The sequence below is a fragment of the Peromyscus leucopus genome, chromosome 2, assembly GCF_004664715.2.
Source record: "Peromyscus leucopus breed LL Stock chromosome 2, UCI_PerLeu_2.1, whole genome shotgun sequence".
Classification (NCBI taxonomy): Eukaryota; Metazoa; Chordata; class Mammalia; order Rodentia; family Cricetidae; genus Peromyscus; species Peromyscus leucopus.
Window position 1 is genome coordinate 134,366,907 of NC_051064.1, and position 69,855 is coordinate 134,436,761.

General features: G+C 50.8%; 2 protein-coding genes, 1 long non-coding RNA gene, 1 other non-coding gene and 1 pseudogene across 4 annotated transcripts; 1 reads left to right on the forward strand and 4 right to left on the reverse strand.

Moving 5' to 3' along the window:
* Window positions 1-4,520: 4,520 nt before the first annotated feature.
* LOC119087367 lies at window positions 4,521-6,150 on the reverse strand. The gene is made up of 3 exons (XR_005090778.1): window positions 5,309-6,150; window positions 5,089-5,160; window positions 4,521-4,805 (listed from the first exon to the last, which is right to left on the reverse strand). It is a non-coding gene; the product is annotated as an uncharacterized LOC119087367 (long non-coding RNA).
* Window positions 6,151-11,458: 5,308 nt separating this feature from the next.
* Sfn (stratifin) lies at window positions 11,459-12,769 on the reverse strand. Its single transcript, XM_028888215.2, has one exon. It carries the CDS (start codon window positions 12,668-12,670, stop codon window positions 11,924-11,926), a length of 747 nt encoding a protein of 248 aa, XP_028744048.1. The 5' UTR covers window positions 12,671-12,769; the 3' UTR covers window positions 11,459-11,923.
* Window positions 12,770-18,623: 5,854 nt separating this feature from the next.
* Zdhhc18 (zinc finger DHHC-type palmitoyltransferase 18) lies at window positions 18,624-49,198 on the reverse strand. Its single transcript, XM_028888178.2, has 8 exons — window positions 48,837-49,198; window positions 42,322-42,482; window positions 26,836-26,985; window positions 25,419-25,556; window positions 25,263-25,311; window positions 24,326-24,428; window positions 22,383-22,495; window positions 18,624-20,515 (listed from the first exon to the last, which is right to left on the reverse strand). Exons 1-8 carry the CDS (start codon window positions 49,151-49,153, stop codon window positions 20,398-20,400), a joined length of 1,149 nt encoding a protein of 382 aa, XP_028744011.1. The 5' UTR covers window positions 49,154-49,198; the 3' UTR covers window positions 18,624-20,397.
* On the forward strand, window positions 36,222-36,335 carry LOC114706025 (annotated as a pseudogene).
* A 16,421-nt stretch (window positions 49,199-65,619) lies between the features above and the next one.
* Window positions 65,620-65,750, reverse strand: LOC114706015. Its single transcript, XR_003736462.1, has one exon. It is a non-coding gene; the product is annotated as a U8 small nucleolar RNA (small nucleolar RNA).
* Window positions 65,751-69,855: the final 4,105 nt, after the last annotated feature.

Genomic DNA, 69,855 nt, shown 5'->3' on the forward strand with positions numbered 1-69,855 from the left:
AAAAAAACCAAAAAAGGGAAAAGAAAAGATGAATGTAAGGTGGGATGGAGGCCGGCTCCATAGTAGCTAGCATGCATAAGGCACCAGGGTCAATCCCCAGCTCTGCCAACAGAGAAAGAAAAGATTACTTAAAACCAAAGTTGATTTCTGTGGTGGTACACGCCTCTAATCCCAACACTTGAGATGTGGAGGCAGCAGAGTCAGGAGTTGAGGGCCAGCATTGGCTACATAGTGAGTTTCAGGCAAGCCTGGGCTATATGAAGCCCTGTGTCTAAAGAAGGAGATTTGTGCCAAGTGAGCTGTTTAAAGAAAATATTTAGGCCGGGCGTGGTGGCGCACGCCTTTAATCCCAGCACTCGGGAGGCAGAGCCAGGCGGATCTCTGTGAGTTCGAGGCCAGCCTGGGCTACCAAGTGAGCTCCAGGAAAGACACAAAGCTACACAGAGAAACCCTGTCTCGAAAAAACCAAAAAAAAAAAAAAAAAATTTAGGACAGTTGTCTGGAGACCCCTGTGCAGCTGGGGGCTGCAGTTTGCGTCTTCAGCCAGTAGGTGGCACAGTAGACTTAGTTTTGCCCTTCCTATCAGGAAGAACCTGATGGCCAAGGGACGCTTGTGTCAGGTTTTATCTGTAGACCATGCAGCCCCATGTATTGAGGCTTGGCGTTTCACAAAGAGCTTACACACATACACAGAGGGTCCTCACGTATCTCTTAGAGCAACCCAGAGAGAGAGAGAAGACAGAAATGTCGAAAGCTTACTCTGCTCACTCTGGAGTGCCCTCTGGTACGTGTACAGATGAAAAATTACAGCCATCATCCCATGGGATCTGTAATCGGGCATGAGGGAAGGGTGAGACGTCTGTACATGGTTTATGAGTCCCGACTGGATGGACGGTGGGTCTCGGCCCGGGCAGGTGGGAGGGTGCAGGTTAGCAGAGTGAAGAAAGTGGTAGGGACACAGGTGGCTCTGCTGCCCGTGTGGGCAGCCCCAGCCGACAGCAGAAGAGGGGCGGCGGGCCTCGGCTCCCACGCCGGGCCGCGGAGGGCTAATAACCGGGTGCTGTCTCCCCAGCCTCTTTCATCTGAGGAGTTCAAAGCGCCTCACCCTATTAATACCCGCGCGGTAGGTGGGCAGTACCAACAGAGCAATTCAGGGAAACTGAGACCAGGAGGCACAGCCTGGGGTTTCCTGTGAGTCATCCATGGGGCCTGGAGCCCAGGAATCCTGACGCCCAGGCTGCTGGGCAAATGCCTTGTCTGGGTGGCAGGGTGGGTTCTGTCTTTGAATAGCAGCAGTAGCCGTGGTCATGGGTTTTGATGCTCGGCCATCACAGGCCCTAACTCACCAGAGAAACCACATGCAGGGGCTGAAGGCCTCGTTTCCAGTTTTACAGCTCACCTGTGCACCTCAGCTCGCATTCACTGCGCTTCTAGAGTGGAGGTGCGTAGCAAGCTCCAGCTTAGAGACTTCGGTGTGTCAGCAAGCATGTTTTTTTCTTCTTCAACAAATTGAAGTAGTTCTCATCCAGGCTCCATGGTGCACATCTGTAGTCCCAGCAGCTGGAAGTGGGAGGATTAGATGAAGGCCAGCTCTTGCTACTTTGAAAGTTTAAGGTTAGCCTGGGCTACATGAGATCTATCTTAAATAAACATATAAACTAATAAATGGAGTATCTGTTTTTTCAGGACAGGGTTTCTCTGTATAACCCTAGCTGTCTGAATCTCTCTCTGTAGACCAGGCTGGTTTCACAGAGATCTGCCTGCACTGGGATTAAAAGTGTGCACCAGCACTGCCTGGCTACAAATGGAGTTTCTGGTCCGTGTACTTAGATTAAGGGGTAAGACAGACATTAAAAACAGAAAGGGAGAGATGGTGCTTGTGCCCATAACCCCAGCAGGGTCTAGTGGATCTGGGTTCCAAGCCAGCCAGGTGTTGTGAGACACAGTAAGATGTCTCACGACAAACAAAAAACTACACAGGGGGACATGACTAGGTGTCTGTCTGGCTCATTTGGCGTGAAATGTGTCGATAAGGGAATGCCCACCTTCCAGTATGTATGCCATATAGATAGCCAACCTTCAAATTATGTTTTACTTTCCTATGAAAATTAGGGCTGGGTATAGTACCAGCACTCGGGAGGCAGAGGCAGGTGGATCTCATGAGTTTGAGGCCAGCCTGGGCTACATAGTTCCAGGACAGCCAGAACTACACAGTGAGACAATGTCTCAAAAAAAAAAAAAAAAAAAAAAAAAAGCTGGGCAGTGGTGGCGTACCAGCAGCACTCAGGAGGCAGAGGCAGGTGCCAACCTGGTCTACAAAGTGAGTTCTAGGGCAACCAGAGCTCTTACACACAGAAACCCTGTCTCAAAAAAACAAAACAAAACAAACAAACAAACCACAAACTCAAAAAGATTGAGGGGTTGGTAGGCCTCAGCTCCACTCAAGTTCAAGGCCAGCCTGGACTAGGAGTCGGTGCCTCAAGATAATTGAGGGCTGTAGAGACGGCACCGCAGTTACGAGCACATGCTGGGGGCTGGACAAACGGCTCAGTTAAGAGCAGTGGCTGCTCTTCCAGAGGACCCAGGTTCAACTCCCAGCATCCATGTGGCAGCTCACAACTATAACTGCAGTTCAAGGGGACTGGCACCCTCACGCAGACTTACATGTAGGCAGGCGAAACAGCAATGCACATAAAAAGAAATCATTTTTTTTTTTTTTTTTTTGGTATTTCGAGACAGGGTTTCTCTGTGTAGCTTTGCGCCTTTCCTGGAACTCACTTGGTAGTCCAGGCTGGCCTCGAACTCACAGAGATCCGCCTGGCTCTGCCTCCCGAGGGCTGGGATTAAAGGCGTGCGCCACCACCGCCCGGCAAAATAAATCATTTTTAAAACTGACTCATTAGAGAATGTGGGGCTGACAGAGGTGGAAAGGATTAGTAGGGGTAAAATGCTTTTATTTGGTCTAAAGACAAGAAACTTGGATCAATCCTCCTGTCTCAGCATCCCAAGAACTGAGATTATACACATGGGCCACTGTGCAGTAGGCAAAAACACTGGATAAAAATATTGCGGGACCTGGGTTCCATTCCCAGCACCCACATGACAATTTACAGTTGTCTGTAACTCCAGTTCCAGGGGATCTGACACCCTTTTGGCCTCCATGGGTATTGCACACACATGGTGCAGACATATATACCAGCAAAATACATAAAATCAGTATTTAGCCAGGCAGTGGTGGCACGTCTCTAATCCCAGCACTCGGGAGGCAGAGGCAGGCAGATCTCTGTGAGTCGAGGTCAGCCTGGTCTACAGAGCGAGATCCAGGACAGCCAGGGCCACACAGGGAAACCCTGAAACAGCTGGAAGTGAAAACAGAAATGGAGGGGGCTCAGTAGGTAAAGGTTCCTGTTGCCAAGCCTGGGGACCTGAGTTTGATCCCCAGAACCCACAGGGTGGAAGGAGAGAATTGCTTCCTTCAAGTTGACTGATTCAGACAAGTTGTCCTCTGACCTCCACATAGTGTCCACACATATATATACACACACAAATTAATAAATAAATGTAATTTTAAAAAATTTAGGGCTGGAGAGATGGCTTAGTGGTTAAGAGCACTGACTGCTCTTCCAGAGGACCCTGGCAATTCCCATCACCCACATGGCAGCTCACAACTGTCTGTAACTCCAGTTCCTGAGACCCAATACCCATGGCAAAACACCAATGTACGTGAAATAAAAATAAATAAAAAAAAAAATTTAAAGCCAGGCGGGCCGTGGTAGAGCATGCCTTTAATCCCAGCACTCGGGAGGCAGAGCCAGGCGGATCTCTGTGAGTTCAAGGCCAGCCTGGTCTACAGAGTGAGTTCCAGGACAGGCTCCAAAACTACACAGGGAAACCCTATCTCAAAAAACAAAAAAAAAAGTTTTTTTTTTTAAATAGAAAGTAGGAAGGACATTGGTGGCGCATGCCTTTAATCCCAGTGTTTCAGAGGCAGAGGTCCTGTCTGAAGAAGGAGGAGAAGGAGATTGATTTATTATGGGTGTGTGTGTGTGTGTGTGTGTGTATGTGTGTGTGTGTGTGTGTGTGTGTGTGCATGTGTGATAAATGTACACAAGTGTATGCCGTCCCTGAAGAGGCCAGAAGAGAGTGTCAGATCCCTTGGAACTCGATTTACAGGTCATTGTGAGCCACCTTATGTGGGTGCTGGGAACTGAACCCAGGTCCTCTGCAAGAGCAGTAAGCACTCTTGTTTTTTGTTTTATTTGTTTTTGAGGCACGGTTTCTCTGTATAGTTTTGGAGCCTGTCCTGGATCTCGCTCTGTAGATCAGGCTGGCCTCGAACTCACAGAGATCCTGAGTGCTGGAATTAGAGGCGTGTACCACCACCACCCTGCAGCAGTAAGCGCTCTTAACCCGGAGCTATCTCCAGCCTTTCCAACTTCACAGACATTTTATTGTGTTTACGTGTTTATTTATGTGTGTGTGTGACTGCACAGGTCGGGGCTAGAGGACAACTTACAGAAGTCAGTTCCGGTCATCGAACTCAGGTCCTCAGGCTTGGCAGCAGGTGCCTTTACCCATTGAACCATCCTGCCGGCCCTCAAAACTGTCTTTCACTGTCCTGGAGCACGCAGATTCTGCAGACTGGCCAGCAAGTCCCGAGAACTCTTCTCTTGCCTGCAGCCCGGGATGACAGATGGGCTGCCCCAGCTCCTTATGTGGGAACCAGGATCTGAATTCAGGGCCTCTGGACGGAGCCATCTTCCCAGGCACTCTTCCAGTATTTCAGTCTCTCAGTGTCCACATTGCTTTGTGGGTCACAGAAAGAGCAGAGATTGACATGTAAGATTTCCCCCAATTTAGAGGTCACCCCAGAAGTCATCTTGTTGATCTGAAAGTCCCTATAAGTTAGATAAAGAGATTTTATCTACAGAGCAGAGATCCAGGACAGGCACCAAAACTACACAGAGAACCCTGTCTCAGAGAGAGAGAGAGAGATTTTAGGTCAGCTTCTCCCTGGGAGAGAGAGGTGGGGAGTGTGCCCCCCCTTCCTGCACCTGAGCGCTCAGCCCTAATGCCTCCCCTACTCACAGCGCTAACTCCTTGCTTCTGAGAACCCAGGGTTGGCTCTCTTATCTCCAGACAGACTTCAATTTCCCAGCCCTGTAAGGAGAAGATTGGGTGGAAGGGGAGATGAATCAGCCCCTGACACCCCCGGGGTGGCATACCTGTCTGCTGCCCCCACAGACATTCCTGGCTCCTGACTCAGGAGGTAGGCGGAGTGAGGGGGGCTCTTGGGAGGGAGACCTACCTTGCAGAAACCTGCCTTCCTCACCCCACACAGAGCAGAGGTGGGGTGGGGTGGGCCCTGAGATGCAGGTGAAGAGCAGGAGCAAGGCAGCTTAAGGAGCCCTAAACATGGCGAGCGAGCTGGCGACGGGTCCCCTCTCACAGTCCTCTTAGAAGGGCTCCTTTCCGCTGGGGCCTGGGGTGGAGGAGATGGATGGCGACCAGAAAAAGGATTTTTTTTTTTTTTTTTTTTTTTTTTTTTTTGGTTTGTAGAAAGTCCAAAGCAGGAGCAGGCTAGCACAACACAATGCACGCTTCTCGAACGTATTTTTAACTCCCGAAACCCCAACACCCAAAACAGACATATGTGTGGCTATTTTAGCTCCAGTGTGTGGAAACAGGAAACCCCAGCCACCTGGGTCCTGCCTGGAGGCAGCTTCCGAACAGCTTGAAAATAGCTGGGGTAGTTCCAAGATCATGAGCCTGAGAGTCAGATTCTGTCCCATGCCCAGCACAAGCAGTGGTCTAACCTTGGCTATTAAGTGAAACAGTGAGCCCTGGTTGCCTCATGGGTAAAACAGATATGATTCCATGAGGATAAAGACATGAGCATGCCTGCTGGCACAGGTTGATCAGTACAACAGTGGCTATTTCTGCATCCTGCTCCCTAGGAAGGATCCGGATGCGGGGAGGGGGTCGGTAGATGGGGTAGCGGGTGTTGATCAGAGAGCCATCTTGATGTGAGCATTTGAAATTCAGATTTCCTGGAAAGGCTTGGGATGTTTTGATGTTAAACACTCTGTGTGTGTGTGTGTGTGTTGGTGCATGTGAGGGAGTGGGTGCATGTACACATGCATATGTGGATATGTCTGTGAGTGTATGTATATGTGTGAGCGTTATGTATATGTGTATATGTATGTGTGTATGTATGTGTATATATGTGTATGTATGTGTATGTTTGTGCATATGTGTGTGAGTATATGTGTACTGTGTAATGCATGTATGTGTGTTTGAGTGTGTGTTTAATGTGTATATGTATGTGTGTATGAGTGTGTGTGTGTGTGTGTGTGTGTGTATTCCTGGGGAAGAGCACTTTGCTTTCCTGGAAGAACTCACAGTGGCCTAACAAGGTCTTGGCTTCCCTAAGATGCTTACTTGGTTCTGAGTTAATGTTGGTGTCTGTCGCCTGAACATTTGGGTCTACAGTTTGGTTTTCTTGCTGGTGCAGGGACATGTAAGAGCAGCTCTGGTGTGTTGGTACACACTTTTCATTCTAGTACCTGGAAGGTGGGCCAGGAGGGTAAGGAGTTCAAGGTCACCCCCAGCTGCATACCAAGTTCAAGGCAGCCTAGGCTAATGAGACCCTGTCTGGGGGAAAAAGAAAAGAAGAAAGAAACCAGGCTTTAATGGCTCACACTTCTAATCCCAGCGCTTGGGAGACTGAAGCAGGAGAATAATTATTTGGAGTCTAGCCTGAGCTACATAGTGAGTTCAGGCCAACCCAGGCTTCTGGGTGAAACCTTACCTCAAAAAAGCTGAAACAGGGCTGGAGAGATGGCTCAGAGGTAAAGAGCACTGACTGTTCTTCCAGAGGTCCTGAGTTCAATTCCCAGCAACCACATGGTGGCTCACAACCATCTATGGTGAGATCTGGTGCCCTCTTCTGACCTGCAGATATACATGTAGGCAGAACATTGTATACATAATAAATAAAGATATCTTAAAAAAAAAAATCTGAAACATAGAAAATAGTAGGTATATTTTCTAGATAATTTTATATCGCAAATTCTTCCTGTACCACTCAATTGTTGCTACTTAGATTGAATATCATGTAGCCCAGATTGGCCTCAAACTCCCACTGTAGCTGAGGACAAGTTTGAACTTTTCGATCCTCCTGCCTCCAACTCCCCAGTGCTGGTATAAAAACTGTTGTCATCATACCAAGCTGGAAAAAATGGCTGTACCCCTTGAGGGGACACTGGTCCACTGGAGCACGTGGCTCTGGCAGGCCCTACCCCTCTCCCCATTCCCCCAGCCTTGCTGAAAACTGTTAGATGACATTCCCAAAGTGAGCCACCAAGGTCTATTCCCTTATTTGGCCATTTCTTCCTCCTGAGGCTGACCACCAAAGCCCAGCAACCAGAAGCCCTTTTGGTTCATCTAATTAACATACCAAAGAAAATGAAACACCTCTTCCTACCAGGAGGTTCCCCCTTCACCTTCATAACCCGCCATTTGCCTATGTGCCACCTGTCTCCTCTCTGTCCAGGGGCAGTCCTTTGTCCCCTCGGGACAAATACCCCTGCCCCTTTCCCTTGTCCCCTTCCCCTTCTCCCTCGTCCCCTATCTCCTTTATCACCACATTCTAGCAGGTTCTAACACAGACCTCCCCTTTCTCTCTTCTTAAGATGACACCTGCGCCAAGCGGTGGTGGCACATGCCTTTAATCCCAGAATTTGGGAGGTGGAGGCAGGTGGAGCTCCTTGAGTTCGAGGCCAGCCTGGTCTACAGAGTGAGTTCCAGGACAGACTCCAAAGCTACAGAGAAGCCCTGTCTTGAAAAACAACAAAACAAAACAAAAGACACAACAACAAAACTACCTTTTCAGGTCATTTGCTGCTGTTTTTCTGCCAGAGTCAGAAAGCAGCCACTTTAACTTTTCTTCCCCACTTAATAAAGGCTCTCCCTGCGAAAACAGGTGTTTGGGTGTGGTTTATGCCTAATCTGGGGTCTGGAAGGGAGCCCCCACTGTGCGGGAATCTCCTTCACTCCTAATTCTCAGTCCTTTCACAGAAATGTTGCTGAAGTCAACGTAGGAAATGAGAACACACAAGACAAAGCCTGAGTGTTAGGAAACTAACTCTGAGAGGAATCTGATCTGAGCATGGCTTTGTAATTTCCTGAAAGTTAAAAGAACATGATCCACATGAAAGAGAGGAATGGCCACCTCCAACTTCCTGTGGGTTGTCTGGGGCACTCTTTTGCTGTCCTTGGTATTAGGGTTTGATCACACAGGGCTCTATACCTCATCTGCCTCCTGAGTGCTGGGATTAAAGGTGTGGGCCACCACGCCCAGTACGACTGAAACTTTTTAAATATCAAATCTAGACTAGGAAAAGACAGCAAATTTTTTTTTTTAACTTTTTAAAACTTTATGTGGGTTGGGGATTTAGCTCAGTGGCAGAGTGCTTACCTAGCAAGTGCAAGGCACTGGGTTCGATCCTCAGCTCAAAAAAAAAAAAAAAAAAACAAAAAAAAAAACAAAAAACAAAACTGTTTCTTTGTATGGGCGTTTTATCTGCACATGTGCCCGTGTGTACCACATCTGTGCCCGTATCCATGGAGGTCAAAAAAGTGAGGGCATCAGATCTACTGGGACTGGAGTTGCAGACAGTTGTGAACCTCACTGTGAATGCTGGGAACCAAACTCAGCTAGTACTCTTTTTTTTTTTTTTTTTCAAGACAGGGTTTCTCTGTGTAGTGCCTTTCCTGGAACTCACTTTATAGACCAGACTGGCCTCGAACTCACAGAGATCCGCCTGCCTCTGCCTCCAGAGTGCTGGGATTAAAGGCGTGCGCCACCACTGCCCGGCTCTTTTTTTTTTCTAAAAGATGTCATAGACAGAAAGTTCTGAGACCACCTTGATGAGAGGTTACAGCCTTCAACAGCTATGGTCTGGTGCTAATCAACAGCGGGCCTCACGGTCTTCAGTTCAGGCATCTCTTGTTGGACCTCCTTGACCAGCACACTACCTTAGGGCAGCCCTGCGTAGTCTGGAGCCGACACACACACACACACACACACACACACACACACACACACACACACACACGGAAGGCAGAGGCTGAGAGACAGGAGTCCCTTTCCCAGGACCTATCCCATTAAGAGAAAGTCACCAGACCTGTCTGGTGGAAAGAAACCAGGTCACCTCCAGAGCTGAAGGGAGCTGCCTGCCCTAGCCCAGAGTCTCTGTGGCTTGGGAACCCTGAAACCCCATACGTCACCAGGAAATGAGAAAAGAGAGGACCAGGAAAGCCCAAAGAGGTCCTGCAGCTTCCCTGAAGAGTTAGGAGCTGTAACAAGAGCCGGGTACCATAGGTGTGGCCAAACTTGGACTCTGGAGAACCCAGTGAGTCTGGACTAAGCTCGCTGAACTTTCCCAGAAAGAGTCCTCTTGCTCCCAAGCCAGCTTTCTTCTTTTCTTTCTAATTTTATGTTTTGCCATGGGAAGTTTCAGGTCCCCTGAAACTGGAGTTACAGTTATGAGCTGCTATGTGGGTGCTGGGAGTTGAACCTGGGTCCTCTGGAAGAGCAGTCAGTGCTCTTAACCACTGAGCCATCTCTCCAGCCCCAAGCCAGCTTTCTTAGGTGGCCCAAAGAGCACCCAGGTCACCTTTGACAGTGACTGGGCCTGATGCTTATTCTGCTTTGGGGTGAAATACTGGATAAATCCCAGATGAATTGATACTGGCTGGAACACTCAATCACTAACATTTCTAAGGTCCCCCCCCCCTTTTTTTTTCTTGGTTTCCTTCAGCTGGGGACTGAGCCAGATCCTTGGACGTTTGATAAGCTGAGCCAAACACCAGCTCCTGGAAGGATTAATGTTTATTGAGCATGTACCATCCACTACTCTAGTGCATATCTTTTTTATTTTGAGACAGGGTTTCACTATATAGCCCTGCTGGCCTGGAACTTCCTATGTAGGCCAGGCTAGACTCTAACTCTCAGAGATCTCCCTGTTCCTGCCTCCCAAATGGGAGTAAATGCTTGAGCTACCATGCCCTGCCTAGAATCGGACTTTTTATTTTTATTTATGTAGTTTTGTTTTTTTAGATAGGTTCTCACTATGTAGCCTTGGATGGTCTGGGTCTGGAACTGGCTCTATCGACCAGGCTGACCTGGAACTCTGCCTCACAGAGCTCGGATTAAAGGCATGGCCCACCGTGCCCTACCTAGGAAGGAACTTCTTAAATTCCCACTCCTAATCGTTTTCCAAGGAGGACACAAACATTAAGAGCCTCAAGCGGGGCAGCGGAAGCCTTACACCCAAGCAGGGCCCCTGCTTTTCACTTTGCTTAACTGAAAAGCCTTCAGCGGTACAGAGAGGAAACTGAGGCGCAGAGAGGTGTCATGGTTTTTCTCGGCAGCAAAGCCAACCAGGGACATAACCTAAGCCTGCTGGTTTGCCTCTGATGCTCCGAGAGGAGCGTCTTGGCCTTTTTCCAGCCGACTCAGCCGCGGGCTCGGCCCAGACACCGCCAGGTGAGCCGATGACTCAAAGGGCGGAGACTAAATTTTACGCACGGCCTCGCCCTGTCCCGTTGCTCCCGGGGGTGGGGGACGCGCTCCGGAACCGGGCGGGTGACAACTTGTCGGAGTGAAACCGGGAAGGGGCCGCCCCGCTGCGCTCCACGGGCCGCGGGGCCGCAGCTTCGTCTTTCCGCGATGGGTAGCCGGGCCGGCGGGGCGGGAGGCGGGAATACTGGCCGTTCGCTCTCCCATTGGCCAATTGGGTTCCGGGGGCGGACCCTGTGGAGACCCCGTCCTCTGATTGGGCCGTAGACTGAAGGCGGCGGAGCGCCGCGGCGGGCTGGTGCGTGTTGCTGCCTGCTAGGTGTGCGGCCGTGGGCTGGTCCTGCCCGACTCCCCGCGGCCCTTCCCACCCTGCTCGCTCCGGCTTCTCGCCAGCGGCTTTCCTTTTGTCCCCACCCAGAATCGCCGGGCCTTGGAGAGCTTTCCCTTATTAGATCTGGGTTTTTAGTGGAGGCCCTATGCCCCTGCCTCCCTCCGATCGTGCACCCCTCGGCTCCGATCTGAGCACTTGATGTGACCGTTCCCCCGCTTTCAGATCTGAAGCGCTCAGTGCCACCCGTGAAGCGCGTCTCTAGGGCCACTGTGCTGTCTTCAGTGGCTTCGTGGCTCCCGCTACGTCTGAGCTTCACGGCTTTCCCGCCCACGGCACCTACTCACCTCTCCTCGCCTGATCTGCCTTTGTGCTCACCTGGTCCGAACCAGTGTGCTGTGGGGGCTTCCGATGGCCTCTCCCCTGAAGTCACCCGACCCAGACCCGGGGGAACTGAGGTTCTAACTCGGTGTTCTAGAGTCCGGTTCTCTAACTCCCTTCAATTCCCCTCCCAGCCCATGACCAATAACTGGAGAAGACGGGAGTGTCACGGGGCAACTTTATTGAGAGGAAACATGGTCACACCCAGCAAACATGTGTTCCTTCTCATTCTCTCTCACACACACACTCACACTCACACACACACACACACAGCCCTTGCCACAGTCCAGTTCTCAGCCACAGTGGTGGGAGCCTCCTCGATTCCTAGGCTCTAGAAGCAACAGGTACAGAAGGAGGCACAGGGCGGAGGACAGGTTCCGGAGCAGGGTAAGGAAGTTGGGGTGCGGAGGGCGGGGGTGGAGGGGTGGGCAGTGTTAGGAACACCCACCAGACAGCTGCATGAAGAGTGGGGTCTCCAGCCCGTCAGCCTGGCTGCACCCCTTCCAGGGCGCGTTTCAGGGTGTGGCAGAACGTTCAGGGTTTGGGAAGGGCCGGATCTGACTCCCTGTTAGTCCTCTCTGCAGACTGGGGACCGGGCAAGGCAGGGCGGGCGGGGAGAGCAGACGGCTTCAGCTCTGGGGCTCCTCTGGCGCTTCTCCACCCTCTTCTCCAGCACTGTCCGCTGTCCACAGCGTCAGGTTGTCTCTCAGCAGCTGCATGATGAGGGTGCTGTCCTTGTAGGAGTCCTCGTTGAGAGTGTGCAGATCGGCCATGGCCTCGTCGAAGGTGGTCTTGGCCAGTGAGATGGCCTCCTCGGGGCTGTTGGCTATCTCGTAGTGGAAGACAGAAAAGTTCAGGGCCAGGCCCAGGCGGATGGGGTTGGTGGGCGGCATCTCCTTCTTGCTGATGTCCATGGCCTCTTGGTAGGCCGACCGGGCAGAATCGATGATGCGCTTCTTGTCATCTCCGGTGGCCACCTCGGCCAGATAGCGGTAGTAGTCACCCTTCATCTTCAGGTAGAAGACGCGGCTCTCTGCCTCCCCAGCCTCCTTGATGAGGTGGGAGTCCAGCAGGCCCAGCACGGTGTTGCACACACCCTGGAGCTCCGTCTCCACCTTCTCCCGGTACTCTTTCACCTCGGGGCCTCTCTCTTCCGACCCCTCCTCGTTGCTCTTCTGTTCGATGCTCGACAGGACCCTCCAGGCCGCTCTCTGGCCGCCCACCACGTTCTTATAGGCCACGGAGAGCAGGTTTCGCTCCTCACAGGAGAGTTCCTCACCTTTTTCCACGGCCCCCTTCATGAAGGCTGCCATGTCCTCATAGCGTTCCGCCTGCTCGGCCAACTTGGCCTTCTGGATCAGACTGGCTCTCTCCATGACTCCGGGGACAGACAGGGGGTGAACTGGCTGCCTTGAGACCAATGCTGGATTCTGTGCCTCTCTTGCTCTGGGTCTGCCTTTTGGCTGGGGTGGCAGGGCCCGGAGAGGGTTTGGGAGTGGCCTGGGCGGGCCTGGGCCCTGCCTCCTCCTCTTCTCCACACCCTTTCCGGCTCTTCCTTAAAGGTAAAAGGGCTGGGATGGGATGGGGTGAGTCATCAGGACAGTCAGCAGGAGAAACCTGGCCATGGGTCCCACCTGAACAGGCATCCTTCCTGCTTCCAGACTGCCCCCTGCTGTTCAGCGCGGAGTTGCAGGAACATTCTAGATCACCAAAATCAGATTGTCTTTCAGGGGGTCCTTCCAGGCGTAAGGATGGCTTCAGCCACTGGGCTCCTTTAGCCTGGGCAGAGAGAGCCCCATGAGCTGGTACAGAGGGCTGGGATGGTTCTGGTGAGAATTCATGTGTAGGCAGAACTAGACAGTCTCCCAAACACTTCAGCAGCCCTGATCTGATAGAAGAACCCCCTTGACGGCTCTGTAGGGCTGCAGAGGTAGAAACATCAAGTCTCAAGAGGAGAAACTGCTTTTAAGGTCACCAGCTGCCAGCTCCCTGTTTCTTCTGACTTTTCTCCCATTGAGGCCTCTGGCCTGGAACCCATTATCTGGAATTGAGAGCTAGACTTCTTCCTGAGTCCGCCCAAAGACGGTTCCATCCTTGGTCCTTGTTCTCCTTCGAGGTCCCCTCTGAACACCCAGAATGCGCAGGTGGCATTTCAGGGTGCCACTTAATGGAGTGTTTAACGAGTGGCCTCTGAAGCTTCAGCCCAGCCTTGGTAATTAGTCACCCAGTCGGTGTGTTGGCCACCTTCCCCCATGACAGCACGATTTTTCCTTTCAAGTTGGTGGCCTGTTGACACTTGTCTGAGACCTTACGCTCCGGTTCCCCACGGCAGGTCACCTGTCCCTTCCGAGCTGCCTGCCGTCATGTATGAGCAGGGCTCCCAGAGGGCGGGGGCATAGCTCTCTGACTGTCCCACTCTTGCCTGACTCAGACAGCCCTGTCAGAGGCTGGGAAGCAGGCCACGGGGTGCTCAGTCCAGTTTGGTCCCCCAGGGGGGACGCTAGCAACCTGGGGAGGAAGACAGGGTTGAGAAGGAGCCAGTGATGACACACACCATTTTGTTTTATGGGGCAGCAATTCCAGCTCAGGGAGATACCCCACTTGACTCCCAGAGGTTCCAGTCCCCTCTCGTCGATCAAAGCCCCGCCTCCAACTGGAGAGAAGCCTCCTCAGAGATGGAGACCACTTTGTTCCTTGTCTGGTTGGGCCCTGTCTTCAAGCCTTATCAAGAGTATGGGTACTGAGGGGTAGGGTAGGTTCCTGCTCATCTGCCTCACCCCCCCAAGCTTAGACGGGACTCCGGGGTCCCTTCTAAGGAACCTTCTCCCTGGGACCCAGCCAATCTAAGCCTTGAGCCAGGACTGTTGCACAGCCTTGCCAGTCTTCTCCCCCACCCCGTGCCTGATCACGCTCCTTGCCTCTGGGAGGGAGGCGTAGGCCTCAGGACACGATGGCGTGTGCTTGTGTACCACAAGAGTAAAGACTCTTCAGATCCTGGCTAACTCTACGGGGTTTCCCAGGAAGCGGATGGGATTTCCCTCCTGAGATCCCCAGGGCTTTGCCTAACTGGGAGCACAGACACAGGAAGGGATGGAACGAAATTACACTAAAACGTCACATTAGGGAAGGCCATGGCAGTGCACACCTAGAATCTCAGCGCTCAGGCTGACTGACGTGGGAGACGGTCCAGTTGGTGGCCAGCTTGGCTACAAAGAGACTCGCTGCCCTGCTTCCAACCTCCAGAAAAAAAAAAAAAGGTTGGGATGTAGCTGGGTGGGTGGAGTTCCTGCCTAGATGTCTGGAGTTGGGTCCCCAGTATAGGGGATCTGCAGAGACTGTTGCACATCTGTAATTCCAACACTCACGAGGCAGAGGCAGGAGGATCTCAAGTTCGAGGCCGGTCTGGTCTACATACGGAGTGCCCCATGCTTGGTTTATGCAGTGGTGCTGGGATTGTCCCCAGGGATCCTAAGAACTCTGTCAGCTAAACTACATCCTCAGCTCCCATCCCTGTCTTTCTTTTCTAGCTGGGTTCTCTGGAATGAGGAACGATCACAAACTATCCACACCGTGTGGCTCAGCCAGGTAGAGAAGGGGTCCTGTGCCCAGACTTCCCTCTCCAGACTGACAAACGGTTAGGTGGGATGAACACTGACTCCTCCCTTTCCTTCTGGAACATTCCTTGCAGCGCTCAAAGGCTTCCCTTGGCCCTAGTCATCTAGCCTAGGCTTCCCCAAGTCCTGGGGGGCAACTTGGAGATCCCAGGGCACTAAGAGCTTGGACTTCAGGGCCGACCAAAATTGTAAGTCCAAGAAGGGAGTGTTCTCACGCCTCTTAAGCCAGGAACATGGTGGGTGTCTAGAGCCAGGTTCTAGACCCTCGGCAAGCTTCTCCCTCCTCCTCCTCCTTCTCCACTGAAGCCAGGCTGCTTGACACTCTTGCCGGCTCTGACCTGTAGATCCTGACTCAGTTCCTGTCTCAGTCACCACCCTTTGCCTCCAGGCTTCCACTTCCCAAGTCCAGGAGCCCAGGCAGGCAGGAGGCTGCAGGTCCTGGCAGAGCATGGGGCTCCAAAGCGGCTGCCTGAGTCAGCAGGATGGGAGACAAGGCTACAGTCCAGTCCAGGGGGCTCTCTGCATCCTGGTGGCCACTGGCCACCTTTCTGGAGTGACTGGCAGCAAGAGGGATTCTTACTAGTCTAGAAAGAATTTACCACAACTGGCAAAACCATTTCTTAGGTAATTTCTCGCTTTGGAATGATCAAATTCAGCAGTTGACCAGAGGTCCTCGTGGTTGGTTTTAAGAATAGTTACGGAGGACGCTTAGGTGATTCAGCTGTTTGCCTGTTTTTCTTCTCAAGTATTGCTGCTGTTCGAGGTAGCCTCCTCTGCTAAACCAGTCCAGGGTATGAGACAGTGTGGAATTCATAGAAACAGGCCCGAATGAGGTCAGCATGCAGAACTGCATTCCAGCTGGGTCATAAGAGGCCTTGGGCAGGTCCCTTCCTGCCCCTCCTGGGCTAAGGCCTCCCCCCCAGTAACAGGAGGCTGGCAGCTCTGTCCTGGGTATGGCATTCTCCAAGTTTAGGGCTTCTCCAACCACCCTCCCTCTTCCTGCTGTGGTAACGCAGCTCTGTTGGCTAGGTGACCTTCTCATTTGTAAGAAAGCTGAGATCACCTTTCTCTTTGGTTACGGGGAGAAAAACAGCCTAATACTTAGCAAGCCCTGATAAATGGTAGCAGCAATACCGTCGCCTGGGCTTTTTTTTTTTTTTTTTTTTTAAATAATTTATTGTTTGTATTTTATGTACATGGGGGTTTCGCCTGCATGTATGTCTGTGAGGGTGTCAGATCCCCTGGAACTGGAGTTACAGATGGTTGTGAGCTGCCATGTGGGTGCTGGGAATTGAACTCAGAACCTCTGGAAGAACAGCCAGTGCTCTTAACCCCTGAGCCATCCCTCCAGCCCGGCAATTTCCTTTTATGTTTACGTACTGTGTGTTTGTGTGTCCATGTGTGTCCTTGTGGAAAGCACCTGGGGAATGGGAAGCAGACTATGGACTACCTTGGGTTGGGCTCAACTGGGAAATGTGAGCTTCAGGTTGGAGTTTGGCGGCCCCCCCACCCCACCCCACCCTCGTTTTGGACTAGGCAGGGTTTTTCCAAGTTCAGAGTTCAGCTAAGCCTTGAAGGTCTCTTGGGAGGAATGAGTTCTGGAGAGAGAGCCAAGAGGTCACTTCCCCATGTCCCTCCTGGCCTCTGTCTCCAGAGCAGCACTGGCCAGCCAGAGCTGGGCTGGAAGGGAGACGAACAGTTGGTTCCCACACACCCACAGCAGGCTCCACCCACGGCCCCGAAGAAAAGTGGCAGGAGACACTCGAGACACAGGAGACACTCGAGGCTATGGCAAGAAGAGGGAGGTCTTTATTTCTGTTACAAAAGGTAGTGGACAGCAGGTGAACAGCCCCCATGCTGGGCGCAGCGAATCTCCCCAGGCCTGGCCCATTTCCCTTTGGGTCCTTGGAAGAACGTGGAGCTGTGTAGCCCTCGGTGCCCGGGGCCAAGGATACAGGCTCCCACTTCACATCCTCCTGGGGGGATGGGGGCGTGGGAACAGTGTTGAGCCCTTGTGCTCAGAACAGTCGCCAAACTTGTTCAGCAGCGTCGGGACACCCAGATAGCTCCCGAAGAAACCTGCTTGGCTTGCCTATGGCTCTGCTGACTTTGGGGGGCGGGGGGGGGGGGAAGGCTGTAAGGCAAGATTCCTGAAGAGTCTTGACACTTCACAAATCTGGGGAAGGGGCATGGCGGGAGGAGGGGAGGGCGAGGTTCAGCAGGGGTACAGTATTGAATATTGGGCTGAGGCTGCAGTATGGCTTTGTACACTCTGGCCAGCAAGGAGTCGGGGTGGGGGCCAAGAGGTCAGCACCTGCCCACTGTGGGGGGCTCCAGAGAGCTCACAAGTAGGACAGGCTGGGGGACGGACCCTGTAGGCACAGATGGTGGCAGATGGGCCACAGGTTAGGCAGGTGAAGGTACAGGGCGCCCGGCTCCCCCCAGGCCACTCCTGAAGAGGCAGAGAATGGCGGTCCTCAGGAGCTCCTTCAGCCCCCGAGCATACTGGACGATCCCGCAGGATGGCAGAGGAGGAGGAGAGAGAGGGTTAGTGGATGGACGGATGGAAAGAGGTAGCCTGCAGGGGCCCCAGTGGGGTCAGAGGCTACCACAGCAGCTGCCCCGCTCCCAGAAAAGGGCCAAAGCGCAGGCGGCAGGAGAGAAACCAGGCAGGCGAGAGAGCTTGGCAGGGACACAGAGCAGGATGCAGAGGTGTTAGTGACCTGACTGAGGACCCTGCACACCACGACAGACACTGCCAGCACAGGCCCAGGCCCTCAGAGCACGTGTGCCGCCCTCCCCAGCCTCACCCTTCCTCTTCTTAAAGGACGGACGCTCCAGTCCAAGGAGGGATGGGGCAGGACTAAGAGCTCTCTGTTTGGGGGACCCCTGGGGACCTGCCATCACCAGCACACACACCACACCACACACCAGACAGATGGATGGACTGCTCCATGGGTTGGTGAGCATGCGATGAGGATGAGATGGTGTGTGAGGGAGTGGGCAGAGCTGGCTGACAGGTGAGACATGGTCTTACCAGCTAACCCTCTGCAGAGAGGCCTGTTAGCTCCCCTCAGGCTGTGCAGGAGATGGCAAAGTCCTGACAAGTGTCCTCCTGGAGGAGATACCAGAGAGGTCGGCCTGTGTTAGCATCTGCTGTTCTGACTACCTAGGAGGTTGGGTTGGGGCAGGGACAAGAAGCTCTAACTGGCTGCCGGGCGGTGGTGGTGGCACACGCCTTTAATCCCAGCACTCGGGAGGCAGAGGCAGGTGGATCTCTGTGAGTTCGAGGCCAGCCTGGGCTACCAAGTGAGATCCAGGACAGGCGCCAAAGCTACACAGAGAAACCCTGTCTCGAAAAACCAAAGAGAGAGAGAGAGAGAGAGAGAGAGAGAGAGAGAGAGAGAGAGAGAGAGAGAGAGAGAGACTGTCTCCACATGGTTTTGGCTGAGGGATCTGGGATCAGGGTGGAAAGTCAGCAGGAAAGACTCAGCAGGTACCAATCCCTGAGGCCCAAGGAGGCAGACATGCTGAAGGCAGTCAGGGGGGTTAGCCCCAGCTCCTCGGCCTCAGAGTGCCTCCAGTCGCCTGCCTGCCTGCCTCCCATTTCCCAGGGAAGACCCAAGTGTGTCTGAAAGAACCCAGAGCTAATAAGCTGCAAGCCAGGGACTCGGCAAAACAAAAGCCAACAAAAACCAAACCAAAGAAAAGCAGCTCTTAAAAACACAAGTTTTATTACAAGCGGGAACAAAGAATACTGGCTTAAACAAAAGGCAGGTTAGGGAGCCCTCCTCCAGCCCCTCTGTCTACCTCCCAGGGCCATGCAGGATGGCCTAGGACTCTGAAGCTATCTCTCCCAGCCACCACTTCCCCCTGTGTCCGGGACCCACTGGCCTCAGGAACAAGGAATGGAAGTTAAGTGACTTCCTAAGCTATGACCCAAGGGCTTCACCCACCTGAAGGGCCAAAGCGGGGCCTAGAAGAACAAGTCTCTATTTTGATTAGGAACTACAGCTCCCAGCAGAAGGAGGATTTGCTATGAGCTCCTGGCCAACACACATGCCTCCTGGCCTATTCTATTTCTTCCTTCATTTCTAATCAGCAGAAATGCATCGTCTCCTAGATCCTCGCACTGGGGCCCATACTCAGAGCAGAACACCAAGGAGGGGGTGTGGCTTTGCAGAATGGCAGCTGTTCCCCAGACCCGTCACCCCACCCACCACACCTAGCCTCAGCCTGTTGGGGCAGAACACAGCTGGGAGCCTGACCTGGGGGCTGGGTGGCAGAGTCCCCAGCCACTGTCTGTCTGTCTGTTGGCTGGGGCAGAAGGAAAGAGGGCAGGAGCCCAGGGGTCTCTTGTGACTAATGCACATCCTCCCAGTCCCCATGCCTCAGGCTGCTTCTGAACACAGGGTAACAGGGAAAGGGAACAGCCCAGGGAATATGGAAGTCAGCTGTATTTGTACACAGGTGGACGGACACACACACACACACACACACACACACACACACACACACACACACACACACACTCAATCACCCACAGCTAGATCTGCTGTAAAAAAAAATGTATTAAACCACCTAGCCTTCTGAAAACCCTTGACTTGGCACTACACAGATAGTAACACATTAACTTCTATTTTAAAAAAGGGTATGTAAAAAAGAGGTCTATAAAATTGTGCAAAATACCCAGCATTAATAAACCCGTTTCAAGTATTGCCAGCATGATCTAACCCACCCACCTCTAACCCTGACTTGGAAGAGACTTGGGGGGCACAGGAAAGGATCCTTAGCGTCTCCGTGGGCTGGGGAAGGTAGGATCCCCATTCTACTGTGCTGCCCAGGACTCTACAGGAGCTGAACTTCTGGGGGCCTGGATGGCCGGTCTGACTGCCTCTGACACCGGCTGCCTCCCACCCTCGGCCCAGGCTCTCTCTACTGGTACCCAGCTCTATCCTATTGGCCAATTCCATACAACCCTCCCCGCAAAAAGCCCACCAAAATAACCATGATCATCACAAAGGGAACGCAGGAGCCCCGGAACAAAGCAGTTCAAGGAAGGGCGCTGGCCTGAGGCCACCTGTCCTTCAGGGCTAGTTGCTCAACCGTCCTGCTTCCAGAAGCCTCTTGACTCCCCGGGGCCTGTGCAAGCCTCCAGCTGGGAGGCCGTCCACTCAGCTCTCACCCTCACTCACACTGGGCCTCCCTGGGCACAGGCAATGACTTGGCATGGTCCCCTTGGTGACCTCTCGAGGCTGTGGCTCTCCTCTCCTGCCACTGATCAGCTCAGGAACCTAGGGTCCGAACTGTGGGAACACCTGGGTTTGGGGAGCAGAGGGCCCAGCTATGGGACAGTTCAGAGAAAGCCACGCAGGATGGGAAATAAATACGAAAAGACTGGAGTCTTTGGCAGCTCTGCTTCCCTCGGGTGGTACGGGGAGGGTCCCGGCAGGCGTGGAGGGCGGCAGGTGGCAAGCACTGAGTCACATTCAGGGGTGGCCTCCTACCATGCTGGCGTCTGGCTTGGCCCCACAGGGTGGCTCGTCACTTCTGATGGGCGAGGGCAACACAGCGTCAGACTGCACGAATCCCCGCCGGTCAATCAGGCTTCCAAAACACAAGGACAGGACATGAATTCCCGATACGGCTCCAGGCCAAAGGCCAGGTGGTGTCACAACACAGACAATGTCTTCCAGGAAAGATCCAGCCCTAGGAAAGCTGGGCAAATGGAAGCTGCTTCCCATTCAGGAGTTCAAGACCCTCCCTCTGGGACTGGTGAGATAATTCAATGGGTGAAGGTGTTTGCCACCAAACCTGATGACTTGAGTTCAACCCCAAGGACTCATGACCTCCATATGCGCACCATTGTATGTGTGTACACACACATGTAAATACATGTAAAATAAGACCTTCTGAACACTTAGCTTTTTCCATATAATTCATTCACTAGTTTGGTTTTGTTGTTTTTTTATAATTATTACTATTTTTAGACAAGATCTCATTATGTAGCTCTGCAGATTGTAGACTGTCCTGGAACTCATGATGTAGACCAGGCTGGCCTTGAACTCACAAAAATCGACCTGCCTCTGCCTCCCGAGTGCTGGAACTAAAGGCGTGAACTACTATGCACAGCTTATTATTTTTTGAGACAGTGATTCACTCTGCAGCCCTGGCTGGCTTAGAACTCACTATATAGACCAAACTGGTCTTGAACTCACAAAGATCTGCCTGTTTCTGTTCACATTAAAAAGGCAGGTGCCCCTGGGTGGAGATGGCGCATGCCTAATAACCCCAGCACTGGGGAGGCCGAGACAGGTGGATCTCTGTGAGTTCGAAGCCAGCCTGGTCTATAGAGCGAGTTTCAGGACTACACAGAGAAACCCTGTCTCAAAAGAAAAAAAAAAAAAAAAAAAAAAGGAGGTGGGTACATGCAGTAGTGCCATCATGTCAGAATGTTTTTAGGACCCCCAAATGGCCTTGCTCCTTGAGGATGTAGCTGAGCATGACCTTGAACTTCTGACAGGCCTGCCTCTACCTCCCAAGTTTATTCATTGTTAATTCAAACTGACTCAGCTGTCTGGGTGCCAAGAAGCCAGGCTGCAGGTGAGAGAAAAGAAAGAAGGAACAGCTATTCGGAGGCAGTGGGAGACCTACTTCTGTCTCCCTAGTTGGGGCACATCTGAAGGAAGGTCCTGTCCCCTCCGTCCCCATGGCCATTTAACGCCTGTTCTGGAGCTCTGGTGCCCTCTGCTGTCAGCACCGACATGGAGCCTCCTGGCAGGGCTGAGCCACTAAGGTTCCGGGAGAGGGTGGTGACCTCACCACGTGCAGGAAGAGCATGTCACCCAGTGTGGTCACGACAGTCACTGTGGTATCTCTGAGAAGTAGGGTTACACAGACTACCCTATGATCTTTACTATGTTGTACTTTTTTTCCCATTTGAAACAGTTTCACTGTGTCTCCTAGGCTGGCCTTGAACACGAAGCAATCCTCCTGCCTCAGCTTTCAAGTGCGAGGATTACAGGCACGTACAACTATGCCTGGTTGTACTTATTCTTATTCTGCAAATGAGTACATGTGATTAAAACTAACAGCTAACAGCCTTCCTCAGGATTTCTGGGTCATCCAGGAGAGCAGAGGACAGCAAACAAGGAATCCATGTACGTGCAGGGAGAAGGCCTGCTAAGGTCCAGACTCAAGGCCACCTCCCCGAACCCTCTCTCTCTCTCTCTCTCTCTCTCTTTTTTTTTAAGATTTATTTATTATGTATACAGTGTTCTGCCTGCAGGCCAGAAGAGGGCGCCAGATCTCATTACAGATGGTTGGGAGCCACCATGTGGTTGCTGGGAATTGAACTCAGGACCTCTGGAAGAACAGCCAGTGCTCTTAACCGCTGAGCCACCTCTTCAGCTCACCCCACCCCCCCCCACCCCCCCACCCCCCACCCCCCACCCCCCCGCCAACCCTCTCTTACCTGGGAGGTAGAGGGCCACAGAGCACAGCACAGCAGTTGGTGACAATACTTTTATGGCTGTAGGGGTTGACAGACGCCTCACCTCCCCTCTTGCTGGACCAAGACCCTTTGATCTAGAAAGAGGAAGAAGCCTGGGTAAGCTCCCTTCTTCCAGCCTCCCTCCCTGGAGAAGAGTTGGAGACTCCCGTGGAACCTACTCCCATCACACCTGCCTCCTTTCTCTTCACCATCTAGAAAAGGGACCCAGAGGCCGGGGAGTCCACAGAAACCAGTTCTGGTTGGACTACTGGAGGGAACAAGTCTTCAGAGGAGGCCTCCAATGAAGATGGGGGACTTCCGGGTGTAGGGAGCTCTCTAGTAGAGACTAGAAGGCTCCAGCTAGCACAGAAGACAGAACCAAAAGGAAGTCTCTAGAGGAGGATGCTTGGGTAGACTGCCTCTCCCCTGGCTGCCCATCTGTGCCGATAGGTTTACATACTGGACACAAGCTAGCATCATCTGAAAGGAGGGACCCTCAATTAAAAAAATGTCCATAAGATCCGGGTATAGGCAAACCTGTAGGGCCATTTTCTTCATTAGTGATTGATGGGGGAGGGCCCAGCCCATTGTGGGTGGGGCCACCCCGAGCTGGTGGTCCTGGGTTCTATAAAAAAGGCTGAGCAAGCATGAGGGAGCCAGCCAGTAAGCAGCACTCCTCCATGACCCCTGCATCAGCTCCAGTCTCCAGATTCTTGCCCTGTGTGAGTTCCTGTCCTGACTTCCTTTAATGAACAATGCTGTGGAAGTGTAAGCCAAATGAACCCTTTCCTCAACTTGCTTTTGGTCGTGGTGATTCGTCACAGCAATAGTAACCCTGACTCGGACACCAACTGAGAGGGGGCAGGATGGGGGGCACGAAGCCGCTGAACCACTGTGACCCCACCACTCCACTCCCCGACCTCGGACAGTCTGCCTCTGGGAAGCCCTCTGTGGAAGGCATGGAGGGGCTCAGCAGGAAGTTGCCCACTTGCTGGGCCAAGCAGCCCTTTCTGCTCAGGCTGCCATAACACCTGCAGAACTAGTCCTGAGGACACCCAGTGGGGGTGGGGGCCGGGCTGGGGCGGATGTCATTTCCGCCCTTATCAATGTGCTCAGTTTTGTTTTCCCAAATGAGAGTGTGAGAGGTCATGGGATTTTTTTGGGGGGAGGAGTTGATTTTTTGAGACAGGGTTTCTCTGTGTAGCTTTGCGCCTTTCCTGGAACTCGCTCTGTAGCACAGGCTGGCCTCGAACTCACAGAAATCCGCCTGGCTCTGCCTCCCGAGTGCTGGGATTAAAGGCGTGCGCCAGTGCGCCACCACCGCCCGGCTCCCATTTTACTTTTTGAGACAGACTGTCCATTCTAACCTTGAATTTGCAGTTCCTGTCCCAGCCTCTAGAGCAGCCGGGATTACAGGCCTGAGCCACCAGACTAACCAAGCTCCTGTTCTTTCTCTTCCCAACCCCCCTTTTACTTCTCCCCAAGTCAGTATCTCCCCACATAGCCCAGTCTAGCCTCAAACCAAGGATCGCCTTGCCTCGGTCTCCTAAGTGTCGGGATTACAGGGATGTACCACCATACCCAGTCTGCAATGGATCCATTTCTCTTGGATGGTGGGTCTCTAGAGGATCCATGTTATGTGGCAACCCTGGGAACACACGCTGCTGTTTTCTCTTTGTGGGTTGAAGGACAGCGAGGGGAGGGCATGTCTGGACTGGGGACAGTGGGCGCTCAGACAATGCTGGCTGGTGAGGGCTTACAGGGGAGTAGGTAGGAGGGAGCCACGCTGCTCTGTGCTGACTCTCAAAGCACAGGACCTGCCGCGTGTGGGAACGCGGGCTCTGACATTAGGCTCTCTCTGGGCTCCCCCAGCAGGGCTGCCCTGGACCACCCCAGGCTCCCCAGCCCTGCCCAGCTCTACTCACGTCTTCGTTCGTCGTCAGGTTGGAGGCGACGAGGTAAGTGTGGAACCCTGAGAGGCCCAGGATGGACCAGATCGAGAAGAAGCAGATGACCAACTCCAGCACAGTGGGACCATCAAGGACACATGTGTGGGGGAGGGTGGAGACCCTGGGACCTGTGCTCACCCTTCCCCACTCACCCCTCCCTGGAGCCATACCCCTGAAAAGCACAGGTGTTCTAACCTTTCTGTGATCCAGTCATCATTTCTCAGCGGATCACCTCTGCACCCCCAAAACAGGATGGGAGTCCTGAGGAGCAAGTCAAGATCTGGCTAGGGATGGCCCGGGGAATTCTAACCACAGGCTCTTGGCCACGACATGGTCTAGGGAGCTTGGCACCCCAAGGAACATGCAGGCTGGTGACGTGACTCAGGGGGTAGAGGCGTTTGTCTCCAAGCCTGCTGGCCAGAGTTGGAACTTCGAGTTCCTCTAACCTCATTTGTGTGCTGTGGCACACACGTGTTCTCTACTGCCCCATGCAAGTCACAATAAACAAAGATTTAATTAAGAAACACACTTGGGGCTGGAGAGATGCCTCAGCAGTTTAGGGCACGGACTGCTTTTCCAGAGGACCCCTGTTCAATTCCCAGTACCCACATGGCAGCTCACAACTGTCTGTAACTCCTGACACCCTCACACAGACATACATACAGGCAAAAACAATGTGTGTGTTATATATATATATATAAATAAATAAATGCACTCTTTGCCGGGCCTTTATAGACAGGGACAGTTTCCTGAGGTTGCTTGCTCAGCCCCCCCCCCATGACAATCCATTCAGGATCAGCTCTAGGCCGGGTGTTGACACAGTAGAGTGGATTCTAGGGAACATGGCCCTACCATCCTCCCACCCATGAAGAGGCCTCAACTCCCACCCAGGGCGACAACTGGAAAAAGATATCTTGCTGGTGTCTCTTTCAGAGTGGACAGGAAGTTGCTTTCTCGAGAACCTAGGAAGGAAGGACAGAGACCCAGCTCAGGGTGGTGACCACTGCCCCTTGCTAGGGCCAAGCTCACCGGTCAGGCCTCCTCCGCCCCTGTTGTCCCCCCCACTCACGCAGAGTCAGGTGGGTGACCACGCAGGCGAAGATGAAGGCCGTCAGGAAGGAGAGGGAGAGGATAAACGCATAAAAGAAGCGGTAGTTCCGTCTCCCGACACAGTTGCCCACCCAGGGGCAGTGATGGTCAAACCGTTCTAGAAAGGGAAGGAGTCAGAGTGGGTCTCAGTCAGCACTGGTGGCTAGTCCCCCCCCCAGGCTGACACTGTCCCATCCTCTCCCCCAACAGCAGCTGACTCCTGTCCCTCCCTTGGACACACCCTACTTGCAGTCCTTGATCATCAGATCCCACCCACTGCCTGACACATTCCCTCTATTCTTTTAGCTCCATAGTAACTCCTTCAGATGTAACTACAAAGCCACTCCCTTAAAACGTCTCCTGTGGCCTCAAACTAGGTAGGGGTCCTCTGTCACCCGCTCTGTTACTCTCTTTTACATAGCTTTGCCCTTGAGTGTTGACATTCACGCAAGACATGGTTGGCCTCAGACCCCTGAAATCTCCAGGATCCAAGAGAGTATCTGGTTCACAGATTCACAGACCATGGCCTATTACCAGCTCCATACCCACAACTCTGGGCCTAAGGCCCAGAGAGGGCTGGGCCGCTAGGTAACTCACGGAGAGCTGGCACCAGAGGCCAGGGCAAGGGACTGAGCTCATACCAGCGCTAAGTCCCTGGGGGTGGGAGTCACACCCAACTGATGAGGAAAGTCCTTGTGGGAATCTGGGTCATAAGCCCGTTTTGGGCCTTATGCCAAGGCTGGTGCCCTCTAAGGAGGTGGGTGGGGCAGACTGGTAGGGATGAATAACACCCACTGAGTCACCCACTTCTCTGCTGCTGCCCCAGCTCTCCTCTTGAGGGAGTGCTGAGCTGGCAAGATGAAGTCACTGCCCTGGGAACTGCGCACTGTCACCATGGCTCAGCTCACTTGGGTGTCATATAGATTCTCCCTTATGACACCCTCCCAAGGGACCATTCTGGGTCCTCGTCAAGCTGTAGAGCCTCCGAGGAGCAGGGTGAGGGGACAGACCTAGCAGAGGAGGGTGGTCAAGAGGCACCTGCCCGTTCTGGCCCAGGCTCTCCACCTCACCCTCCAGATTCTCACCCTCCCCGCCCTCTTTCTCAGTTCCATCATCCTCTCTGTCTTCCATGTTACTGCTCCAGGCCTCAGGGATCATGGACCTACTGAGGAATGGACTGAAGCCTCCAGACAAGTTCAAGGCCTCTGTCTGCTGAAATACTTGGGGACTGGGGGACAGGATATACCAACCCTGGGCCAAGAGGTGTCCCTGCCAATCCGGGAGAGCCAGCCTTCCGGCTCAGCCCTAAGTATTTCAGATGTTGCCCGTCTTGCCCTACATGTGACTTCCTGCATCCAAGACTCAATCTCTCAGGGGTCCCAAGGCCTCCCACTCACCCACACAGTTGTCGCAGACACTACAGTGTGAGGTCCTGGGCGGCCGAAACATCTTACAGGTGAAGCAGTACTTCAGTTTCACCATCTGCCCGTTGATCATCACCTCCCGGGTCCGAGGGGGCGGTCGGTATGTGGAGCTGCCTGTGTTGTCTGGGGGTGGGAAGAGAGAAAGAGGATGCCCAGATGGGAGTGGGGGACGACACACTAATGCAGGGTCAAACGTTATGAACTGCTTACAGGCCCAGCACTCCATTCAGGCCTGGGACTGTGCTCATATCTCACACATCTGCTCACATACCCGCGGGCCGGCCTTCACCCCGAGAAAGGCCATCAGGGACAGAGCTCCTAGAAAGGTTTAGGGAGGTCATGTGCCTCTAATCCATGAGAACTTCCCAGTTAAAGGAACAAGATGAGCACCCCAGGGAAGTAACTGGGTCTAGAACTTGGACATCTACAACCCACTGGTCTGACCGCTCACCAAAGCCAATGATACTTATAGAGAAGAGCTGGACAGAAGGTGGCTCAGTGTTAGTGAAGGATGCTTCCTGCCCTCCCAGAGGACCGGATTCTGTCCCCAGCACCCATGTCAGGCGGCTCAGCTCTTCTGGCAGTCACATGCACACCTCCCTCGCCTCACACATAATTAAAAACAAAATCTTAACAAACAACAAAACAACATCAACAGAATGTCAGAGCTAGGATGGTAGCTCGTGCTTGTAATCCCAGACACTGTGAAACTGGAAAACTGTGAGTTCAAGGCTAGCCTAGACTACAATGTGTCTCTCCCTCCTCCTCCTCTTTCTTTTTTTAGAAAAAAGATGTTTATTGACCCCACTGTAAGACAGAAGTAGGTAGCAGAAGAACCACCTGTTTGTTTTCTTGTTTTTTAATGGAAGGAATAACAAGTTTTCCCAAAGTCTACAAATTCCACATGTTCTGTAGGATGAGTGTCTCCAAACTGAATTCACGTGATCTGAGTTCAGATCAAAAGAGTGTGTAACCAGCCAGGCATCCAGCACTTGGGAAGCAGAGGCAGGCAGATCTGTGAGTTCAAGGCCGACCTGGTCTACAGAAAAAGTTATAGGTCAGCCAAGGCTACACAGAGAAACACTGTCTCAAAGAACAACAACAACAACAACAAAAAAAAAAAACAACACAAAATAGGGTCTCACCATGTATCCCTAGCTCCTGGAATTCACTATGTAGGCCAGGTTGCCCTTGAACTCACAGAGATCCTCCTGCATTCACCTGCCAGGTGCTGGAACCACCAGCCCAGTCACTTATTGTGTTGATATGGGTGCTGAGCTTGGGGACATTCATCAACCGGGCTCCTAAACACCAGTCTACTGCAGTCTCCAGTTTGCCTGCTCACCTCCAGTGAGTAGTGTCTGAGTGCTCACCTCCAGTGAGCAGTGTCTGAGGGCTCACCTCCAGTGAGCAGTGTCTGAGGGCTCACCTCCAGTGAGCAGTGTCTGAGTGCTCACCTCCAGTGAGCAGTGTCTGAGTGCTCACCTCCAGTGAGTAGTGTCTGAGTGCTCACCTCCAGTGAGTAGTGTCTGAGTGTTCACCTCTAGTGAGTAGTATCTGAGGGCACTAGTCCAGGTACCCAGCATGCACTGGTGAGGCACATGCATTCTGATCTAAGTTCCAACCACCAAAGAGACTCTTATCATAACCTTGACCACACATGTTTAAAATGCAGTTAAGCACCTAAAGATTTCCTCTTTAGAAGAGGAAGTACGAAAAGGCAGGGGTTGGGGCCCAGGAGACTGAGTCAAGTGAACTCTGGGTCTTAGTTTTCTAATTTGTAAAACAGGATTCACCGGTAGAATGGTGAATACATTTTGGTCCTTTGTGAGACAGGATCTCATGTAGCCCAGGCTGGCTTAAACTCACTATGTAGCTGAGGATGACTCTGATCCTTTCACCTCTCACATGTTGGAATTACAGACATATAACTACCACATCTGGCTCTATGTGGTGCTGGGAACTGAGGCTGGGCACACATTCTACCAACTGAGTCACACACCTTGTCCTGTTTGGTTTCTGCGACAGGGTATTACTTCAGAGTAATCTGGTCTTGAACTCAGGCAGACACATTTACTTTATCCCAACACATGCTTTAAAGGTAAGATCATTTTCAGCATCCCTACCTTACAGCTAAGACTTGCTCAACACATTAAGTGACTTGCCCTAGGCCACACAGTACACAGCAAAACCAGGATTTGAACCTAGGTCTCAAAGTTCAGGTTTGAGGTCTTTTCACACAATTTGTAGCACCCTGGTAGGGTTGCAGCTCAAAAAAGCACTTTGACCAGCATACCAGATCCTCAGGTTTAATCCCCAGTACCATCCCCAAATAAATAAATAATAGAAATTATCCAGATTCCTGCTGGGCATGTTGCAAGCCTAGTGCTTGGGAGGTAGAGGCAGGAGAATCACGAGTTTGAGGCTACCCTCAGCTACATGGCAAATTTGAGGCCAACATGGACTACATAAAACTTTGTCTTAATAAAGTGGGAGGGGGGGAGCAGTGGTGGCGCATGCCTTTAATCCCAGCACTCGGGAGGCAGAGCCAGGCAGATCTCTGCGTTTGAGGCCAGCCTGGGCTACAGAGTGAGTTCCAGGATAGCCAGAGCTATAACACAGAGAAATCCTGTCTTGAAAAGAAAAGACAAATAAACAAAAGAATCAATTCATTTCATCTTATGTGTGGGGGTGTTTTGCCTGCATGTGTGCCTGTACACCACATGTGTGCCTGGTGTACATGGGGACCAGAGGAAGGGATCAGATTCCCTGAGACAGGAGTTACAGACAGTTCTGAGCTCCCATGTGGGTGCTGGGAATTGAACCCGGGTCCACTGGAAAAGCAGCCAGTGCTCTTAACCGCTGAGCCATCTCTCCAGTTAAATTGCTCCTCCCCTAAGTTACTTTTCTTAGGCATTTGTGGAGCAACAAGTAACTACTAGGGCCTTTGTGCAGACAGCTTCTTTGCAACTCATCCTTGCCTGGCCAGTCAACAGTCTGCGTGTCCTCCCCAGCCCTCTGCCCCCTCCCCGCATCGCCCTGATGCAGGCCAGGCCCGTATCACAAAGAGCTGCTCCAGAAGACTTCCTCTCCCACCCCTCTACACAGCCACATCCTTCCTAATGCCCCTTCCAAGTTACTTCCTAGCTCCAAACACTTTCCCCGAGTCCTTTTAAGACAAGACGGAGGGCTAGAGAGATGCTCAGTAGTTAAGAGCCTTAAATTCAGTTCCCAGCACCCACACTGAATAGCTCACAATGACCTGCATCGGACATCCTTCTGGCCTCCTCAGACACCTGAAGACATATGGTGCACACAGACTCAAACAGGCAAACAGACATACACAGAAATCAAATAAATAAATCTTAAAAAAACAAGAAACACAAGACTGGCCAGGCAGCATTTTGCAATCCCAGAATTTAGCAGGTAGACATAAGAGGCTCAGGAATTCAAGCTCAGCCTTGGCTACCTAGCAAGACTGAAGGAAGCTGGGACTGCATGAGACCATGTCTCAACATCTTCAACCATTAAAAAAACAAACCTAGCCGGGCGATGGTGGCGCACGCCTTTAATCCAGCACTGGGAGGCAGAGCCAGGCGGATCTCTGTGAGTTCGAGGCCAGCCTGGACTACAGGATAGGCTCCAAAACTACACAGAGAAACTCTGTCTCGAAAAAACAAAAACAACAACATAAATAAATAAATAAACCTAGGGGCTGAAGGGCTGTCTTAGTGGTTAAGAGCATGTGCTGCTCTTGGAGAGGACCTGGGTTTGGTTCCCAGTACCCACATGGTGGCTATCAACCACCTGTAAGTCCAGTTCTAAAGAATCTAATGCTCTTACCAGATGGTGGTGGCGCACACCTTTAATCTCAGCACTCAGGAGGCAAAGGCAGGTGGATCTCTGTAAGTTTGAGGCTAGCCTGGTCTACAAATTGAGTTCCAAGACAGCCAGAGCTGTCTTGAAAAACCACCACCAAAAAAAAAAGAAAAAAAAAAATTGAATGCCCTCTTCTGGAATCCATGGGCACTGCATGCATGTGGTACACAGACATACATGTATGTGAAGCACCCATACACATAAAATAAAAATAAATCTTAAAACAACAATAAACAGCCTAGCTTGGTGGCACTCATCTTTAAACCAGCACTCGGGAGGCAGAGGCAGGTGGATCTCTGTGACTTTGAGGCCAGCCTGGTCTACAAAGTGAGTTCAAGGACAGCCAAGGCTACACAGATCCGCCTACCTCCGCCTCCAGAGTGCTGGGATTAAAGGCATGTGCCACCACCACCCAGAAACAAGCTTTATTCTTTTGACAGGGTCTCATTGTAGCCCAGGCTGGCCTCAAGCTTGCTGTGTATCAGGATGGCTTCGAACCTCTGACCTGCCGGCCTCTACCTCCTGAGCGCTAAATTTTTGTGGTGCTGGGATTAAAACCAGAGCCTATGAGCTAGACAAGCACTCTACCCACTGAGCCGCCCCCAGCCCATCCTCCCGCCTCTCTTTAAGATTTAAGTATTTGTTATGTAGACAGTGTTCCTCCTGCATGTACACCTGCACGCTATAAATCTCAGTATTGACGGTTGTGAGCCACCATGTGGCTGCTGGGAGTTGAACTCAGGACCTCTGGAAGAGCAGCCAGGGCTTTTAACCTCTGAGCCATCTCTCCAGCCCCTTTCTTTTCTTTTCTTTCATTTCCCTCTCTCTCTCTCTCCCTCCCTCCCTTCTTCCCTCCTTCCTAACTGGCCTGGAACTCAGAGATCTGCCTACCTCTGCTTTCCAAGTGTTGGGATTAAAAGTGTGTGTGGACCCAGCACTTTTTCCCTTTGGGGTACTGGAGAATCAAATCCAATCAATACCTTTTACACCCCAGGGAAGTGCTTGCAAGGCCACTAGCTACATCCACAGCCCAAAGAACCAACTCCTGCAGGGGTGATCAGGGCCTTTCTCCCACACCCCTTCCCTAACAGGGATGCTGCTGCTGCTGCTGCTTTGGATGTCCTGTCTCTGGCCCCAGGACACCCCGGCCACTTCCTTTTTCTTCTCTCACCAGGCTTCACCAAAGCCCAACCTCATCTCCATGACCCTCGGCAGCCACCTCAGGCTTTGTAGACTCCTGCTCCTCACACCACACCTGTCACTGCATGATGCTGTAGTAGGACCTGTGTGTGTGTGTGTGTGTGTGTGTGTGTGTGTGTGTGCCTCCTCCCTCGAGCTAGACTATAACAAGGCAAAACAAGGGCAGTCCTGGGGCTAAGAACTAGGAGGAAGAGAGCCAAGGAAGAAGACAAGCTTTAAGGCTGAGAGGCAGGCTGGGAGTTCAAGTCCTGACCTTTCCACTTAGGAGCAGGTGCTTCTGGGTACTTAACCGCTGCCTCACAGAAGCAGATGAGCGCACCACAATGCCCAAGGCTATAAGGGTATAAAGACCAGACTGGACGGCTGGGAAGTACCTACTTAGATATTCACAGGAGATCCCAGAGGCCCAGGCTCACAAGTCTGAGAACACTGAGCTTGAATCCCGCCTGGAATTCTACTTGTTACAAAGGAAATCCTTTCACTTCTCCCTCAGTAAAACAGAGGTCAGGTGGTCCCATGCTCTCTGCTGTGGTGAGGCGGGGAGAAGTACAGGCCGCCTGAGGCACAATGCTGGTGGCCTTGGTCACTGACCTTGGTCCTGACCAACACGCCAGAACATGCCAGCAGGTAAAAGGCCAGCTCTTTCCAAGCTACTGGCAAGGCTCCATACCAGACCCCAGGTCCTGCCCACTGCCCCGGGGCTCCAGCGCTGGCCAGCTGCCCACTGCTGTCTCCCTGTCCTGTACAGGAGCTTTCAAGCTGGTAAGATACAAGGCTACACATCTCTGCCCAACCACTTACTGAGGTAGGCAGATCAAACCATTCGGCTTCTCTGATCCAAAGAAATCAATAAAACGGAACAGAACTGACTCCACCCCCCAGGGTTGCTGGGAGAACTAGCTAAGAATTTACTAAGTGGGGTGGGTCAACACCATGTCTAGCATTTAGCAAGAGCCTGGGGGAGGCTGTGCACCCCTATCTGAAATACTGGGAACCAGAAGTGTTTTAGATTTGGGCATTTTTCAGATTTTAGAATATCTACATATACATAATGGCATGTATAGAGAGTGGAACGCAAGCCACACATGAAATTCTCTTACATACGGGGTCTATGCAGGTCTTTTACACATAGCCAGAAGGCAATTTTTTTTTCATTATTGTTTTGAGACAGGATCTCACTAGGTAGCCCTGGTTGGTCTGGATCTCACTTTGTAGGCTGGCTTTGAACTCGCAGAGCGGTACCGGCTTGCCTCTGCTGGGATTAAAGTATGAGCCACCTCACCTGGCTTCAGACGTAATTTATGGAATATTTTTAGTGCACCTGTGTTCAGACTGCAATCTGCTGGGTGAGGTCTGCTGTGGAATTTTCTGGTTGGGTCTCAGATTTTGAAGCATTTAGGATTTTCAGGTAAGGGATGCTGAGCCTTGTAAGTAGAAGCTAACACTACTATTGTTGCTATAGGAACACCACAGACACATAGTGAGTTAAAGAAAACTCTGGGAGTGAAGGGCACATCCAGGCCCTCTTCAGTATTGTGAGAACCTCCTGGGAATCTCACCGGATCCCAAAGATCCTCCTCAGGACACACGGGAACCTTGGTCTCTCCCACAAGGTAGGGAGGAGCCCTAGCAGCATGTTCCAGTCTCTGGGAGTGAGGTTCCCTCCCTCCAGAGCCGTGACAGAGAAGGGAAGTCTGGGAGTGAGGTTCCCTGCCCTCCATAGCTGTGACAGAGAAGGGAAGTCTGGGAGTGAGGTTCCCTCCAAGGGCCTGGGGACAGCGAGCTGGAGCACAGGTGCCACTCAGGTGCTTGGCAGCCATCACAGTTTGGTCAAAGGAGGCTGGCGGGGGCCATGATGAGCAGGTCTGCCTGCCGCCTGCTCTGCCTGGCAGCTACCACCTCCGGCAGCTTGTCGCCCCCAGAGCAAGTCCACCGCTACTCCTGACCAAAAGCTCAGTCTGTCAAGGGTCAAGAGGGAAACATGATTACCAAGGTGCACTGAGACCGTCTCCCTGAATCACAGAGTATGCAGGCCGGGCAAGGTCACAAGGCCACATTCTGCAGACGCAAAACCAAATTAACCCGGATTAGAAGGCGGGGCTGAGATCAGAATCTCTGTCTCCCAAGACATCCATTCCTTCACACACAAGCATTCACTACATGCAAGATACTGTACAGGCCTGGGTGTGGTGGGTAAGGGACCCATACAGATAGATGAGCCAGAAATGTCTGCTCACTCTATGCCTGCTTGGCACACCACAGTAATATATATTTATATCGGTGGTTAAGAACACTGACTACTCTTCCAGAGGACTTGAGTTCCATTCCCAGCACCCATGGTGGCTCATAGCCACCTATAACTCCTGTCCCAGAAGATCCAATGCCCTCTTCTGATCTCAGTGGACACTGGACACCCATGGCGCACAGACAGACATGCAGACAAATCATCCTCATGCAAGGGTGTGAGACAAGGCCTCGCTTCGCAGCAAGGTTGGCCACCACCTGAGGGAAAAAAATACTCACTAAAGGAAGGAGGAAGTGGTTAAGAAATGCTTCTTGGCCGGGCGGTGGTGGGGCAGGTCTTTAATCCCTGCACTTGGAAGGCAGAGGCAGGCAGATCTCTGAGTTCCAGGCTAGCCTGGTCTACAGAGTGAGTTCCAGGACAGCCAAGGATACACAGAGAAACTCCATCTCAAAAAAAAAAAAAGAAAGAAAGAAAGAAAGAAAGAAAGAAAGAAAGAAAGAAAGAAAGAAAGAAAGAAAGAAAGAAGAAAAGAAAAGAAAAGAAAAGAAAAGAAAAGAAAAGAAAAGAAAAGAAAAGAAAAGAAAAGAAAAGAAAAGAAAAAGGAATACTTCCTGGCTGGCTGGGCCTCTAGATGCATCTCAGAGCTTTCTGTATGACCAACTCTTCCCCAGGAAAGCAAACAGATGCCCACACACTGGTGAGCGCCCTGGCCAGAGAGCCTTCTAGACAGGAAACGCTAGAGGAAGTCATTTCAAGAACTGGGGCTCGCCTCTCCCCATGCGTGCACGGCTGTGAGAAGCAGATGACCTCCCCACAGCTTCCTCCTGCCTGAGGTACTGCCAGGACCCATCACACCTTCAAAGTAGCTCTTTTGGCTGGGGCTGTCAATGGGAGCCAGTACTGGTGTGGACCAAGACCTCACTCCACCAGGGCAGGGCGGGCCTGGGCTACTGGAAAGGCTTTCCCTTCGTAGTGCTAGAGGGGGAGCCCTGGGCTTCTCACGCGGGTGGTCTACCACTGGTCTCAACTCCAGAGAAGGCTTAAGGAAGGGAGGCCCCGCCTGCCTGCCACCCAGCCGTCACCACAGCTGTTAGCACCTGTCCCCAGCACCAGCTCAAGGCTAGCCATAAACCAACCTTCAAGTTCTGGTCTCTGTCATCTCCACATGACCACTTCTGTTCATCCCTGAGGTTGAGGGAGCCCTGCCACCCACCAGGCTTAGTGCAAGGCGGGGGGACACAGGAAGATGACACAGAGGCCGTGACTGTGTGGCCATGGAGAAAGCAGTGAGTCAATGCCACTGACGCCATGGGCTGACTTGGGACCAGTTTGATTTCACTTTGAAACGTGGCATGGCTGCCTGTCAGCCTTTAGCGCCTCAGTGTCTTCGCTTTAAAATGGGCAGTAGGAATCTTCTAAGACTGTACGCAAACAAGAGACGGCATTTTATTAAGGCTCAACCCATAGCTACTCAGTTACCGATGTTGGTGTCTATAATCTTGAGAATACAGAAGCGGGGCTGGAGAGATGGCTGCCCTTCCAGAGAACCAAAGTTTAATTCCCAGCACTCACATGGCAGCTCACAACTGTCTGTTCCAGTTCCAAGGGATCTCACACCCTCAAAACAATGTGCATAAAATAATAAAATAAAATATTAAAAAAAAAAAAAGAGGGGCTGGAGAGATGGCTCAGAGGTTAAGAGCACTGACTGCTCTTCCAGAGGTCCTGAGTTCAATTCCCAGCAACCACATGGTGGCTCACAACCATCTGTAATGAGATCTGGTGCCCTTTTCTGGCCTGCAGTCATACATGCTGTATACATAATAAATAAATAAATCTTTAAAAAAAAAAAAAAAAAAGAATACAGAAACTGGGTATGGTAGATTCTACCTTTAATCTCAGCACTTAGGAAGCAGAGGAAGGCAGATCTCTGTGAGCTCGAGGCCAGCCTGGTCTACAAAGTGAGTTCCAGGACAGCCAGAGCTACACAGTGAGACTCTACCTCAAAAAACAAACACACAAACAAAGAATAGAGCTCTTTTTCTGGGGGGCGGGTGTCATAAGCATGATGATTGGTTATTCGCCACTGTGTAACACATGCTTCCCACAAACCTTGTAACAACCATATCGGCACATTACCCATCTAACGGGAAGGGAAATACCGAAAAGCCAGGTGTGGCGGGACATGGCTTTAATCTCAGGAGGCAGAGGCAGGCAGCTCTCTGTGAGCTAGAGACCAGCCTGCTCTACAGAGTGAGTTCCAGGACAGGCTAACACATGGTGGAGATGCTGTCTCAAAAACCAAAACAAAATAAAAATAACAAACAAAATACCCCAAACACCACCAGGAATAGAGAAGAGAGCCAGGTAAGACGTCACATACCTGTGCTCCTAGCAACTGGGGGGTGAAGGCAGGACTGGGAATTCAAGGCCAGCCCAGCTACCCCAGACTCTGTCTCAAAACCTAAACCCAGGCTGGGGAGGTAAGCTCAGCTGGTAGTGTGCTTGCCTAACATCACAAAGCCTGACTCTGATCCCCAGGGCCATGTGAACTGGGTGCAGTGGTTCCCACCCTAGTAACCTCAGCACCTGGGAGTGAAGGCATCAGACGCTCCAGATCTTTAGTGAGCCTGAGCTACATAAGACCCCCCCCAGACAAAACGAAACAAACCAAAACCCCCAAATTAAAATAAAACACAAAGTGGCAATATACCTGATAGAATCAGACACCAGCTCAGCAGGGATGGGTGGGCGGCGCCCAGGAGGGGAAACAGGGCAAGCAAAGGAAAAGGCCCAGGGGCCCTGAGGTCCCACATCGTTGGGATAGGGGGGTGGGGTGGGAGGAAGTGGGGAGGCTGCTGCTGGCCTCCTGGTGGCTCTGCCCACGCAGGGAGTTTCCTGCACTAGGCTTGAGAATCATGGTCTGAGAAAGTTATTTCCCCTTCCCAGTCTCCATCCTTCTACTCCAGCAAAGGGAAAATCTCGCCTACACCGAGAACCTCACACACCTCCAGGTACCTGCTTCAACGGCCGCCATGAGGGCCAGGAACCCTGCAACCTCGCTTTCTCTTACGTGATCACGGTCCGTGCAGAGCAAACAAGTCTGGCTTTGTCCTCACGGGGCCTACATGAATTTCTCTTTTAAAATGTATAGTCACATGTCACATAAAAGCAGTTTCAAGAAAGACGTCATTGTGTCTCTAGGTGATTTCCCATGCAAATGTCACAGAAAGTTCTCAAACTAAGGAGGCTCTGGTTCCATTAGGTGGCTTAATGGGGACCTCAGTTATAAACGGAGTTTGTCAGTGACTAAAGCATTGTTATATAGCATAAGGCTTATTTGAGAGTGATTATTTTTTGGGAGGGGACTCCACAGGGTCTCACTATGGTGGTCTGAAACTTGCCATGTAAACTAGTCTCATAAAAAAATGAGTCATTTGTAGGGTGGTGGTAGCTCACAGAGGCAGAGGCAGGTGGGTCCCTGCTATTTCAAGGCCAGCCTGGTCTACATAGTGAGTTCCAGGACAGCCAAGGTTGTCACACAGGGAAACCCTGTCTCAAAAACAAAGAAACAAACAAACCAACCAAAGTGAGCCACCTGAAGGGAAACACTAAAGAGATGACAGGAGGGGCTGGAGAGATAGCTCAGCGGGTAAGAGCCACGTTAGTCTCGAAAGAGACTCAGGTTCGGTTCCCAGTACCCACACGGTAGCCCATAACCACCCAAACTCCAGTTCTTATGATCTCTGCAGATACCAGGCATGCACATGAATGGCGCACATATATTCACGCAGGTAAAACACTCAGAAATTTTACAAAAGAGCTGGGAGTTAGGTGGGCTAGGAGCCTGTAACCCTAGCACCCAGGAAGACAGAAGCGGGGGTGGAAGGGGGGGCACTCGCCTGGTCTGTATATTGAGTCCATATATATCCAGGCCAGCCAAGGACACACAGGGAAACCTATTTCAAAACAACTAACAAACAAAAGACAAAAACTAATGAAGGTAGGGCTGGGACATGGGCAGGGTAAAAACACGCAAGCTGAATTCCAATGACTGCTACTCAGGAAAGCAAGCTGGGGGTGCTAGGGAGTCACCCAAATTCTAAGCTTAGGAAGGCCAGAGGCCAAACAATTCCAATCAGAGAAAGCAGGAGGGTGGCCCGGTCAGCAGAGCCCTGAAGCAGCCCGGGGAGGAGATGAGGCAGGCCTCCCTGAAAAGGCTCTTGGTCGGCCAGGGATGGACACAGAGAGCAGATGGGACAGGCTGTGAGCATCACAGGGCACCCCAGAGAGCAGACCTGGTGTCTGTCCTGGGAGTGTGGCTGGGCCTAGGTGAACACCTTGGTGTGGGCTGTCTCCCACTGGATCAGGAATGCCTCAGGAACAAGTTCTGACTCTTGAGCAACTGTCCCGGGGCCTTGGGGTGATCTAGCAAAGCTGCCCACCAGCTGACGAGCCCAGACCTCAGATGAAGGTGACCAGCTGCCTCAGTTTACCTCAGGTGCTCTCCCAAGACGAGGCTTTCAGTTCTAAAACGTCTTTGTTTTAGTGCTGGGCAAACTGGGAGGAGCTGGTCCCCTGCTGTCCCTGGTGGAGCAGCAAGGCTCAGTCCCTGCCCTGCCCCCCACCTCCCCCCCAGTTCCTGTTCCTTTGAACACTCACCTCAGAGCCAGAAGGGCTCAGGGACCTTAGACCCTTTCAAGAAAATGTGTCTCAACTCTGACAGAAGCTTCCTGGCCACATTTCAAAATCTAGGAACGATTCAAGCAGGTGGCAATGATGCCACTCTCAGACTCTGCTGTTCTCAGATGAGTCTCATTCCCAGCTCCACACCACCCTTTCAAGCACGGCTGCCTAACGGCACGACTCCGAGGCACGACTCCGCATGCTCGGCTAACAGCCCTGCTCGGTGGCCCCGGGCCTGGCCCCGCTCCCTCCTGCCCCGCCTCTTGCCCTGCCATCTGCCTGGAGGGCTCCCTTCAGGCAGGTTCTCCTGCTTGAAGCCTCACAGGGTACCAACCGTCCCCTCTTGAAGTCTCACATACACAACACACTCCTGACTCCTCCCAACTAGCTTCCAAAGGCTCTTCCGGTCAGACCTCTCCACCTCACCCTGGCCTTGACCCCACAGGGTAGGCTTCCTATCAGATCCCCGTCTTTAGATTCTGGCCATCCAGCCCGGCAGCGGTGGCGCACACCTTTAATCCCAGCACTCAGAAGGCAGAGGCAGGTGGATCTTTGTGAGTTTGAGGAGGCCAGTCTGGTCTGCAGAGTGAGTTTCAGGACAGCCAAGGCTACACAGAGAAGCCTTGTCTTGAAAAGAAAAAAAAAAGTTCAAAGCAACCAGGCGGTGGTGGTGCATGCTTTTAATTCCAGCACTCGAGAGGCAGAGGCAGGTGGATCTGAGTTCAAGGCCAGCCTAGTCTACAGAGTGAGTTCTAGGGAAGGCAGCCAGGGCTACACAGAGAAACCCTGTGTTGGGGGGGAAAAAAAGAAAGAAAGGAAAAGAAAAAGACTCTTGTCATCCATTTGGCTGCCAGGAGGCATTGTATAGAGCCGGCATTTAACTGCATGAACCCACCCTGTCCTCCCTGGGAGACACCAAAACCTCTCACATGTCCCCAGTGCAGCAAATAGAGCTCCCGGAGGCTCCCTTTCATTCCTCAGCCATCCTTCCATCCACCCCTTCCTTCAGCTAACACCACTGAGCTTCCCGCACGGTGATAAGGTAAACCAGACACCCATGTCTTCATCTCCCTTGCCTGAACACCCCAGCGGAGAACAATTTCTTCATGACCACCACGTAGCCCCGTGGGAATGTCATAGAAGGTCTAGCCCAGGATACAGGACATTAAAGTGGAGATAAAAGGATGGAGGGGGTGCATCCCTGCTGCCATCCCGAAACACAAAGCCCGGGGGTGAGAAGAGGGCACCCTACTCCCTCCCTCTCTTCAACCCTTGGCCCTGTGACCCCTTGCTTGGAGTCTACATTTATACATCTGGGGTCACCCTCTGCAGATGTGAAGATCTGTGGGGAAATCAGAGGACAGTGCCGGACACACAGATCCCAGCTCTCCCTAAACATGGGGATTACTGTTGTTACTGGTCAAGCAGCTGGGGAGCCAGGGGATTCCAGGCAGCCAGACACGGAGGCCGGGCTGAGCTGCACAATAATCCTGCTTCAGGATTAGCCTGACTGAAGTGGCCGTGAACCCAGAGGCTGTGAGCAGCCCAGGTCGTACACTGAGGAGATGCATGGGGAGGCCAGAGCTGTGCAAAGGGGAAGGAAGCTTCTAGAGAAAGACCACGGGTGTGGTTGCTCCACCCCCATGCTCCACCCCCTTCCTGGGCCGAGGAGGAGGCAAAGCTGAGAGGTATATCCTCTCCAGGGCCCTCCCCAGCCGCTCCAGAATCAGCAAAACAATTCCTGGGGATGGATGTGGCTGGGCTCTGACATTTACAGGTCACTAGATCTCACCAGGCCAGCTAGGCGGTTAAAAGCCTGTGTGTATACAGCCTTCTTAGGGCAAGGAGCCAGCCATGACCGGAAACCCTGGAGGTGTGCAAACATCCGAGGCACTTCTCAGCAGGAAGGAGCTGGGGTGGGGCCAGCTGAGATGCAGGTCCTGGCCCTGGGCAGACAGCTCTCTCCTCGGGGGAATAAAGGGCTAGCCACTCAGAGGCCTGGGAGGGCAGGTTCTTTTCTGGGCTCCCAGAGTTCCCTCCTCCATGCTTTCACCTTGGTAGACAGACCCCTTCCTTCCTCACATGGCATCTAGGGCTTGGCCTGACCTCTAGGCTAAACTAGTCCATGCTCCATGCTGCTGCCCCCCAGCCTGGTCCCCTGCCCAGGCCTATGTATGCCTCCTTCTTTGCTCATACACCCCCCCCTACCCCCGCCAGCCCCCTCACCCCCGCCAGCCCCAAGTCCCGTGCCTCTTCCCTAACATCCTTTTTATTTGTTTACTGTCTTTCTTGTACCCTGGAATGTCACCTCGACCTCCATGAGGACAGATTATTGTCAGTTTCCTTCATTCCCTGTCCCCAGCATCTGGAATAGCTCATGGCACACAGCAGGGGTTCAATAAATGTTTCATGATTGAATGAATAAAGAGTACACAAACATTTAGCCTAGTGTTGGGGAGCATGCCTATAATCCTAGCACTTAGGAGGTGAAGGCAGACAGATCAGAAATGAAGGCCATCCTCAGCTACACAGTGAGTTCAAGGCCAGCCTAGACTACATGCTACCTTGTGTGTGTGGGGGGATATGAACACCTAAGAGTGGGCTCAGGCCAACCTCTGCCTGGAGGTGCATCACAGGTCTTGACGAACTGTGCGCTCTTTTTTTGCTTGGTTTTTTTCCGAGACAGGATCTCACTATGTAGCTCTGGCTGTCCTGGAACTCCCTTTGTAGAACAAGCTGTCCTGGAATTTACAGAAATCTGCCTGCCTCTGTCTCTGGGATTAAAGGCACACACCACCACCACCACCACCACCACCACCACCACCACCACCACCACCGCCTGGCTTCGGCTGTGTGATCCTGAACCATGTACTTAAACTCTCTGTGTCTCCTTTCAATGAATGAACAGGAAAAGAGTAATAACACTGACCCCACAGGCTGATGGCCTATCAGTAGTCACACATGCAAGGGCAGCTCAAAGCGTGGCCCTGCACCCTGGATGCTAGCATTTCTTGCTTACTTATTCGCCTGCTTGCTCATCGGCCTCCCTCTACAGTGTCAGCCCCAGCCTGCCTTGCTCAGGGCTCAATTCCTTAATTCCTAGCAAAGGGCTGTAGGAGGGAAAACCAGGCCTCCTTTCACATCTGTCTGGGATGTGGGGCTGGGGAGCTGGCACAGGCTGGGAGTGGGGCTGGGGGGCTATCATGGGCTGGGAGTAGAGCTGGGGAGCTGGCACGGGCTTGGAGTGGGGCTGGGGGGCTATCACGGGCTGGAAGTGGGGCTGGGGAGCTGGCACGGGCTTGGAGTGGGGCTGGGGGGCTATCACGGGCTGGGAGTGGGGCTGGGGAGCTGGCACGGGCTTGGAGTGGGGCTGGGGGGCTATCACGGGCTGGGAGTGGGGCTGGGAGTGGAGCTGGGGAGCTAGCACGGGCTGGGAGTAAGAGCCTCACCAATCTGCTTCTCCAGGGCGGCTGCTTCACAGATGGTCGCCCGGGGTAGGATGCCAGGGTCAGTGAAACTGGTCTGCAGGAGGCAGCTCATGACGAAGAAGAAGAGGATGGCAGCGATGATGGGGATGGCCAGGGTCAGCTCGCGGGCCAGGTAGGGACAGCTAGGAGAGAAGAGATGCAGATTACCCAGGGCTCCCAGGACCTGTTCCTGAAAAGAGCCTCTCCCTGAGGGCAGGGGAGGTGAGTGCAGCCCCTCCCAGTAAGTGCCCAGAGCAGACATTACTAGTTAATCCTGGACCTTTTCCAATGTCAGATGAGGTCAACAGATACTCTCCCTTACCCGACACTGGCAGGCAGGTCCCTCTTCCTCCATCCCTTCCTTTCAACAGGAACTTGCTAGATAGCCCAAACTGGCCTGAAATTTTCTAAGCTGGCCTTGAACTCTTTTTTTTTTTTTTTTTTTTTTGGTTTTTCGAGACAGGGTTTCTCTGTGTAGCTTTTCGCCTTTCCTGGGACTCACTTGGTAGCCCAGGCTGGCCTCGAACTCACAGAGATCCGCCTGGCTCTGCCTCCCGAGTGCTGGGATTAAAGGCGTGCGCCACCACCGCCCGGCTTTGAACTCTTGATTTTACTGCTTCCACCTCCTGAATACACACACACACACACACACACACACACACACACACACACACACCACCATACCTAGCCTTCATTTTTTTTTTTTTTTTTTTTTTTTTTTTGTGGCAGCAAAAAACAAAAAACAAACCCAGGCCACAGCTCGATGGCCTGAGTGTGGTACTGGAACCCACAGGATGAAAGAAGAGTGACTCACAAGGTGTCCTATTGGTCACATGCACACCATGGCAACACATATGCATACATACACAAAATAAATAAAATGTAAATGGTGGGGTGCACGGCTTTAATCCCAGCACTCTAGAGGCAGAGGCAGGCAGATCTCTGTGAGTTCGAAGCCGGTCTGATCTACAAAGCAAGTTCCAGGACAGCCAGGACTGTTACACAGAGAAAAATCTGTCTGGAAAAAACAAACAACAAAATAAATAAAATGTAATTAAAAACCAAAGAGAGAGACAAAGAGACAGAGATGGAAACAGAGAAGGACAGGGGTTTCTTGGGCTCACTCTAAACCCCTGGACCCAAGGCATCTTCCTACTAAGAGCTGGGGCCGCAGGTGAACACAACACTGTGTCCAGTTCAGTATCCAGCATTTTAGTATTTCCTGTCTATGGGTGTTTTGCCTGTATGCATGTCTGTGCACCATGTGCATGCCTGGTGCTTGAAGAGGCCAGAAGAAGACACTGGATGCCCTGGAACGGTAGTCAGAGATGGCTGTGACCATGTGGGTGCTAGGATTGAACCCGAGGCCTCTGGAAGAGCGGCTAGTGCTTTTAATCACTCTCCAGACCTATCCCAGCACTTAGCTGCAGCCTCAGCTCTCAGTCCTTTTAGTAGACACAGAACTTCAGGAAGCCATTGCCAATTAAGGGGGCTGCTACTTGAGATGACCATCCATGGCAATGTAGCAATGTCATTCATTCACTCATTCATTCATTCATTCACTCACTCAGCCAGCTTCTCCACAAATATTTACTGAGTTCTTTTTTGTACCAGGCAACACTCTCAATAAACAGCAGGAATCGTGGCTATGACCATGACGAGAGTCTCTCTGCCGTGTGGCTTACGGGTGACTGGGAAAAGAGCCCCACAGACAGGGAACTGCCACACATGGTGATGCATACTGCGAACAAAAGATCCCTGAAGGAGATGATGCTGCAGCCACACCCAGAAGGAGGAGGAGAGGGCTAAGGAAAGCAGCATGCCCCTGCCACCCTAGACACTAACTCCAGGCTGATCTAGGATGGTTCCAGAAACAGCTTGTGGGATGCCCTGCTCCTCCCTCCCAGCAGGCAGGCTGCCCACCACAAGCTTCCGCGTGGCTCCTGAAGCTCTCACTTCCATTTTAGGGCTGTAATGGTCGGGGGGGGGGGGGGGGGGGGGGGCGCATGGCTTCAGGATGAAGTGGACCTACTGGGGCGCGCTATGGCCGGTCTTCTTTGTCACTCTGCCGTCCACTCCAAAGCCAACCACCTTCTGCAAATGTAAATCAATCTTGGCAGTTCCCTGCCTGAGACCCTCTGGTGGCTTCAGATGGGCTCCAGACTCTCCATCGGCCTACGAGGCCAGCCTTGTCCTGAGATTTGCTGAGGTTCTCACGACCATCCCTAATACCCGTTCCAGGGGATCCAATGCCCCCTTCTGAACTCCCCACGTGGTACACATATATACATGCAGATAAAACACTCAAAGACATAAAATAAACAAGCCGGGCTGTGGTGACGCTTTGATTCCCGTGCTCAGGAGGCAGAGGCAGGCGGATTTCTGTGTGTTCGAGGCCAGCCTGGTCTACAGAGTGAGCAGCCAGGCTACACAAACAAACCCTGGCTCAAAATAAACAAACAAAAATTAACTAATTTAGGGAATGGCAGCTCACACCTTTAACCCCAGCACTCTGAAGGCAGAAGCAGACAGATCTCTCTGAATTTGAGGCCAGTTTGGTCTATACATTGAGTTCCAGGCTAGCCAGGACCACAGAGTAAGATCTCATCTAAAAAAAAAAGTTCACTGCTTGTGTGGTTGTTACCTGCCTTTGTCCTGCTAAGTGACAAGCTTCTCTGTGGGCACAGACAGCATCCCTCGCATGTTACTCAGGAAATACCTACCATATAAATGGTGCACCCCTCATGGAGAGAAAGTACCTCCAATATATTTTATTTTTCAGTACTACGGACCAAACCCAATGCCTTGTACATGATAGGAAAGCACTTTGCCTTTCTGCTGTCTCCAGCCCTAACACCTGACGCCTTCTGAAGATTTACTATATGCTAGATACTGCCCTAGTCAATAAGTCATTATAAATAATACCTACAGGCTGGGGATGCAGCTCAATGGTAGAACTCTCTACCATGCACAAAGCCCTGAGTTCAATCCCCAGCAGTCCCCAGTAGCACAAAGTAATAATAACAATAGTCATGATGGCAATATCAAATTGATATCTGAAGTACAACCAGACATGATGCTACATGCCAATATCATGGCATCTGAGAGGCTGAGAAAGGAGAATCCTGAGAATTTGAAGCCCATCTGGGCTACAGAGGGAATGCTATCTTTTTTTTTTTTTTTTTTGGTTTTTCGAGACAGGCTTTCTCTGTGTAGCTTTGCGCCTTTCCTGGAACTCACTTGGTAGCCCAGGCTGGCCTCGAACTCACAGAGATCCGCCTGCCTCTGCCTCCCGAGTGCTGGGATTAAAGGCGTGCGCCACCACTGCCCGGCCGAGGGAATGCTATCTTAAAAACATTAATTCTGTGGGGGCACAGTGGCGCATGCCTTTAATCTCAGTCAGCACTCGGAGACACAGGCAGGTGGGTCTATGTGAGTTCAAGGCCAGCTAGGATTACACAGTGAGACCCTGTTTCACAATTAACTAATCAATTAAATGCCTGACGTACATAACAGTCACCATGTGCGAGATACGCTGCTGAGCACTGTACAGGCCTTCTCAAGTCTTCACGGTGACCCTCTAACCTTATGCCCCAAACTTCACACATGAGGAAGTTGAGAAAGCTTAAACAACCTAGACAGCACAGGTCAGGAGTGTTCACGTGACTGAGAAGTTCATGCTGACCAACGGCAGCCAGCTGCTGCCTTTCCACTGGAGCCCGAGGGGCTGTGGTGGGTGGGGTTGCTGCTTGGGCACTGCATCTGCTGGGAGGCTTGGGGCCAGAGCATGTGAACACGGCTTCTGAAGCCTGCAGCGGCCTTCCCCTAAGGACCAGAGCCTGCCAAAGCCAAGGGCTCCAAGTGGGCCACCCTCTGCTCACTCATCTCTTCATGTCTAAGCCTCCAAAAGAACCAGCCCCTCTCAGTGTCAGCGTGGACGGACAGCTCACCTAGTTCATGTACAAGGCCAGCCTGGGGAACAAAGCCTGGGACTTGTAGCGCCCTTGGGAGACACCAACACCAAGTCCTAGGCTCTGATTTCCACAGCTGGATTCAAGGTCACCCAGCCAGCCAGGATGCCAATTACAAGCTGGATCTCAAGACTCTCAGCAAGTGATGTGACCATTCATTCCTCCAACCAGAACCTCCTGTGCACTGGCTCCAGACACCAAATATACAGCAGTGTGGATATTTACTACGCTCACGGAAAAGACAGGCACAAAATGACCAAACGTGTGTGTGTGTGTGTGTGTGTGTGTGTGTGTGTGTGTGTGTGTGTTAGCAGAAGGGGAAACAGTGAAAAGAATGAGCGAACCATGAGGATGCTCCAAACGGTGCACAGGCCCTGAGGCAGCAGGTCAATGAGCTTGAGAGGCTAACTCGGCAAAGAGGACTGAGCCGGAGGACTAAGAGCGAGCAGAGGCCATTATCAGAGCTCTGGCTCTCACCGAGAGGGAGAACCAGGGAGCCTGAAATCTGGTGTCAAGGGGCCGTGGCTGCTGTGTAACGTGGGAAGTGGGGTAGAAGCGGGGAGAGCTGCCTGCTGGGAAGCTCTGTCACAACCCTCCAAACGGGGAAGCAAAACCAGCGGGAAGGGTCTCCCCCAAGAGTCACCCGGACCTTCCCCAGAGCCTCAGCAGTGAGCGCGTCCTACCATCCCTGTCCTCACTAAAGCCTGTCCACCGCTCTGGCTCCTCTTTGGAGTCCTCCAAGTCCCCAACACCCAGCAGGACTATGGGATGTAACCCAACCCTGCTCCCAAAGTCACCACCCAAGAGTGAGAACAAGAGATGAAGGCCAAGTTGACTGATGGTCGGTTCTCCCTTCCTCCTAGGCTGGGAACAGCTCAGGACCGCCATGAAGACATTCATCAGAAGTCCAGAAGTCCACGCTCTGAAGCGTGATCCAAATCTTACGCCGAAGGATCACAGAGCAACTACAGCCAGCACTGCTTCCTCCTGCCTGGGCCATAACCCTGGGCGTGAGCACCACGGAGAGTGGCCCCAGGGCTCTGGAAAAAGCATTTCTACAGCACGCAAGAGGCATGAGTAAGGTGGAAATGAAACTTGGTCGTCTAAGGGCCACGCTGGGGGCCCAGCGCTTCTCCGTGTAAACCACTCTGACTTTTCCCACCCTGACCCAGTATGAAACGCAGAGCATTTTGGGGGACAGTGGGAAAGAAGGAAGCCTTCACCTTGCCGTTGCAGACACACAATCCATGTCCTGGAAAGTGACCTGAGAACTGATCTTTCAGAAAACCACATGCCCCCCAGGAAGTGATTTTTGGCAAACAGAGAATTAATAGCTGCCAACATCAAGTGCTAAAAGCTTGCATGCAAAAGAATAAATAAATGATAAATAAATTTGAAAAAAGCTAAAAGCTCACATGCATGACTGGGTATTAATCGCAATAAAGCCTTCGGAGGTGGGTCCCCATTCTGTCGAGGAGGAAGTGGGGAGGGGATGGGTGAAGAGATTGCCCCAGGCCACACAGTGCGAGGTGGAGCTGGGATCTGGGTTAGCTTCCCTGGCTCCAGAGTCGGAGGTCTTAACTAGGCTCAACCCCAAAGACCGGAGAGAAGCAGGAGGGAAAGATGGGGCTCACCCGGTGGGTGTGCATGCGTGTGTGGGGGGGGAGTGTGTGCGTGCAAAAAGTCACATGGCTGGTGGCTCCAGCTAGAGGCTGAGGGTGGGGTGGGAACTTTGGATGCATGAGTGGCCCTGATAAAGCCCTAAGCAGCCAGTCCTCCATCCTTGGGTCCTAGGATGGAGATGCCGTGTAGGCCAGCCCCGGGTCACTAGAAAAAAGGTCAAGGGCCCGTAAGGGCAATTAAGACCTGTCATGTGAAAGTGCTAAGGTCTCTTTCGTGAAAAGGAGTGGTGCAGCTGTCTGGGTGGGGGAATGGACCGACGGACGCTCCAAAGTGTCCAGAGGGGAAAGAGAGCCAGGTCAAGGTTGGAGAGACACCTGGGGTTCTAGGAAGGTAAGGGAGGGTCAGGAAGCAGCTCCGGAGAAACTAAGGGAAGCGCCGGAGAGGGAAGGGCCAGTCTGAGAGGCCCAGAGATGCTTTAGAAAGGATGGATGCCTTGGGGCCTAGGGCGAGTGTGACTGAGGGAAAGCGGGGATGGGGGGGGGACAGTCTGAGGGAGCCAGGACCCTGCAGAACCTTGGAGGGACTCGAGAAGCCGCCTAGGAGATGCGAGGTGTCCACAGCCAAGGGACACAAAAACTTAGTTGTCTGAGGATAGGCATAAAAGACGCCTAGAGGGGTCAGAATGAGCCTGGGATAGGCAAGAACCGGCCAAGGCTAGGGGGGCAGGCGGACATGAGGGACCCGGCAAAGGCCGGTGACTGGGGCCGGGCACCCCAAGTCCGGGTGGCGAGGAGGGGTGCGGCGGTCCAGGGCGGGCGGAGGCCCGACGGTACACGGCCGCGGGCCGGGAAGGAGCGGCGGCCGGGGGCCACAGCGCACGCAGCGGGGATGGGGGGCACTCACTCGAAGAAGAAGAAGAGGACGGTGGTGCTGAGGATGAGCAGCAGCGTGAGCGCGAAGACGCCGCCGTGGCCGGCCAGCATGAGGCGGCCGCCGCAGTAGAAGCGGTTGCGGCCCGGGAACACCTCCCACTTACGCCGCGGCCGGCGGCCCAGGCTCCCGCTGCCGCTGCCGCTGCCGCTGCCGCTCCAGCGCGGGGCTCCGGGCGCGGGCCCGGGGCTCGGGGCGGGGGGCGCGCCGGGGCCGGGGCGACGCGCCCCGGGGGAGGCGGGCGGCGGGGCGGCCCCGGGGCTGATCTGCTGGTACTCGCAGTCCTTCATGCGGCCGCCCCGCGGGCCTCGGCTCCGCGCCCCGCGGGCCGGCCGCGCCGCTCCGGGACCGGGCCGAGCAGCGGAGGTAGCGGCGGCGCGCGCGGCGCGGGCGGGCGGGCGGGCGGGCTCGCTCGGGTTGGCCCTGTCCGCGGCCGCCCCGCCCCCGGATCGCTCCGCAGCGCCCCCTGCGACCCGCACGGGAACTGCAGGCGCGGCCTCCCCGGCTCCCTCCCGGGGAGGGGGGGCGCTTGGCATGGAGACCCTGGGTTAGCAGTGCGGTGTGCCAGGCGCTCGGCGGAGCCAGGAGAGTCAGGGGGCCGGCCCAGACGGTAACTCCAAGGCCAGGCTCGCCCACCTCTGAGGGCAGGCCGGTAAGGGTGGTACACAATTTGCTTTGAAAGTTCCGAGTGTCTAAAGGGGTGCGAGTGAAAGATGCTGTCTTTTCCTCCAAGCTGTCTTAGACCTGGACGCAGGTCCAACCCTGGGTTACTAGATATCCCCTAAACGGGGATCATTCCCGAGGGCCCCAAGGCTTTTTCAGGTGGAGGTATTCACAACACACCTAATCGAGCCGGGTAGCCCATGCGCCTGGGAGGCTGGGGCAGTTCTTTGTAAGTCTAGAATCCGGGGACTGAGACAATGAGGGTTCAAGGCCAACTTAAGACACAGGGAGAATTTGCGCCCAGCTTGGGCTACAAGTGAGACCATGAACACACACATACTCACACACACTTTATCTCATATGCCTAAGGTCAGGAGTCCAGAAATAGTTTAGCAAATTCTTTTACATGCAGCCCCAAGACTAGCAGGGCTTCTACTGAATTCTCATCCCGAGAGTCAAATGGGGTCCAGTCCCCTTGCGAGCCACTCAGGAAGTTGGCAGAACTTATTTCTTGTGACATGACTTGAGGCCTGGAAGTTTGGTTGAAACTCCGCCCAAACTTACTAGAGATTATCCAATGACTCACCAGGGAGAGTTCTCTAAAGGAGCCTCGTACTTCATGAACCTGACAAGGAGAATTTAACTTCGATTTGCTAAAACAGAGCTTGATTTGGTTTTGCGTGACTTGGGTATCCAGCCCAGGGCCTCACTTGCTGGGCAACTTCACCAGCCCTAAGACAGGGCATTTGTGCTTGTGTGAGTGAATGTATGCATGGGGAGGCAGGGTGTGCGGGCCCATGCATGCATGGAGGCCTGAAGAAAGTATCAGATCCTTCAGGGCTGGAGTTCAGGAGCATATGCAGAATGCCTAAATTGTTCCATGGGTGCCAGGATCCAAAATCTGATAGTCATGATTGTTCACATATTTTTAACGACTGGGCCATCTTTCCAGTGCCCAAGCCAGAGCATGTGTCACTTATTATTTGTGTAGCAGAAATGACACGTCGTCACCTTTGCTCTAGTCTGTGATTGGAAGCAAGTCACAGGTGTTACTGACAATCGAACGGATGGAATCCTACAAAGGTGTGAGTGTCAGAAGGCGAGATCATTGGTGGTCATCACAGAGTCTGTCCATCAAGCCAAAGTTACTGCAAAACCCAAGGACAAGAGACCCAGGGACTGAGACTGGAAGACAAAATACACAATGGAGTGGATCATGGTGGATGTCGCTGGGAATCTCTTCACCTGGGATGCTGCCGTAGGAGGATTGCAGGTGTGAGGCCAGCCGGGGCTTCACAGCAAGACCATGTCTACGAACAAACACACAGTCACTAACCGGAGCCAGACACGTGGTCATGTCATCCCAACACCAGGAGGCAGAGGCAGACAGCTTTCTGTGAGTATGAGGCCAGCCTGGTCTGCACAGCAAGTCCCTCACCAGGGCAAACAGGGCTGAATAATGAGACCCTCTCTTATCACACCACCAACACCACCAAAAAAATATAGTGGCACAGGTTTTTGTTGTTGTTGTTGTTTGTTTTTTGACAGGATTCCTCTGTGTAGCTCTGACTGGCCTGGAACTCAGAGAGATACCCCTGCCTCTGCCTCCCGAGTGCTGGGATTAAAGATGCCACCTCTCCAGCCCCTAATCCTCATCTCAATCCTTGTCACTTTACAGAAGCCCAGACTGTCCTACTCAGTTCCCCTCCTGTTTATATCATAATATCTATTTGCAGATAGCCTTTCTGCTCATCTGTTCAAAAATGAATTTATTTCTAATTATGTGCATGTCCCTGTGTCTTCCTGTGGTCATGTGTACCTGAGTGCAAGCACCCAGAGAGGCCAGAGGCTTTGGATCCTCTGGGAGCTAACGTTACAGGCAGTTGTGAACTGGCCAGTGTGGGTACCGGAAACTGAACTCTGGTCCTCTAGAAGAGCAGTAAGCATTCTTAACCACTGAACTGTTTCAGAATATCATTTTAAGGTGTGTTACTTTTGTTTATGTTGCATTTGTTTAGCTCTGTGAAGCTGTGATTCTTTGCCTGTCTAAAACACCTGATGGTCTAATAAAGGAACTGAACAGCCAAATAGCAAGGCAGGAGAAAGGATAGGCGGAGCTGGCAGGCAGAGAGAATATATAGAGGGAGGAGAGATCAGGTAGCCAGAGAAGGAGGGAGGACTCCAGGGGCCAGCCACCCAGGTATACAGCAAGATTTTTTACAGAAGTTAAGAGAATGAGGAAAGTCCAGAGACAAGTTAATTTAAGTTAAGGAAAGCTGGCAAGGAACAAGCCACGCTAAGGCCAGGCATTCATAATTAATAATGAGCCTCCGTGAGTGATTTATTTGGGAGCTGGGTGGGGGTAAACAACACTGAACCATCTCTCCATTCTGCTCACCTACAAAGATGTGGGGCTGGAGATGTAGTTCATCAGTAGAACATAGCATTCATGAGACCATGTTCCAACACACATACACACACACACACACACACACACACACACACACACACACACACAAGAAAGAGAAAAGAGAAAGAGAGGAGTCTCCTGTCTGTATCCACTCCCCAACCTTCTCATCCTGTCCTATATGAATTTCTTTTCATTGAGGTTGCAATTACATGCTCAAGTTAAAAATAAAATAGTTGGGTGGTGGTGACCCATGTCTTTAATCCCAGCACTTGGGAAGTAGAGGCAGATGGATCTCTGAGTTTGAAGCCAGCCTGGTCTGCAGAGCGAGTTCCAGGTCATCCAGGGCTACACAGGGAAACCCTGTCACAAAACAAAACAGCTTTTTGGATGACTGAGGCAAGAGGATGACTTGATTGCATGAGTTAAATGCTAGCCTGGTCAACAGAGCCAGAACAAAACAAAACACAGAGCCAAAAGCTATGACCTTCCACTTTACACAGCCCGATGCTGAGAGGAAGGGCATTCTTTGTAGATGCAAGTAACTGTTCAGTGCTGGAGCATGTGGGAGTCCTCCCCAGAGCACTGCAAAATAGGGACATCCAATGCTAACCCAAGATAGAGTTGATTTAAATACACACACACACACACACACACACACACACACACACACACAGAACAACAGGAGCAGGGTATTCATGCTCAATGGTAAACACATGCTTAACATAGGTAAGGCCCTAGGTTCAATTCCAAGCACTAAAACAGCCTAAACAAACAAACAAACAAAAACAGAAACAAAACAAGCAAACAAGAGAAAGGCTAGAGCAGTTAAGAGCACTGGCTGCTCTTCCTGAGACTACATGTTCCATTCCAGCACCCACACAGTGGCTCACCACGGTCTGTAACTCCAGTTCCAGGGAATCCGATGCCCTCCTTTGGCTTCCACAAGCCTTTAATCCCAGCACTTGGAAGGCAGAGGCGGGAGGATTTCTGAGTTGGAGGAGAGCCTGGTTTACATAGTGATGCCTTGTCTCAAAAAAAAAGTTAACTTTGAACAAAAATTTGCATAACATGAAGAGAAAATGATGTGTATTATTTATATGTTCACAATTATTATAATTATTTTATCATTCTAATATTGATAAATCATAATTACATACACATACAACAACAAACGAAGGAGATACAAGCTGCTTGAACAGTTGTCTGGAACTGGTCACAAGCGATAGTTGGTATTTGGAGCTTTCCTGACTGTCCATTCCACATCTCCTTTGCTCTCTGTCAGGATCTCCACTCTTTATAATTCTTTCCCTGGTAGGGCAATCCAAATCTCTTTTCCAAGGGCTTTGAATCTTCAGGGGAGCACACCTCAGACCGTCAGTAGTGCCTCTGCGTGGAGCTGTCAAGTGTCAGCTGTCCCTCCCATGCGGGGCAGAGCCATCTGGAACCAGGCTGGAGACAGCAGGAACTCCTTGGGAGGAGGAAGTGCGAAGTCGGAAATGGAGGGCAAAGGAAAATTACCTGCCCATCGGCTTGCTCACGCCTTCACCTTCCACACACCTTGTTTCTTTATATTTTATCCCCTAACACTTCATTATTTATTCTGTGTGAACATGCAGCGGCCTATATGTAGAGGTCAGGGGACACCTTGTGGGAGTCAGTTTTCTCTTTCCACCATGTGAGTTCCAAGGATCTCGCTCAGTTCCTCAGCTGTGGGGGTGAGTGAGCACCTGACCCCCTGAGCCATTTCATGGAGCTCAGGTCGGGTCACGTGACTGCGGAACAGCCTGTGCTTAGGCTTTCAGTCTCTACCAGTACAGCAGCCAGGATGAAGAGAGAGGTCATCTCCAGAAAAGGACACGGATTTGTTCCAAAATCTGAGAGTTCTGTGTGGTGGTTCACCAAGGGGGACTTGCCAGTGACTCCATACAGGATCTCTGTTTGACAGGAAGACTTTGGATACCATTGAGTTTGCTGGCTGCTTAGGTTCAAAAGCAGCTTGGAATACAGCCTGGATGCGGCCCCCAAGGGGTCCTCTAAAGTAGGAGACTCATCAGAATTGTTGGTGGTGTTTTTGTTTTTTATTTTTCTTTCTTTTCTTTTTCTTTTTTTTTTTTGAGACAGGGTTTCTCTGTGTAGCCGTGGCTGTCCTGGAACTCACTCTGTAGACCAGGCTGGCCTCAAACTCACAGAGATTCACCTGCCTCTGCCTCCCAAGTGCTGGGATTAAAGGTGTGCGCCACCATGCCCGGCTCTCAGATTTATTTTTTGAATTGTATGGGTGTGAGTGTTTTACCCACATGTATATCTGCACTGTGTGTGTATGATGTGCAAGGAAGCCAGAAGAGTGCATCAGATTCCTTGGAACTAGAGTAGCCTTTAGACACCATGTGGGCCCTGGGAATCAAACCTGGATTCTCTGCAAGAGCAGCAAGTGCTCTCAACTGCTGAGCCACCTCTCCAGCCCCAATTTCTGTGACATGACAGAAAACCAAAGACTTGATGGAGTGCTGAGTACAAAGGCATGCTTTGGGTCCTCAAGGGAAAAGCAGATGGCTCCTGGCATGGCTTATAATTTATATTGAGGAAAAGAATCATTTGTTAGGTCAGCAGCCAGATCTCAAACAGGAAGAGTGCTATCACACTCAAAACATCGTCTATAATTGGAGTCACTGCCTGATTATCCATGGCAGTTTGAAGTCATGTGAGGGTCTCTGGCCTATTGGATCAGGTGCCTCCTTAAGACCTCATTTAATTACTTCCTTCAAGGACCTATCCCTAGACACTCATGGAAGGGTTTAGATTTAATATATGAGTTAGTGGGAAACACAATTCAGTCCGTAACACTCTGGAACACAGTTTACTTCTGGTTGGCTAGTCTCATCTACATGTTTTGGGGGCATCCTCTTGGTTGTTCCTACCATACGGTCCTTTTTCTCTGGGTCAGAATCACAAGAACCAGACAATTTTGGGGGGTTGGTGGTAATGTATAAGATTATATTGCCGGTGTGAATGTCTGTGCACCATCTCTGAAGAGGCCAGAACAGGGTGCCAGATCCCCTGGAACTGGAGTTACTTATAGATGATTGTGAGCCATCAGGTGGGTGCTGGGAATCAAACCTTAGTCCTCTGGAAGAGCAGCCAGTACTCTTAACCTCGGGGCTCCCTCTCTATCCATAGACTACTTGTTAAATGTAGTCATTTATCACTTAATTATGGGAACTTGTTCTTAGAAATTTGTCATTGGGTGGTGGTGGCGCACACCTTTAATCCCAGCACTCTGGAGGCAGAGGCAGGCATATCTCTGAGTTTGAGGCCAGCCTGGTCTACAGAGGGAGTTCCAGGACAGCCAGGGCTATGAATAGAAACGCCTGCCTCAAAACAGAAAGAAAAGAAAAATTTATAATCTTTGTAATCTTATCATCATGGTGAATATCATCTGTAGTGGGTAACCGGTCCAGCTTTGACCTGGAAGTACCACCCCCACTGAGGCTTCGGTAACTGTCACGCCTACAAGGCAGAGCTGAGAGAGAACCCCTGAAGACCGGAGATCCAGATGGGCCGGCTCTCTTGGTTCCTGGATCCTGGACGCTGGAGGTAGACCAAGCAGAGTTCTCCAGAGAACATGGCTGGACTGCACTTCACCTTTCCTATACCCTGTTACCTATCCTTTACTTGTAAGTTACCCCACAAAACAAACCTCCCTTTTAACTACATGGCGTGGAGTTGCCTTAATATTTAAACCAATAATCATCAAGTATACTGGCAACAAAAACTTAAGTGAGGGGGCTGGAGAGATGGCTCAGTGATTAAGAGCACTGGCTGCTCTTCCAGAGGACCCAGGTTCAATTCCCAGCACCACATGGCAGCTCATAGCTGCCTGTAACTCCAGTTCCAGGGGATCTGACACCCTCAAACAGATATACATGTACTCAAGACATAAATGTATAGCCATAAGTTTCTCTGGTGCCACCTGGCCCCATGGTCCCTTGTTTCTCCAGTCCTGCCCAGTCCCAAGGTCCTGCAGCTACTTATAAAATAATCACCCAGAGGCTTAATATTAACTGCAAATTAAATGGCCTATGGGTCAGGCTTCTTGCCAGCTAGCTCTTATAACTTTTTTTTCCCCCTGAGACAGGGTTTCTCAGTGTAGTTTTGGTGCCTGTCCTGGATCTCACTCTGTAGACCAGGCTGGCCTCCAACTCACAGAGATCTGCCTGGCTCCGCCTCCTGAGTGCTGGGATTAAAGGCATGCGCCACCGCCTCCCAACTTTAACTTAAAGCAACCCATTTCTATTAATCTCTATGTTGCCGTGGGGCCATCGCGTTACCGGTCTGCTGACATCATGTTGCTCCTTTGGCAGCCGCTGGCATTTCCTCCCCCTCCTCTTTCTTCTTCTGTCTCTTCAGTTCCATCTGATCTTATTCTGCACTGCTACTGGCTGAACACCTTTTATCAACCAATCAGAGCAACACATATTCACAGCATACAGAAAGACATCCCATGGCACTTCCCCTTTTCTGTCTAATCAAAAAGGAAGGTTTTAACATAATAAAATTACATATAATAGAACAGTTATCAAGCAAGAATTACAGTTACAATACCTAGTCTATTTGTATTTGGCAAAATTAAAAACATTCTATCATCTATCCTATTTTTGTGAGTCTAAAATTTCATATCTAACTATCTTTTATCATAAGTAAGGAAAATTCTAACTATCTTGTATTCAACTCCATCAAAGACCCCAGAAGGATGTAATATTAGCTAAGTAAACAGGAAATGCATTGTAAGCAACTTCCAAAATTCTGGAAATGACAGAGACAGCCGGCTGCCTGGACAGTCACCCCAAGTTCCTCTGCAACAGTGGGGCATCCATCTTCAGCCCGCAGGCCTAGAGTCTCTCAGTTGCTTCTCTCTGTGTCCTGCAGAATGTCTGGCAGTCTCCTCTGCAAAGCAGGAACCTAAAGGACCACCTTACCTTGTTTTGGCAAAATTCAGTGGTCATTTTCCTATGGGTCCTACATGTCCAGTTTATACAACATCCTGTCAAGTAGTCAAGGCAAGGGCACTTTTTTGCCCAGTGGCTAACTTTTGCCACAAAGAAAGCAAACTCCATTAGTAGGTGTCTTTGATGGCCATCATCTTCTTTGAAGTAATTGGTGCTGCCAGGAGCAGATGTGTCTCACTGTTCAGAAAAGTCTAAGTTCTTAAGACATTTTAAATGTCATATTCTGTAGGTCTTTGAAGTGTTTGAAGATTATCTATCTAATTGAAATATATCTATGTATACTTAGAAAACTTAACTAACATGACTATAAGTTTGATTATCATAGATGACTAATTATTCTGTATTTTTGATTATATATTACAATTTTAAGTGAGTTTTATAAACATAATACCTTAAATAAGAGTAGAAATATATATACAGTATAACAAAATTAACTTTAAATTTTTATCAATAAACCAAAATCCATACTAATGTAAAATATTTTGAGATTAACAGTTGTTTTTTGGATTAAAGTAGATTTAATAATCTACCCTTTTATCCTATCATTTCTATATCCTATACTTCTATATCATATCCCCCTTTCTTCTTTTAGAAAGAGATTGACTATGACCAATAACAATTTGTAACCAACCCCCTAAACAAAGACAAACATCCATAATCCATTTTTGGGGAAATGTGGGCATAGTATTCTAGGCTACTTCCTGCTGATTGGGGGTGCTGCTAATCTTATGGGGATCCTGAGAAAAATTTGAGATCATGGTCAAGTCCTGGGAAGACCAGCTATAACCTTGCTGATAGATACCATCTGTCAAGGTTCAGGAGGTCTTGCTTGATCAAATCTGATCTATCTTAACCTGGAACAAATCTAGAGCCTCTTGATTTTGCTTCCTGTGGAAACAAAAGCAGAGCCTCCTTTCCAAAGCACATATCCTTAGATCCAAATTTTGAAGTGAAGATACCTTTAAAATATTAATATTGGTTTAACTTAGCCGCCTTTACAATGAAATGTCTTTCTGCAGTTAAAAATCCCAAAGACAATATAATCCAGACTCTCTGTGTAATTTCCATCTTTAGGTGGCTTATTTTTTTTATATTACTTTATTCTCCTTTTTAAGGACTTTGTTATTTTAAAACTTTATATTTCTTTTTTTATGATTGCCTATACCTTCTGACCATTGTTTTAAACTGTAGCCCCAGCTGCTGGCTCAGCCCTTGCTCGGCTTTTCAACATGGCAGAGTTACATTTACCGTGAGCTCTGGGAAGCAGTATTAAGTAGCGTGGAGCTGTACTCTAAATCCCTCGGCTGCACTTGCAAGCCTGCAGCAGGCAGTGGCAGTGGCTGGGAGAAGCCTCTTTCCTGCAACCTGTGGGAGACTTCAGGAACCCACGGTGTCACTTAGCTCATGGTGGCTGGTGGCCAGCTTCATCTCGCGGGCGGCTGTCGGCAGACATGTCTCTGCACAGCTGCTGCCCTGAGACAGCAAGGCCAGAAAACCCAGTGCAGAATCCTTTTTTTTTTTTTTTTTTTTTTTTTTTTTTTTGGTTTTTCGAGACAGGTTTCTCTGTGTAGCTTTGCGCCTTTCCTGGAACTCGCTTTGGAGACCAGGCTGGCCTCGAACTCACAGAGATTCGCCTGCCTCTGCCACCCAAGTGCTGGTTCCCTCTTCTGGCCTGCAGTCATACATGCTGTGTATACATAATAAATAAATAAATCTTTAAAAAAAAAAAAAGAAAAAGAAAAAGAAAAAATTCCTTTAAAGAACAAAGATCCACATTTGCCGGGCGGTGGTGGCGCACGCCTTTAATCCCAGCAGAATCCTTTTTAAAGCCCGGTGGTGGCGGTGGCGGCGGCGGCGGCGGCAGCGGCAGCGCACGCCTTTAATCCCAGCACTTGGGAGGCAGAGACAGGAGGATCTCTGTGAGTTTGAGGCCAGCCTGGTCTACAGAGGGAGTTCCAGGACAGGCTCCAAAGTTACACAGAAAAATTATGCCTTTAAAAATAAAACAAAACAAAAACCCAATCCTTTTTTAGCTTTATCAGGTCTATGTGGATCAATGCCCGACTGTGGGCACCAACTGTAGTTGGAAGTTTCTCCGGTCCCACCTGACCACTGCAGTCCACAAATCTCTCTCACCCTAGGTCTGCAGCCATTTATAAAATAATCACTCAGAGACTTAATATTAATTACAAACTGTATTGTTTATGGCTTAGAATTCTTGCTATCTAGCTCTTCCATCTTAAATTAACCCATTTCTATTAATCTATATATTGCCACGTGCCTGTGGTGTTACATACAGGTCTGTTGGCATGTTGCTCCTTGGGCAGCAGGCTGGCATCTCCTCTGTCTCACCTTTCTTCTTCCTGTCTCTCTCTTGCATTTCCCACCTGGCTATAACCTGACTTGCCATAGGCCAGAGCAGCTTCTTTTTTTTTTTTTAAAGATTTACTTATTTATTATGTATACAGCATGTATGACCAGAAGAGGGCACCAGACCTTATTACAGATGGTTGTGAGCCACCATGTGGTTGCTGGGAATTGAACTCAGGACCTCTGGAAGAGCAGTCAGTGCTCTTAACCTCTGAGCCAGCTCTCCAGCCCCCAGAGCAGCTTCTTTATTAACCAGTTATAGGAACACATATTCACAGCATACAGAAAGACATCCCACAGCTCAAATGCATATGAAATAATAAAAATTAATTAATTAATTAATTAAAAAAGAACACTACCTGCTCTTTCAGAGGATGCAGGATCAATTTCCAGCACCCACACAGTGGCTCACAATGGTCTGAAACTCCAGTCCCTCTTCTGCCTTCAAGGGCACTGCGTACAGGTGGTGCAGACACATATGCAGGCAAAACACCCATGTGCATAAAATAAAAATAACCTTAAAAAACTTAAGGGAAAAAACTGAATACATATCTAAGCTATCTTGTAATGCTCCTAGGCTCCAAAACTCTACTCACTACTACAGGCAAATACAACACAGTGTTGTTTGTGTATTTCACACAACTAGACACAGAAAAGATACAGCAAATACAAAGGTTCATTCGTGCCTGTTTATCAGTCCTTGGGAGGCAGAGAAACGGGATCTCAGGAGAAGCTTTGGCTATACAGCAAGTTTGGGTCTAGCCTGGGTTACACAAGGCCATATCTTTTTGTGGTTATTGGTTTGTTTTTTGTTTGTTTGTTTTTTGTTTGTTTGTTTGTTTTTTTCAAGACATGGTTTCTCTGTTTATCTGGAACTCGCTCTGTAGACCAGGTTGGCCTCAAACTCACAGAGATCCGCCTGCCTCTGCCTCCCAAGTGCTGGGATTAAAGGTACATGCCACCACTACCCAGGGGTTTTCAACCTTTCTAATGCTTGGATCCTTTAAATACAGTTTCTCATATTGTGGTAATCCCCCAATCATAAAATTATTTTGTTGCTACTTCATAACTGTAGTTTTGTTATTGTTATGAATCATAATGTAAATAGCTAATATTTGACCCTTATGAAAGGGTCATGTGACCCCCAAAGGGGTTGCCACCCACAGGTTGAGAACCATTGCTCTGTATTTAAGCTACATGAATTCATTAAAAATGTTTTCTTGCTGGCTGGTTGTGGTGAAAGCCTTCAATGCCAGCAGTTGAGAGGCAGAGGTAGGAAGGTCTTTCTGGTCTACAGAGTGAGTTCTAGGACAGCCAGGACTATGCAAAAAAAACCTGTCTCAAAAAAATAAAATAATATAAAGAAAATAAATAAATAAGTAAATAAAAATGTTTCCTTCTGGTTCAGTGAGATAGCTCAGCACTTAAAGGCGATTGATGCCCAGGGCCCACATGACAGCAGGAGAGACCCAGTTCTCACCAGCTGTCCTCCCGCCACCATGTGCTTGCAATGGCACATGTAGCTCCCACCCAAATAAACAAACAAACTCAATTACAATTTCCTTCCTGCTTTTTTTTACACTTTGCTTTTTCTTTTTTCTTTTTTCAAGACAGGGTTTCTCTGTGTAGCCCTGGCTGACCTGGAACTCACTCTGTAGACCAGGCTGGCCTTGAACTCACAGAGATCCACCTGCATGTGATTCCCAAGTGCTGGGCTTTTAAAGTTTTTAATATTTATTTTATTTTATGTGTATGACTTTTGAGTGTTTTGTCTGCATGTATACATGTGCATCACATGTATGCCTGGTGCTCATAGAGGTCAGAAGAGGGCATCAGATCCCTGGAACTGGAGTTACAGATGATTTTTTAGCTGCCTTGTGGGTGCTGGAAACTGAGCCTGGTTTCTCTGCAGGAGCAGCAAATGCCTTTAACCACTGAGCCATCCCACCAGCCCCTGTCACAAGTTTGAAGCAAGAGAACTGTTTTAAGTTTGGTGTATGTGGCACATTCCAGGCCTGCAAGGGATATGTAGAGATCCCATCTCAAAATAAAACAAAGTCCCCAAACAACAATCAAAACAAAAAGAAAAAAGAAAGGAAGGAAGGAGGAGGGAGGGAAGAGAAAACACTATTTTTTGGAGTGGGAACTGTGCCGCTCTGTCTGCCTCTTGTTCTCTGCCTTTTGAGCAATGCTCTAACTGTGCAGTCCAGGCGGGCCTTGAACTCCTGATCTTCCCGATTCAGTGTCCCGAATGCTGAGAATACAGACACGTGTTACTGCCATGCTTGGCTTCTTCTTCTGCAAAGATTCAGATGCCATCCCGGACGGTCAGTGGCCCTCACAGTTATCTCTGTCAGCGCAACAGACCTGCTTTAGTTGACACCTTGTCACCGATAACCACAGCTGACACCTGGTTCCTTGTGCTGCTGTGTGGCAGGAACCGAGAGCACTGAATGCTGCCTTGGCATGGAGCTTAGCATTCAAACTCCGTGACACCGCTAGGCCAGGTTCCAACTCTCGTCTGTTTCCTTGGGACCCTTCCTAGTACCGATTTTTGTAGCCATCGGGGCCTCGTCAATGCAACAGAAACCACAGCAGTAATTTACACAGAAAATGTAATACAGCAACTGATTAAGTACAAAATTGTTAACTATAAGCCAGGTATGGTGGCCCACATCTCTGTGACTTTGAGGCTAGCCTGATCTACACAGTGAGCTCCAGGCTAGCCAAGGCTATATGGTGAGACCCTGTCTAAAAAAATTAATAACTGTAACTGAAAACTTATACAGATGGATAAAGGAGAAAAACTATTTAGAAGCGCTCCTTTGGTAGAGCGTTTGCTTAGCATTCGGAGGCCTTGGTTCTGGGATGATGGCACACACCTATAACCCCAGAATTTGGGAGGTAGAGCAAGATGATCAGAATCTCAAGGTCACTGGGCAGTGGTAGCCTCCACCTTTAATGAAACTGGGTTGGCGCTTTTATCGTCACCATATCCTGGAGATTCCAAATAATGTTGGTGATAAAACTGTTCTTTCTTTGAGCCAGGCATAGTGGCGCACAGCTTTAATCCCAGCACTCGGGAGGCAGAGGCAGGCAGATCTCTGTGAGTTCAAGGCCAGCCTGGTCTACAGGATGAGTGCCAGGGCTACCCAGAGAAACCCTGTCTCGGAGAAACAAAACCAAACAACAGCAAAGGAGAAGCGAGCAGGAAGCTTCTGTAGGTCTAGACCAGAGAGCAAAGCCAAGAGTTTGGAATTGCTGGACCTGGGACACCTGAAGGGGCCGGGCAGAGCCGCTCGGACCTTGGAAAAGTCCGGTGCTCTTGCTCCCTTGGTCTCTGCACCTGCGGTGGACCCAGACCTCTAAGTAGATTCTACCTAGCTGGTCGCTGCTGTCTGTAGGTGGAAAGCTATGGGGCTGGTTCTGTGGCTGTTGCTGGGGAAACACATCTCCAAAGCTCATTGGACAGCAACTGCAGGAGACGCCAGCTCAAGGAGCAAATCGCTCCCTTCCGCCTCTGGCCTCACTATCGCCCTCTCGTGGCTCTTATTGGCAGAGCCAAACACTGAGGCTGCAGATGGCAGTTGCGCGATTTTCTCTGCAGAGCTCCAGGGCCTCACTCATAGCAGGAAAGGGAACAGAGCGGGTAAAAGAAGAACTTGGAGAGCAGAGCTAAAACCGTAGTAATTAACAGCAGAGAGGTCTTCATAATATGTGTATGGAGCTGGACAGCTGGCTCTTCCAGAGAGCAGAGGTTTGATTCCCAGCACCCACATGGCGGCTCACAACTGTCTGTAACTCCAGTCGCAGGGGATCCGACGCCCTCTTCTGGCCACTCTGGGCACTGCATGCACATGGTACACAGACTTACATGCAGACAAGTACTCATGCACTTTAAATAAATTTTTAAAAATTACATATGTTTGCAACGAAAAACTACATTTTCTTATTTATTGTGTGTCTGCATGCGCATATCACATATTGTGCCCGTGTGGCAGCTGAAGGACAATCACCAGGAGTTGCTTCTCTTCTTCCACCATGTGAGTTCTGGGGATCTAACTTAAGTCATCGGGCTTGGCTGCCAAGTGGCCACTGAGCCATCTTGCTGGCCCTAAAGCTATATTTTAACCCCCATCCCCACAAGGCACCAACTGACTGAGCCTTACAATTAACTGCGGACCCCGCATATAGGAAGCCAATGGAGAAAGCTGAACATTTCCCAAGGAGGCCCTACTCCTAAGGCCCATCTCAGGTGTGCACATGAGGACAGTCATCACAGAGAAACTTCCAGAGTTCAGTGTCCCAGGAAGGAGGGGCAGCCGAAACCAACAATGGACCAAGGAGTCCTTCCAACGGAAAGTCAGGCTCTAATCAAGGAACTTGCCCTAACCCTAGGAACGGTTTGCTGTGCCTGACCAGTGAGAATTCAGAGGGTTTGATCCGAAGCCCCGCCCTCGCTTGCTTCCCTTTTCTGAATGAAGTCTGACCCGACTTTACCCTTTCTTCCCCTGCTGGTGGACGCTGGGTGTATCTGTGAAGTGTAGACGATTTGTTTAATGTGTCAATCGCCACCAGCAACTGCCTGAGAGACTGCTCAGTGCAAGGGCGACATGAGACTCGGGGTAATGTATTCTGTCAGGAAAAACAGGTATTTGGCTCAGAAAGGCACTGACAGACAAATTTCTGAGTCTTCATCTTCCTGAACGCTGGGCCAAGCTTCACTTCCTCATAGGGACTGCCAGGTTTAGCAAGTAAAAGTACAGGATTTGAATTTCAGATAAACAACCAAGAATTTCTCAGCATAAGTGTGTCCTGTGCAATATTTGGAACACGGTTAAAGTATGAAATTATTCATGATTACCTGTGTTTCCTCCCATGCTGTAGATGTGGCCACATGGCAGTTCTGCTCCATGGAAGGAAGGTTCATGGGAACAGGGTTAGTGTCCTCCAGGCTGACCCCTCAGTGTGGATGCTGTCTCCAAACCTGTACTAGACTACAGTGTAAACAAGTCAGAAACCTCTGGGCCAGAGTAAAAGGTGCTTACCACATGATGACCTGATTTTGATGCCTGGAACCTACTGGTGTTAGAAGAGAACCAACTCCCAGAAGCGCTCTCTCTCTCTCTCTCTCTCTCTCTCTCTCTCTCTCTCTCTCTCTCTCTCATGTGTTTGTGTGTACACAGAGAGAGAAAGTGAGACAGACAGAGTAAGATGGGTGTAATGGCTCACTGTTTTAATCCCAGCACTAGAGAGGTAGAAGCAAGCGGATCTCTGTGAGTTCTGGGCCAGCCTGATCTACATATTGAGCTCTAGGCTGGACAGGGCTATACAATGAGATCCTGTCTCAAAAAGGGACTTCTTATGAACCACTGAAATATAGAAAGTTTTTTTTTTCCCTTTTCTTTTTGTTTTTTCGAGACAGGGTTTCTCTGTGTAGCCCTGGCTGTCCTGGAACTCACTCTGTAGACCAGGCTGGCCTTGAACTCAGACATCTGACTGCCTCTGCCTCCTGAAGGTGTGAGTCAACACGCCCAACTTTAGAAAGTGTCTTTTGTGGGGGCAAGCTTCCCTTCCACTTCATTCCTAATCTTTAAATTCAATCTTTCTCTCTGTTTTCTTTCCTCCTCCTCCTTTCTTCTCCTCCTCTTTCTCCTTTTCTTTCTTCTTATATTGGGGACTGAACCCAGGGCCTTTTAAAAAATTATTGGGGCCAGTCAGTGGTGGCACATACCTTTAATCCCAGCACTTGGGAGGCAGAGGCAAGAGGCCAGCCTGGTCTGCAGAGGGAGTTCCAGGACAATCAGAGCTACACAGAGAAACCTTACCTCAAAAAAAAAAAAAAAAAAAAAAAAAAAGCTGGGCGGTGGTGGCACACACCTTTAGTTCCAGCAATTGGGAGGCAGAGGCAGGCAGATCTCTGTGAGTTCGAGGCCAGCCTGGGCTACAAAGCAAGTTCCAGGACAGGCTCCAAAGCTACACAAAGAAACGGTCAGGAGGTTGGGGTGGGGAGAAAAAGTACTCACTGTACTATGTAGTCCAGTACGGGCCTGACACTTGTCATTCTCCTACGTTAGCCCCCTGAGTGCTGGGATTAGAGGACACCATGACCAGCTGAGCCTCATGCATATCTCACACACACTCCCACTGGAGCTGCCCCACATCTGCCAGCCTCTGCCCCACATCTGCCAGCCTCTGCACAGCTTTTCTTCGTCCCCTCCTAGCACCCGAACCTTTTCCTTATTTGTGTTCATGTATGACTGCACTGCACACCTGCATGCAGAGGCCAGAGGTCTGCCTTAGGTTTGTCAGGTGGGAGTGATCCGGGTTGTGTCTCCATCATGCGGAGATGCTAAACGCACATCACTGGACTTCCAGCCATCATCCCCTACGTGCCCTGTGAAGGGAGGAACACATGAGGATTATCCCACCAGAGAGGATGTCTACTTTCTTGAAAGAAGGCTCCCCATGAGGACGCGGGGCTTGAGGACTCAGCTAGTGTCTTACCTTTTTCTCTGGCTGTGACGAAACACCATGACTAAGGCAACTCATAAAAGAAAGTGTTCAACCGGGCAGTGGTGGCGCACACCTATAACCCCAACTCTTGGGAGGCAGAGGCAGGTGGGTCTCTGTGAGTTCGAGGCCATCCTGGTCTACAAAGTGAGTTCCAGGACAGCCATGGCTACACAGAGAAACCCTGTCTGTCTTTGAGAAACTAAAAAAAAAAAAAAAAAGGTGTATATAAAGAAAGCGTTTAATTGGGCTTATGGCTTCAGAGGGCTGGCATCCAAAATGATGAAGACACAATGGCAGAGCAGCTCAGAACTCATAACTTGATCTGAAAACAGGAGAAGAGGGAGAGAGGGAGGGGGAGGAGGAGAGGGAGAGGAGGGGAAAGAGAGAGAGAGAGAACTCTGTAGGAATGCCACAAGTCTTTTGAAACCTCAAAGCCTGCCTGTACCTCCTAACCCTTCCCAAACAGTTCTACTAACCAACTAGGAACCAAGTATTCAACCACGTGAGCCTCTGGGGGTCATTCTCATTCAGCTACGTTGTCTGGACTGTGAGCCCCTCCCCAGGGTCTCCATGTTCAGGCTTGCCTGTGCACACACCACCACCACCACCAAGTCCAGCTTCTTATATGTGGGTCTGGTCATCACACTTGAGTCCACATACTTGTGTGGCAAGCATTTTTATAGAATGGGTTATCTCCCCAGCTCATCTTTCTTCTCCTCGACTCAATGTTATTGTATCTAGTGATGATGTTGTCATGTTAATGACAATGATGTTGTCACTATGTGTTAATCCGATGCACTGTTCTCATGGCTACTCTGTGGGATCCATGCTACCATGCCCTTACAGTCTGTTACACTAGCTTTCCCTGGGGAGATATGAGCACATGTCTGCCCACCCTGAGACAGGGTACCAGCAGCAAACCCAAGAGCCTAGCTTGGTGACCCAATGAGTTTAGGTCAGCCGACAGGAGTGTACGGGCAGCTTAGCACCAAAGAAGAGTGCCCTCTGCTCCCAGCAACCATTAATGGCTTATATATCCCAAGGGAGGGGCAGGACCTTGAACAGCACCTCCTGGGACGGAGTGCTCCCTCCCCGCCAGGGTGGAATGTTGCTGGGCTGAATCCTGTGCAGGTCACCGCTCTCCAGTGCTAACACAGCAGCAGCCTTTGCTAGGCCTGGATGACATGCAGATGAGAAGGTACATCTAGGCAGGGCCAGCCTTTGCCCAAAGCCTCACAGCCCCTCCCTCACCTCTCGCTTCCTTTGGACAGTCCCATCCCAGCACAGCTGCAACCGTCACGTCTCTGTGGATGGCTCCTGACCCCTCCCCTTGGATCTGAGTCCACTTTTCCCAGCATGTGAATGAGCTGATGGCATGATACACTCAGCGTGCCCCAAATGCAGCTATTCTTTTGTTAACATTTTTCTAAAGGCTTTCCATGTGGTGCTATTTCATCTTCACAATCATCCTGGAAGACCATGTTATTATTCCTTCCCATGTGCAGTGCCGTTTCTCCTCAGGGTCCATGAGGGAATCATGTGCGCGCGCAGCTCCCCCCCCCATAGATTTTATATATAACCTGTATAACCCTCTTGCATATTTCAAACATCTCCATAATACTTAATATGTAAATGGTACATGATTAATTGTATTGTGTTATTTAGGAAGTAATAAAAAAGTAAATATACTCAGTACTGATTTTTTTTCAACTAATTATTTCTATTGTTTGTTGTTTTTTTGTTTTGTTTTGTTTGTTTTTGGAGAGTCTCGCTATGTAGTCCTGGGTATCCAAGGACTTGTCATGTAGACCAAGATGGCCTCAACCTCAGAGATATCTGCCTGTCTCTGCTTCCCAAGGGCTAAAACTAAAAACCTGCCTCATTCAACTCTTTCTGGTGGGTGTGCTGGTACACATATGTACTCCCAATCTGGAGGGTGGAGAGTTCCAGGCCAGCCCGGGCTGTGTAGCATTTAAGGTCAATATGAACTGTACCATCAGATGTCTCCCAAATTCCAAAGTGACGTCTATTTTACTGTCTGGGAGTGGTTGAGTCTACGGATAAGAACTTGGTAGACAAGGCAGCCAATTGTATAATGCACACGAGTGAAGTCAGGCTTACATGTCTGTCTCAAGTGCACACAGCTTGTCCACAGTGGGCTGGTCCTGAATCCTGACCTTACAGTAACACCTTGATTCCCCCAAGCTGAGCTCTCCTTGCTTCCCATCCATCTGCTGCAGTCATCCTCTGCCAGGGATGTAGTTGTGCTACAACACTTACCCAGCTGGTGTAGGGTTCATCCCCATCATCACCACCACCTCTACCAGAAGGGTGGGGGTGGGGGAAGTAATATATTCATTCACTGCTTTTGGTTGTTGCTGTTTTTCAAGACAGGGTTTCTCCGTGTAGTTTTGGTGCCTGTAGCCCAGGCTGGCCTCGAACTCACAGAGATCCACCTGCCTCTGCCTCCCGAGTGTTGGGATTAAAGGCGTGTGCCACCACCACCCGGTTTATATATTTATTTTTATGTATATATGTATCTGTGTGAGTGTATGCCACATGTATTTGGGGAACTCACGAAAGCTAGAAGAGGTTAGATCCCTTGGGACTGGAGTTCCTAGAGGGGCTCCCCAACAAGGTTGCTGGGAGGCAAACTCTAGTCCTCTGGAAGAGCAGTAAGCACTTTAAACCACCGAGCTATTTCTCTAGCCCTAAGATTTTTAAATATGTTCATGTATGTTTCTAGGTGGGGATGTGGACAGGAGAGCAGCTTCCCCGGGGGCTAGAGTTACAGGTAGTTGCTGTACTTGCATCTTCTGCAAGAGTACACCCAGCTTTTAACTACTGAACATCTTTCCAGTGCCCCCCTCCTTTTTTGGGGGGGCGGGGAGGGGGCTGAGGCAGGGTCTCACTGTGTAGCTCTGGCTATCCTGAACCCAGAGATCCACCTACTCTGCCTCCAGAGTGCTGGGACTGAAGGTTTGCACCACATTGGGTTGGGTTTTGCAATCTTCCTGCACAGCCTCACAAGTGCCGGGGATTGGGTGTGTGCATCACACCTTTAACTAGACCTTTATTTCACCTTTGATGTAAAAAAATTCAAGCAGAGCCAGGCAGTGGTGGTGCACGCCTTTAATTCCAGCACTTTAGAGGCAGAAGCAGGTGGTTCTCTGTGAATTTGAGGCCAGCCTGGTCTACAAGGTGAGTTCCAGGACAGCCAGAGCTATTACACAGAGAAACTGTCTTGAAACAGAAACAAACAAAAATTTCAAATAGAGAGACAGAAAGCAAAAAGTGTCCTTTATGTCTCAGAATTTTTCACTTCTGGACGAGCAGGGCTTGTCCAGTGAAGACGCTTGTCTTCAAGCCTGACAAACCAAGTTTGAGCCCCAGGACTCACACGGTGGAAGAACCAAGGCCCACAGAAGGTGGTTCTGACTTCATGTGTGTGTGCTCTGGATGTTCGTGTTCACACACACTAAAAAGTGCTGCTTTTCAAAGAACTTCCCTCTCCCCTGATGAACGCATCTGTGTACTGGCCAGCAACTCACACGAGATATCTGAGGGCGGGGGTGGGGGGTGGGGTGGGGTGGGGGTGTGTGTGTGTGCCTGAGTCTCCCTTAGTCCAAAATAGGCATTAATAAACAACTGCTGAAAAGAATCCATTGAAAGTCTCCTAAGCCAGCAGCACACTTAACATTTTTAGATCCAGACTTCCGCTCACCCACCCCCGAGGGACGGCTCCTTCTCCCACCTTCATTAGAGAACAAAAAGATATGTACCTCTCGGTCTGCAGTGTCTGGTCTGTATTTTAGCAGGGTCTCAGAAGGAAATGACTTTTCTCTAAACTGTGGCCGCCCAACCCAGCTGTGGCATTCTTAGACCTCGGGTAAACAGGAAGCTTCCTGCCTTGGGCCTTCATGTTTCTCTCTCAAGACTATTAAAGACTGTTAATAGGCCGGTAAAAGGACAGCTGCTGGCCATAAAGTCAGCCCACTCCTTAGACCCTTAGCAACTAGCCCTCCAC

Excerpts from the sequence above, each read along its gene's own strand:
- Sfn (XM_028888215.2), bottom strand. The coding sequence starts at position 12,670 with ATGGAGAGAGCCAGTCTGATCCAGAAGGCCAAGTTGGCCGAGCAGGCG.
- Zdhhc18 (XM_028888178.2), bottom strand. The coding sequence starts at position 49,153 with ATGAAGGACTGCGAGTACCAGCAGATCAGCCCCGGGGCCGCCCCGCCG. Across the intron at positions 42,483-48,836 it reads GTCCTCTTCTTCTTCTTCGA|CTGTCCCTACCTGGCCCGCG; the intron begins GTGAGTGCCCCC and ends CTTCTCTCCTAG. Across the intron at positions 26,986-42,321 it reads CGCCCTGGAGAAGCAGATTG|ACAACACAGGCAGCTCCACA; the intron begins GTGAGGCTCTTA and ends TCCCACCCCCAG.